The sequence below is a fragment of the Staurois parvus genome, unplaced genomic scaffold, assembly GCF_062004578.1.
Source record: "Staurois parvus isolate SC_StPar_1 unplaced genomic scaffold, SC_StPar_1.0 ptg000198l, whole genome shotgun sequence".
In the NCBI taxonomy this organism is placed as follows: Eukaryota; Metazoa; Chordata; class Amphibia; order Anura; family Ranidae; genus Staurois; species Staurois parvus.
This window is the reverse complement of record NW_028317994.1, coordinates 9,099,884-9,171,972: the sequence shown is the minus strand read 5'-3', so window position 1 is coordinate 9,171,972 and position 72,089 is coordinate 9,099,884. Positions and strand designations below refer to the sequence as shown.

The 72,089-nt window shown below is 42.5% G+C and overlaps 1 protein-coding gene across 1 annotated transcript; it reads left to right on the top strand.

Annotated features, from left to right (window-relative positions):
- The first annotated feature begins 12,943 nt into the window (after positions 1 to 12,943).
- LURAP1L (leucine rich adaptor protein 1 like) lies at positions 12,944 to 60,423 on the top strand. The gene is made up of 2 exons (XM_089678093.1): positions 12,944 to 13,469; positions 58,762 to 60,423. Exons 1-2 carry the CDS (start codon positions 13,266 to 13,268, stop codon positions 59,137 to 59,139), a joined length of 582 nt encoding a protein of 193 aa, XP_089534219.1. The 5' UTR covers positions 12,944 to 13,265; the 3' UTR covers positions 59,140 to 60,423.
- Positions 60,424 to 72,089: the final 11,666 nt, after the last annotated feature.

Here is a 72,089-nt window from a genome sequence, read left to right as displayed (position 1 = left end):
CTTCCATCAGTGTCCAGCCAAGCACTGGTTAAAGCTTGCAGGAGTAATTTTCATTCTGCTCTAGGAGGATGCAGAACCCCTGACCTCTGTCTGGATAGTGCTGTTTGACCCTGTGCTGATCACATGCACTGTCCTAAGAAAAAAAAAGCCTCTCTAGCAATACACACTAAACTGAGTATGTGCAGAGTGACTCCACACAATGTCTTATCAGGAGATAAGAGGGGGACACTGGAAGAAGGGGAGGATCAGAGAAGACATGATCAAACAGCATTTTTACACAAAGCAGAGGATTAACCCCTTAGGTTCCACAGTGAGTACAACAAGCATGCTTTACTGCATATACAGACTGGTTTAACTGTTGTGGGTTTAGTAACACTTTAAGTTATTTTTAGGAATTTATACTAGTGGCATTTAAAACATATTTAATGTAATGTATGTATTTTTAAAATAAATAATATAACTACATTCTATGGGGTCTTTTAATATCATCTGGAATCCAGCTGTAAAATACTAGCTATCCAGTTTTCAGAAATAAAACTGGGGAACTTACAAATTTTTCTTTTTTTATTGCAGCTTCACAGAACAAAGCTAAAAAATCTTGTTAAAGCCCATTTCACATGCATTTCTATGTGGTTATCACATGTTTTTTCATACATCCGGAAAAAGTCTGTCATATGCAAGTGAACAGTAATTGGCTGGATTATTTTAGACTTGTGAGAAACTGCAATAATGGAAGCAAAACCAGTAAATGCTCCAGAATGTATTCCTTAAAACTAAATTTCATATATCATTAAAAGATGAACCCGAGATCCCATTGCAACAAGCTATTGGTGAATTTTTGTTCTCTTGTAGCAGCCACATATCGCAGCAGCTAAAACGTACCCATTGCCCCCTTTGGAATATTGTAAGTACCACACTTCTGCCAAATACTAGCTACCTAGCTGTCATGCTGAATTGCCAGTTCATAATTCCAGTGGACAGCTCATTTGATCAGGAGATGTTGGAGATATATAATATATATATGCACAATGAATGACCAGCTTATCACTATTCTCTTAGCTTAAGACCATATTAAGTGCACCCAAATGGTATATAGTGTATAATCTTGGCAATGATGCTAATCCCTCTCAAAGTCCCTTCTTTCCCTGGTTCCCTCATTCCCTCTTTGTGCCCTCTTACATGCACTCCCATGCACTCCTTTTAATGGATTTTTTTTTCCTGTGCCCACACTGGAAGGGTTAATTGCTCATTTATGCCTAGGTGACTGTGAAAAGCTGTCTTATGTATCTGATCCTCTGCTCTGACAGGCTCCTCTGCACTGCTACACTGTTCCCTACAGCCTCTTCTTCTCTTTGCTCCAGAGGTCTAAGTTCCTTTGATGTCTTGAGGATGGCCCAGAGTATCACTAAAGGGCTTTGTTTTCAAGTAAGTTTTACATAATGTGCTAGTATGTGATTCATACTAGCACATTATGTCTTTACCTTGCGGGGGATTTTTTTACTACAGCTTTCAACAGTGAATTAAACGTTTCTGCAAATCTCCATGGCAGAACAGACAACAAGCATTGCAACATCTTGACCCTAAACTGACTAACAAAGGAGGTTGCCCAGACATACATTTGCAGGTGTAAATCCATAGCTGGCAAGTCCCATTACTGGTTCACCAGATCCTCGGTGGTAGACCAAATGCTAGCTCCCGAGTTTCTCATACTGATGTCTTTCTTTTAGCTCAAGTTCTCCTGGGTTCCCCCAGCTCCTCCTAGAACTGGACCTTCCATCTTTTTATATATTGCACCAGGTGGAAGGCCGGCCCAAGACAAAAATCCCAAGAACTGGGATGCTGACGTTTACCCTTACCCCAGCCTGAGCAAGCTTAACTACCTAACTAATGCAAGGGCCTGCCTAAACACATGTATATGGGTGCGAGTGAAAAAGGCACCATGTGTTTTCCCTGAGGCTGAGATTGTAAAAGGAATAAAGATGGTCCCTACAGCCTCTTCTTCCCTGTGCTCCAGAGGTCTAAGTTCCTTTGATGTCATGAGGATGCTGAGAAACAGTCCACTCCGGAGTGGAGGCAAGCACTGTTTGCCAGGTGAGTGAAGGATCAGGTAAGGCCCCTAGACTAAATGAGCAGTTCAAGGATTAGTTCACCTTTTCAGAAGAAATGAAATGGTAAACTAACACCCTACCCCACCACCATGTCCCTGATGCATTTACCTCCATGGGTGATATGTTGTCTGCTGCTTCCTTGTTGTGGGAAAACACGTGGTGCATTTTGCTCTGCCATATTGTATGGTTGTGCTTGCATTTTGGCTGTGAGGCCAGCAACCTGGGCATACTAAGGTGGAGCAAACTAGGAAGCCACGGTGAAGACCTGAAAGAAGATCTTAACTTGGAGGGGCAGGCTATCATTGAGCTGATGAAAAGAGGGTTTAGGATTCCCCAAAATCCTTAAAGGCTTTTTACTCACCAAAATCTGGTGAGTGTATTTGATGTTGGTGTGCACGGGTGATAGGTGGAAGGCTATAATTATCTTTGGAAATCTTCAGTTTTCATCACAAGGGACTTTATGGTTTTTTTCTGAATTTTTTTTTTTATAAATATGCACTAATAATATGGGACATTTATATTTTGTGCACTAATTAATATGGGACATTTACATTTTGTGATTTATTAATATTTGTATTTAGGTCTATTTTGCACTGTTTATCTATATGATATGTTGTCAGTGCCCATGCAGCTGGTGTAGCAGTCAGGGGATTTGAAACTCCCTGCTTTTCTCCCTCTTCTTTCTGCATTCCTTCCAGGACAGGTCACAGGGATACTCTGGGCCATCACTAACCAATCAGAATTGCTCTGATCCATACTGGATACGCTGTAGAAAGACAACAGTCAAGTCCCCAGACTGCTACACTATCTGTGTGAGGAATGACAGCTCTTCTCCCATTGTGGACCTAAGGGGTTGGAAGAGTGTATGATGTAAGTTCACCTTCTCATTTTTGTTTCTGAAAAGGTGAACTAACCCCTTAGTCTAAATTCACATGTGTGGGGTACCTTTCTCCATGCACATGCTCACCAATGCCCGGGACCAGGCAGGGACCATGTTCACATGAATGTCAAACATTATGGCAGTTCCCCAACTTAGGGATGAGCCGTGCACTGTGTGTGGTCACGTAACATGCAAAGTTCTTCTGCAAAGCCTTCTGTCCTGTCTCACCACACACCTTACTTGTAATATGTTGCATTTAGGAGGGGTACTGTTGAGCCTATGCCCTCTCTACCTATCCTCAATATCTCTACCACCTCACTCCCAGTGACATAATGGGGTCCCTCTGAGCACATAGCACGGACCTCATGCATGCTCTCACTTAACTCCTTCCACTCTCCCACACAAATCAGCCAGGCCATGGGTCTCTGTAACGTGGGTTCAATCCCAGATACTTTTGAGGAACCAGCCGCTGGGGAGGAAGCTAGATTGTCAAATCCCTTGCTACCAGAGGACCCTCCACCATGCCAGGTGCCACGTTTCATGACAGGTTGCTGTACACTTTCCACCAACTCTTGGTTACACAAAGCAAGTGCATTCCTCCTCCATTTGTCTTGCCGAGTTAACCCCTTTTGTAGTGGCCTTTCTTCATACCCCGTGTGCTTTGTTGATCCTGTTCCTTCATAAGCCAGAGCATGCAGCCTTTTAGAATAACCTAAAGTGGTAGTAAAGCCACTTTGTTAAATTTTACCTACAGGTAAGCTTTATTATAAGCAACGTTTAGGAGATAATTATTATACCGGTGCCATTCTTTCAGAGCACTGTGCCATGTCCCGAGACTCCCGATGATGTCATCGGAGCTCAGCCAGCCAGATGGCCAGAGCTTGCAGATCCGGAAGGAAGACCTGGTGAAGATGGAAGTGCTGACAGTGCGCCGCTGGAGGGCTTCGTTTTAGGGTAAGTTTTATATGTGATGCATATTAGCACATTATGCCTTTACCTTGCAGGGGATTTTTTTTTTTTTTTTTTTGGGACGCGGTTTACTACCACTTTCAACAGTGAATTAAACGTTTCTGCAAATCTCCATGACAGAACAGACAACAAGCATCGCAACATCTTGACCCTAAACTGACAAAAAGAGGCTGCCCAGGCATATCTTTGCAGGTGTAAATCCATAGCTGGCAAGTCCCATTACTGGTTCACCAGATCCCCAGTGGTAGACCAAATGCTCCCGAGTTTCTCGTACTGATGTCTTTTTTAGCTCAAGTTCTCCTGGGCACCCCCCTCCCCGAACTGGACCTTCCCCCTTTTTATATATCACACGAGGTAGAAGGCTGGTCCAATACAAAAAACCCAAGAACTGGGATTCTGGAGTTTACCCTTACCCCAGCCTGAGCAAGCTTAACTACCTGATACCAGGACCTGCCTAAACACATACTGTATATATGGGTGCAAGTGAAAAAGCACCATGTGTTTTCCCTGAGGCTGTGATTTTAAAAGGGATAAAGATGCAGGGACCTTTTGAAGCATTTGCTGCAGGTACAGCAGCCCAATGAATGGCCTGCCATGCCCGTGCATACACAACTCGCACCAATCGGATAGCCTTAAACAGTAACTCCACTTTTGTTGAGAAAAAAACAATCTCCTCTGTGTTATCAATGTACATTGCAAGGATTTTAGCAAACTTTGTTGCAGATTCCTACCTGTTTGTGCTCTGAAGGAATAGCTCTGTGTTAGACAATGTCCTGTGCATAGCAATTCTGAACGAAGGTGACTGATTCATTGTAAGCAGCTGATGAACTTTCAGGGTTCTAATGAGAAAATATGCAGTGCCTTCATCTCTTCCAAGTGCTTGAAGTGGTTGTAAAACTATACATTTTTTACCTTAATGCATTCCCTGAATTAAGGTAAAACCTTTTTTTAGATAGCTATATGCCCCCCCCCCCCTCCCCCCATACTTACCTGAGCCCGCACTCGATCCTGTGCCTGTCTGTAGTATCTCTGCCTGCTCTCAAAGGCTTTGCTGAGGCAGTGGTAGCCATTGACTCCTGCTGCTGTTAGTCAAGTCCTGTGATGAGGGAGCAGGGGGTGGGGCTGAGCCACATTGTCTGTGTATATGGACACAGGTAGCGCAGCTTGGGATTGAGCACACAGGTGTGCAACAATATAGAATGTGGCTTCCTATGGTGGCACACTGAGAAGAGGAGCCAAGAATACCCCAGGAAGGGACATTTGTAGCAGGTAAGTATATAATTTAAAAAAAAGACTTTATAATCAATGTAAAGTGGTTGTAAAGCCTCACATATACCCAGTGAAGTGACTGGCCTCAGGTGATACACAGAGATGAAATAAATCCTCCTACATATGTTATACCTGATTATCTGTAGTTTTCTCTTCTTGACATCCACTCTAAGTGCAGAATTCATACATCTTGTCTGGGCCTCCAGAAAAAAAGGTGTGGAGAGCTGAAGTTACACTCTGCAGAGCTCAGTGAGGAGAGCTCTAAGTGCTAATTGGAGGGAAGAGACACACCCCCTTCTATACAGCTCACAGACACAGAGCTGAGACTGTCAATCTGCTGGAGGTCCCTCCCCTGTCACCATTTTTCTCTTGGTGTCAGGAAAACTTGTCAAACGTGATTCATGCTAAGGCTCCATGCACACGGGGCGTTTTAAAACCCCGCTGGTAACGTTAGCTGTGTAAAGTTACGTTAAAAACGTTAAAAAAGTTTTTCAGCATTTTTTTGGGTTTTTGTATAAGCATTTAGCTGCGTTTTATAGTTTTTTTTTTACCAAAAAAAAATTTTTTTGTCAAAAAAAGTGCAAAAAACTCTGGTTTGCCGCAATTTACCGCGTTTTGCCGTGTTTTTCAGCGTTAGAGTATTTTTAAAGTTAAAAAACTCCTCTACGAACCCACTACTCCTGGGTTTTTTTTCCAGTCAAAAAACGTCCCTGCCAAAACACATTGATTACAGTCTATGTGTACATGGACACATAGGATAACATGCTGGGGGGTTTACTGGCTGTAGAAAAAAATGTCAAAAGCCAAAAACAGCAGCAGTAGAAACGTCCAGTGTGCATGAGGTCTAATAGCAGAGGAATGAGGAAGCAGAAATGACACTTAGTGCTCTGGATTGAGACAAGGACACAATACAGAGGGATATGCTTTTTGCATATTCATGTCTGAGGTTTACAACCACTATAACACACAGAGTATCTCACCAAAACTTAATTTTTGTTGTAGAGGATGCCTAAAACCTGGCTTGTATCTTAGTGCAGAATTCTTCACCCAAGCAGGAAATGACATTTCTGGAAGTGTGTACAGACCGCCTCCAGGTTGCCATATTGCCTTGAAATCATGGAAAATACAGCTCTGCAGATTGAGAAGGAAAAGTAACTTTTATTAACATTAATTATAATATTTCTTCTGTAGCAATTGCATATGCTAATTTTTTTTTTTAATCTACTATATTTTTTCCAGGAAAGTGGAGTTACCCTTTAACAGCCCCACTGGAAGGAAGCAGTTTTTCCTTTTCTGGTATTAAACCCAACAGCAAACATTGATTGTATTGCAACTCATCAATTTTTAGATGTGATGGCTGCATTAGCTTTTGTTTTTTAAGCTTTCTCTCTTATATTTTCACTTGGTGATCCAGCCATTAAGTCTGTTGTTTTTCTACAGAACAAGCTATCCTGCAGATGTAGCAGAGGGTTGAAACCAACCATTTACCACTGACAGGGGTACTTACAATGATCAGCTTTTATTTATGCAAAACCTTTACCCCAAAAGAGAAAAAAAAACTGCTACCATAACTGTTCAAAGAGTGTTAGCTGGAGTTTGGCTTCAATTTGTTAGTGTATCTAAATCTGCTAGTACTTCTAAGGCAACTTTTACATAAGGCTTTGCGCTCACAGGGGCCTCTTGGCCACCAAATTTGCCTAACGCAGCCGCTGGAAAATAAAAGTAATGTGGTAGCTCCATATCTGCCGATCACTTTCACAGAGACGGGCCCTCCTCTTCCTGTGGTTCCCACTGGATACTGGAGTCCGAGACAAATTTATACCTCAATCTCACATGCACCCTTTCCTGGCCAGTACAACCAGAAGACATATCTAACCAAGCTGATCTGTGCTTGGTTAGATGGTGTGAAGGGCAGGGGAGACATTGGGGTCTATTAGACCCCCTGATGTCTCCATAAAGAGTACCTTTCACCTGCCCAATTCTATCATATAGGGGTGTATTAACCCCTTTTGATAGCAATCATGTAAAAATAAATGAAAAAAAAGAAAAAAGGTTTAAAAATAAAAATTAAAAAAATAAAATAAAAAATATGTCGTAACCCCCATTACATTGCACACCTGCGCAGACGCAAACCCAGGATGTACATGCATATGTACACTGTGGTTGCACCACACGTGACATATCGCCGCAAATGTCGGAGTGAGAACAATAAATCTAGCACAAGAGCTCCTAGTTAACTCTAAAGACATGGAATGGTTGGTATCTATTTACTCGACGCAACTTCATCTTTTATATTTTAACCAAATATGGGTATTCCATTGTGTGTTTTTGCACTACAATTTATTTTCTTTTTCTCCTGAAAATTTGCGTTTAATAAACAGTTGTGCAAATATCATGTGACATAAAAATGTGCAACTATCATCTTTTTATTCTACAGGGCCTCTGCTTTCAGAAAATATATAATGTTCTAGGATTTAAGTAACTTTTTTGCCAAAAATTGAGATTTTTTTCATGTATGTGAAAAATAAAAAAAGAATTGCTGTGGAGCTGAACTGGTTGCTGTGCGCAGGCCCTGTTACGTCACCTCTCACGTAACTTAAGACTTCTGGAGCTATGTCCGCCAGCCAATGAGAAGTGATGTTGCGTCTGCGCATGTCACCCCTCCCATCCACCACACGAGAATCTCAATCTGGGAAGGTCTGCTGTGTAGTTTTCGGATGGACAGACATATGAGCGTGAGTGGGGCCTCATGTCTGAGTTTTGTCTAAGGCCTCACAAAGCCTAGAGCCACCTCTGTTACCCCTAAACATTTTCAATTTGTATGCAATCAGCCAGGCCCTTGCACTACATAGTTGAAGGTAAATCTAAAGGAAATTGAAGAAGAAAATTGTATAATGTATGGCCAGCTTAAAGCAGAGTTCCAGCCCCTGCCACCTCCTCCATTAAAAGTCAGCAGCTACAAATACTATAGCTGCTGACTTAATAATAGGGCACTTACCTGTCCAAGGATCCATTGGTATCCTCACCCCAAAACAATTCTTCAATCAACTGTCTGGTGCTGGTGCCGCGATTTTAACTAAGGGATACCGTCAGTGAAGCCTTGCGGCTTCACTGCCAGTGTCCTACTACACATGCGTGAAGTGCCCTGCGCTTTGTAAATGAGCCGCAGTTCTCTGGGACCTTGGAGGGGGAAAGCTGAACTTCATGCTCAGTTCGCCTTGGGGAACTGAGCCAGGGGCTGACTGACCATTTGGAAACTCGGGCACTGCCCGAGGGCCCGGGGTCAGTATGGGGCCCCTTGAGATGCCCCTGGTACCTTTTTCATAGGCTTTTTTGAGTTTGGGCAAGGATACAGGGGCCCCATGATCCCCTATTGCCCGGGGGCCCCATGAGTTGTCAGTCCGCCCCTGAACTGAGCTGAAAGTGAGAGTGGGTACCTGACAAAACCAGGTACCCACTCCCCCCCAAATGTGGCAGCAGATGGTGGGAAGAGGCAAAAAAGCAGAGGTGGAACTCTGCTTTTACACTCCCCTCCCCATAGACTAACAGTGCTGTTATCTGCTGTGCCTCCTGTTCTCCTTCATCCAGAGTGGAGGCACTCTAATACAGTAGATCACCAGGAGAAAATAGAGGGAAAAAAGCCTTAACAGCCCAATCCCACGGATCCGACTTTAAAATCGTGTGAAGTCGCATGATCTCAAAGTCGGATATCATTCCGACTTAAGGTGAGACTTGCAAGACATCTGCGGCTTGCAAGACACAGATGTCTATGCAAGTTGCACCTGAAGTATTGCATGTACTTTAGAAATCAGTACGGCTCCGACCAAGTCGGAATCACACCGATATGACCGCTTTAATTGTGGACAATAGAGTCCAACTTGCCATGTGATTTGCAACTTGCAAGGCATGGCAAATGGCATGGCAAGTACAGTGGCTAAATGATTAGCACTTCTGCCTGGCAGTACTCGGGTCATTGGTTTGAAACCCAACCACGGCACCATCTGCCTGGAGTTTGCATGTTCTCCCTGTGTCTGTGTGGGTTTCCTCCGGGTACTCCGGTTTCCTCCCATGCTCCAAAGACATGCTGGTAGGTTAATTGGCTCCTGTCTAAATTGTCCCTAGTATGTGTATGTATGAATGTAAATTAGGGACCTTAGATTGTATGCCCCTTGAGGGTTAGGGACTGATGTGAATGTACAATATATATGTAAAGTGCTGCATCAATTGACGGCGCTATATAAGTCCCTATAATAAATGAAAAATAAAGTTGCACCTGTGCAGCGCTATGTCAGTTGAAGGCGCTTTATAAGTACCTATAATAAATAAAAAATAAAGTTGCATCTGTGCAGCGCTGCGTAAATTGACGGTGCTATATAAGTACCTATAAAAAATAAAGTTGCACCTGTACAGCACTGAATACATTGACGGAGCTATATAAGTACCTATAAAAAAATAAAGTTGCACCTGTACAGCGCTGCATAAATTGATGGCGCAATATATAGTAAGAACCTATAAAAAATAAAGTTGCATCTGTGCAGCGCTGTGTAAATTGACGGTGCTATATAAGTACCTATAAAAAATAAAGTTGCACCTGTACAGCACTGAATACATTGACGGAGCTATATAAGTACCTATAAAAAAATAAAGTTGCACCTGTATGGTGCTGTGTAAATTGACGGCGCTATATAAGTACCTATAGAAAATAAAGTTGCACCTGTACAGCGCTGCATACATTGACGGCGCTATATAAGTACCTATAAAAAAATAAAGTTGCACCTGTACAGCGCTGCATAAATTGATGGCGCAATATATAGTAAGAACCTATAAAAAATAAAGTTGTACCTGTACAGCGCTGCATAAATTGATGGCGCTGTATAAGTACCTATATTAAATACAAAATAAAGTGGCAGCTGTACAGCACTGCGTAAATTGATGGTGCTATAGAAGTACCTATAATAAATAAAAAATAAAGTTGTACCTGTACAGCGCTGCATAAATTGATGGCCCTGTATAAGTACCTATATTAAATACAAAATAAAGTTGCACCTGTACAGCGCTGCATACATTAACGGTGCTATATAAGTACCTATAAAAAATAAAGTTGCACCTGTACAGCGCTGCATACATTAACGGTGCTATATAAGTACCTATAAAAAATAAAATTGCACCTGTATAGCGCTGCATACATTGATGGCACTATATACGTATCTATAGAAAATAAAGTTGCACCTGTACAGCGCTGCGTAAATTGATGGCTCTATATAAGTACCTATAATAAATAAAGTTGCACCTGTACAGCGCTGCATACATTGATGGCTCTATATAAGTACCTATAATAAATAAAGTTGCACCTGTACAGCGCTGCATACATTGATGGCTCTATATAAGTACCTATAATAAATAAAGTTTCACCTGTACAGCGCTGTGTAAATTGACGGCGCTATATAAGTACCTATAGAAAATAAAGTTGCACCTGTACAGCGCTGCATACATTGATGGCGCTATATACGTATCTATAGAAAATAAAGTTGCACCTGTACAGCGCTGCATATATTGATGGCTCTATATAAGTACCTATAATAAATAAAGTTGCACCTGTACAGCGCTGCATAAATTGACGGTGCTATATACAGTTGTGTCCAAAATTATTCAACCCCCACTGAAATTGAGTGTTTTGGCCAGTTTGACATTGCTTTTGATCATTCAGTCATCTTGCTTACATTTACATTAAAGAGGCACTTGTAGGTCAGACAAATATAACATAACAGTTATAATGAAATAACCACAAATGTCTTTTCTGTGCTCACAGCATTATCAGTTTTATTCAACCCCCAAGTGACATTCAATCTTAGTACTTAGTACAGCATCCTTTTACAGTTATAACAGCTTTTAAACGTGAAGCATAGCTTGACACAAGTGTCTTGCAGCGATCTACGGGTATCTTCGCCCATTCTTCATGGGCAAAGGCCTCCAGTTCAGTCACATTCTTAGGCTTGCGCACTGCAACTGCTTTCTTTAAGTCCCACCAGAGGTTCTCAATCGGATTTAAGTCTGGTGACTGCGATGGCCACTCCAAAATGTTCCAGCCTTTCCTCTGCAACCATGCTCTAGTGGACTTGGAGGTATGCTTGGGATCATTGTCCTGTTGAAAGGTCCAACGTCTCCCAAGCCTCAGGTGTGTGACGGACTGCATCACGTTTCCATCCAATATCTCCTGGTACTGAAGAGAATTCATGGTACCTTGCACACGCTGAAGCTTCCCTGTACCTGCAGAAGCAAAACAGCCCCAAAGCATGATTGACCCTCCACCATGCTTCACAGTAGGCAAGGTGTTCTTTTCATCATAGGCCTTGTTCTTCCTCCTCCAAACATAGCGTTGATCCATGGGCCCAAACAGTTCTAATTTTGTTTCATCAGTCCACAGAACACTATCCCACAACTTTTGTGGTTTGTCCACATGGCTTTTGGCATACTGCAGTCGACTCTTCTTATTCTTTGGAGACAGCAAGGGGGTACGCCTGGGAGTTCTGGCACGGAGGCCTTCATTACGCAGTGTGCGTCTTATTGTCTGGGCTGAAACTTCTGTACCCACATCTGACAAATCTTTTCTCAGTTCCTCAGCAGTCACACGGGGACTTCTCTCCACTCTACGCTTCAGGTAGCGCACAGCAGTCGAAGTCAGCATCTTCTTTCTGCCACGACCAGGTAGCGTTTCAACAGTGCCCTTTGCCTTGAATTTGCGAATGATGCTTCCTAAGGTGTCTCTTGGTATGTTTAACATCTTTGCAATCTTCTTATAGCCATTGCCCTTCCTGTGAAGAGAAATCACCTCTTCTCTTGTCTTCCTGGACCATTCTCTTGCCTTCACCATGTTTGTAACCACACCAGTAAATGTCTAGAAGGAGCTGAGTATCACAGTCATTTTAAAGCTGCCTAATTGGTGCTTATTATGCTTGATTGCTGCTCGGTGACATCCACAGGTGTTTTCAATACCTGATGGAAAGCACCTGTATGAACCTCTGTTCTTCAGAGTGGTAGTCTTTAAGGGGTTGAATAATTGTGGCAATGAAGAAACCACATAAGAACCATTTACTACTGTATTACATAAACAATTGATGTCATTTTAGTTGCATTTGGGTAGTTACAACGTCCTTGTAGGATTTGATTCTGAATACAATTCCAAATGTACACTATAGTCCCTAAACCCCTTTACAGCATTGGGGGTTGAATAATTTTGGACACAACTGTAAGTACCTATAGAAAATAAAGTTGCACCTGTACAGCGCTTTGTAAATTGACGGCGCTGTATACTGTAAGTACCTATAATAAATAAAGTTGCACCTGTACAGCGCTGCATAAATTGTATTATATAAATACTTACAGTAAATAAAACTAAAGTTGTACCTGGTGTAAACCACCACCTGTAATGCTCGGTAAGCTGCAATGTGTTTTAATGTGGGTGGAATGCCCCTTTAAATGAAGAATGCCATCAAGGCACAACGATGAAGGATGTGGAAGGATGACATCACCCATCAGGTTTCTACTGAACAAGGTTAGCCATGAGACTCCCCGACTACACCATCCAAGTATTGTCTTGGCAGACTAAGGTCGCTGTAACCTAAACCCCCCGCAGCTGGCAGTGTAGGGGAGGCTTGGCTGGTGAGCGGAGGAGCCGGGGATTCGCTTCTATGTGAAGCATTACGGTAGGAGGGCTGTGTCCGCTCAGGTCCTGCTGCCAGTGAGGTTTAAAGTTTCAGCAGATGTGGGAAGACAATGATTGGGATGGAACGATCGTCGGTGACAGTGTGCTGGGACTGAAGGCTCAGCCATGGATGGGCTCCGCTCTGGGTGATCAGCAAAGACGAGGAAGGCTGCAGGGAAGACACATGGGTGGATCAAGGAGGACAAAGTAATTGCAGAGAAAACAGTGCACACCCCATTGAAGGAGTTGTGACTTGTCAGCGAGGAAGCAATTACTTATTGTATGTAGTGCTGTGTGCTCAGGATTTGTGCAAGGGACCTCCAAGAGTGCATCTCCCATGGCTGAGCCATCCAGTCTGGACCTGAGAGACATAGAGATCAAACTGGGGCGCAAGGTGCCGGAGAGCCTGGCCAGATCCCTGAGAGAGGAGCCCCCCACCACCACCGATGGCTTCCCCCAACACGTCCTGCCTCTCCCCGTCCCCCAGTCCAGTACCCTGGAGAGGCTGGAGACCAAGATCCAACTTCTCCGTCAGGACATGGTAAGTGTCACCACAGACAGCTGTGGATCCAGAGGGACAGCTGCTCCTGTCTTCTGCTGAGGGCTGTCACATAGACATGTCAGAGCGTTCACATCCAAGTGTCACTGGGTGGGCTTTCCTAGTTAAATGGCACGCCAGATGTAGCCGACTGCCTTTTTAAACATGAACGCACATGCACAAATGAATTTCAATGTGGTACTTTCAAGTATGTCTCAAAAAAGTACCGCATGCTGCATTTTTTCAAATGGGAACACACTGCAAACGCAAGGGAGTGCAACTCAATAAGCCCCAGTACACTGATGCGGTGTGGGATTCACAGTAATTCCCGTGTGTTTCTCGCGCAGCAACACAATCGCACTGCGTTCAACGCGTGTCAATGTTAACACCCCTAGGTCGGTTAGCAAATGCAGTGTGATTGGCTGAATTGGATGGTATGAGTGTGAACACCCATGTGATCCAATTCCAGTGCATAAAAAGAAAAAAAATGCCTGCTGGTGTAATGCGATTTTAGCCATACAAAATGAATGGGCACAAATTGCACTGCAAAGAATCGCATGCGATTTGAACAGGAATGCAGTGCAATTCCTGACTCCGGGGTTTCCTGCACTGCAATGGTGTGGACTGGGCTTATTTAGGCCATAGATGAGGATTTTTTTGTTTTGTTTTTTCATTCAACCAGCGGGTTGAAAAAAAATGTAAATCCCCCCATCCACACAGTCAGTGTGGATGGAGAAATCCTTCCCACTGAGCTATTGTATTCTGACAGCAGGGGGACCTACCTGAATCAGAATACACTGATCAGTGCTGTCAGCTGTAGCCTGCAGCGCTGATTGAGTAGCAAAACTCCGATAGGGTGGTTGTACAGAGGTCGATTCGTAGATCAGCAAAATATATAATGCCAAAAAATACACTGAAACTGCACTGCGAATACGTTACAAACGCATGTACACATGCATGTGGAACTACACAATGAAGGCAGGGATTGCATTGTTAGCCCGGGTTCACACAGATGCGGTGCGGAATTAGCTGCGTTTTGAGTGCGAATTCTGCACCGCATCACAATTGCACCCCGTTCATGCGAACCGCTGTGGGTGTGTATGTTAAGTTATCAACACCCCGACATCGGTCCGCAAAACGCGGTGCGATGTGCAGAATCGGATCGCATAGGTGTGAATACCCATGCTATCCGATTCTATTACGGACCAAAAAAGGGTCCTGCACGTTTTCGGTGTGGGTGCGGTGCAAATAGCTATTAGCTATACAAAATGTATGACTCCAATCGCACCACACAAAAATTGCATGTGATTTGTACAGGAATGCGGTGTGGTTCACATGGGATTTACCTCACTGCTGTAGTGTGAACCTAGGCTTTTTTTTTTCCCCTCTTACCTGTACTACTGGCTGGCCAGTGCTAATCACATGGCCAGTGATGCCAACGTTGTCTGGTATTACCCTCCATCGCATACTGTATCCCATGCCACCAGCTTCTATACTGAAGTTAGCGGAGGCTAGGTGTCTCTTTCAGGTTTTTACACTCTGTCCCTGATGAAGTGCCACTGTATATGTACATGTACATATGTCCCTGATGAAGTGCCAGAGACTGTCCAGTACATGCTCGATTGTTGCTCAGAGCCTCCTGGGATGGGTGAGGTGAGTATCCCAGGAGGCTCTGGGAAGGTGGGGAGACCTCATTCTCGCCTAGGCAAGAAACCAGGAAGTGCGGGGCTGGCACCTACTGAATAGGTAGTAGGGCTTGATTACACTTGCGGTTGGAAGGGTGACCGTAAAAAAACAAAGGTGAACGAATCCTAAGGCTTGGCTCACACCAATGCTCTTTGCATTTGATCCATTTTTGCATTTCACTTTGCATTTTTACACACGCGTTTTTACCACGTTTTGGAGTTTGTTTGGTTTTTTTTTCAGCTTTTTTCTTTTTTGTTTGTTAAAGGTAAAATATTTTTGTTGCTGGGCAGAATAAAACTCAAAAAGCGGCAAAAACGCATTACATGTATTTCAACAGCGTCTCCACTGAATATTGTTGTGGCAAAAACGTTCCTTTTTTACATTCAAAAAAGTCCCTTACCCTTTCCAAAAACACTGAAAAATACATAGATGTGAACATGTCCCATAGGAAACCATGTTAAATGGACTGTAGTGCGTTTATGCAAAAAGCAGTAAAAAAATCACATTGGTGTGAACCAAGCCTTATAGTGTACTGCCTTTCAGTTTAAAACCTAAAACCCAGCATGAGCTTTTTTCCAGTTTTGGATGGATAATGAAAAGGTTCAAACTAGGGCTGTACCGAAATGAAAATTCTAGTGCCAGAACTGAAAACAAAAATTCAGGATGCACTTGGCCGTAAACCAAAATGGACACTGACATTGACACTGGAAGCGGGCCGGTGTAGTGATCTGTCATCCGCCGTGTCCCGTGGTCACAGCCAGTGACAGATCGCTCCGGAGGGTTTCCGCTCGGCCGTCATTGTATGGGATGGACGTCAGGTGCATGGGGTGGGTGTCAGGTGCGCAGGCTGTGCATGGGATGGGTGTCAGGTGCGCAGATGACACCCATCCCATGCACAGCCTGCGCACCTGAAGCCCATCACAAGCACAGCCTGCGCACCTGACGCCCATCCCAAGCACAGCCTGCTTCCCCTGACGCCCATCCCATGCACAGCCTGCTTCCCCTGACGCCCATCCCAAGCACAGCCTGCTTCCCCTGACGCCCATCCCAAGCACAGCCTGCTTCCCCTGACGCCCATCCCATGCACAGCCTGCTTCCCCTGACGCCCATCCCATGCACAGCCTGCTTCCCCTGACGCCCATCCCAAGCACAGCCTGCTTCCCCTGACGCCCATCCCAAGCACAGCCTGCTTCCCCTGACGCCCATCCCAAGCACAGCCTGCTTCCCCTGACGCCCATCCCATGCACAGCCTGCTTCCCCTGACGCCCATCCCATGCACAGCCTGCTTCCCCTGACGCCCATCCCATGCACAGCCTGCTTCCCCTGACGCCCATCCCATGCACAGCCTGCTTCCCCTGACGCCCATCCCATGCACAGCCTGCTTCCCCTGACGCCCATCCCATGCACAGCCTGCTTCCCCTGACGCCCATCCCATGCACAGCTTACTTCCCCTGACGCCCATCCCATGCACAGCCTGCTTTCCCTGACGCCCATCCCATGCACAGCCTGACACTGTCAGGTGCGCAGGCTGTGCATGGGATGGGTGTCACGACCCCCCTGACACCCATTTTATGCATAACCTGCGGCCCCTGACACCCATTTTATGCATAGCCTGCTCCCCTCACAGTGTAGTAAACTTAAAAGCAGCCCAGCTCGGTCCATCCGGTCAGAACGGAGCAGGTTGGAACCAAGATGCAGCGGCACTCTCTCAATCTCCTCTCCTCTACTGCACTGGCCAAAGGACATTTTTGGCAACTGTATCAGTTTGTTTTTTTTTTATATCGGCAAAATGCCGATAGGGCTTATTTCGGCCAAAACAATTCGGCAACTAAAATTTCGATGCCTCCCTAGTTAAAACCTCTGTCAAGTGTCTGTGAACCCATTCTGAAGATTCCCCTCACTTCCTGTCCCTATGGTAGGGAGTCATAGGGACACAAAGTGGTGTGAAATCTCTCCAATGAAAGAGTAAGCAACAAAAACACAGTTTTGGTAGAGTGGGGAAAGGTTAAATCTATTGGCAAGCTTTTTATGGCTTTCTTTGTATTCCAGTCCCAAAGATCTCCATGCCTTTCATTGCTCGTACTGGTGTCACAAGGGCAGGAAGTGAGGAGAAATCACCCTAGCGGGGATACAGACTGCAACAAAAACTTGAGAGATGTTCCAGCTGTTCCCTACTCTATCCAGACCTTAAAGACCACGCACTTTTTTTTTTTTTTTTTTGTGATGGAGTATGGAATGGTTACAAATCCCTGTTTATTACTACCGGAGTCCCCACTAAGCTGAGTCTCCCTCTCTTTTTGTCCTGGTGACCATAGTTTTGTGTAGTCGCTGAGCTGGATCAGTAGAGGACTCCGGTAAGTGTTGAGAGGCGAAAAAGCAGAGAGGAAAAATCAGCTTAAAAAGGTTGCTTATAGTCACCTTTTGTACACACATTTGAGCGCATCAAGCATTTGGCCATTCATTGATTCCGTTGGCCAGTATTAACTTATTCTGGCCATTGGAAAGAATGAACACTCACCCTGGGTTCACACATCTGCAGTGCGGCATATCGCATGTGATTCGCACAGGAACTGCACCGCATTCCTGTGCAAATCACATGCGAATTCTGTGCAGTGCGACTTGAGCCATACATTTTCCTATGGCTCAAATCGCACCGCACCAAAAAGGTGCAGGACTCTTTTTTTTGGTCCACACTAGAATTGGATTGCATGGATATTCACACCTATGCGATCCGATTATGCACCGCGTTTTGCAAACCGATTTTGCGGTGTTGTTAACATACACACCCACAGCGTTTCGCATGAATGGGGTGCAATTGTGATGCGGTGCGGAATTTGCACTAAAACTGATGCAAATTCTGCACCGCATCAGTGTGAACCCAGGCTGAAGCTCTATGTGCCTAGCATTTAGGCCCGTTTACAAGTTTTTAGGGTTACATACACTTTCAGTAAGGTAGGATTAAAGTGATTGTAAACCCTCACCTTGTAAAACAACCCATTCAGTTTTAAATAGAAATGAAAGGCAAAACATTTGTGTATAGATATAGAAACACATTATAATTACCTTACCCTTCCCTCTCCCCCCCCCCCCTTTTTTATAACTGATGACATTCCCTCTGTTCTTAGCTGCATAAGAGCTGGGGAGGAGAAACAGCAAAACACTGATCTTCCCAGTGAATGGCTATGTAGGAAAGGGTGTGTCAGGACAAGTCTGATCTCCTAGATTGTAAGTCTGATCTCCTCTTTTATTGAACTGTATTGTTGCTGTATTGTCTTCTGTTATATTGTAAAGCGCTGAGCAAACTGTTGGCGCTATATAAATCCTGTATAATAATAATCATTGAAGGAGAGCAGGCTTAGTTCCCAGCACAGCCAGAAAACCAACCATTCCTAGTGTGGTCAGTTTTTGATAGGAAAGCAAAGGGACTGGCAAGAACACCAGGGATTTCATGCAAAGGAAGCAATACAAGGAGAACTGGATACTTTTTCATACAAGTGCATGGTACAGCAGGCACATATCAGGAATATAAAATATTGGGCTTACGTATTTTTTAATACTTTTGTCAGATTTTATTTTTTATTATAATTGTCTGTGACCTGATAGGGAGATTTCCCCTCACTACCAGTCTTTGCAAATTGCACCCTAAGGAAAAAACAGGGAGTGATAAAATAAAATAGAAATTAAATAAAATGAAATTAAATAAGAAATTAAAGCAATAAATATTGATAAATACCTGTCAGCTCTTCTGACCCTTCCCAATTGTCATTTTTAAAGGAAACATATTGCATTATTTCTCAGAGTTATTATTGTGATGTTTACCTGAATGTAATTGTCTGAATTGTACCTGCTTGCTGTGTTCACAATGGGCTTTTGTACAGTTTTATTTCTTCAGTAGTGGCTATTATCAGAGGAGTGCAGTTATCACCCTTACTAGCATACTAGGGTAAAATTGTTTATCTCTAGACGTTATTCTGTGAACAGTCCATCTGAGCAGATCAGAGCAATTTCTTTGATAGAGGGAAGCAGTGAAGTGCAATCACTGAACTGCAATACTAAGCAAGAACAGCCTGCGTGTGTAATTGACAATAGTGGCTGCCTTCATGCAGATATTTAAAACTAAATATGTTTGTTGTTTTTTTAACACCCACATACAGTACAATGTGATAGTTAACATTAAAATTGAACAACTAATAAAAACAGTTACTTATGTAGGAGTTTTTTTACCCACCAAAGGATTTTTATTTGTGTCCATCCAGTTCTGTGATTTACACAACCCTGCTATGCAGTGCAGCCAGGGTAGTGATCTACCTGACTTTAACCCAGCAGGGTCACTTCCCTTCCCCTAGCCTGCAATTGAACAGGCAAGAAGCAGCAACAGAGTGATTGGGTCACTCTGCCTGTTCTACTCTTTCTTTCAAGTCAGCACAACAGATTGGCTCCTAGTACAGCCCTTCCCTGCCTATCCAAGTACTCTTGTACAATGGATTAAAAAGTTGGCACCAAGTCAGTTTTAAAAATACATAATAATTGCATCTAAAAAACATGACATTATTTGTTAATGCATAATTTCAAATATTGGTGTTTTGATATCTGCCCAGGGGTCAGCTTTAGGCTGGTAGCATCCATATACACTCTATTGCCAAAAGTATTGGGACACCCCTCCATATCATTGGATTCAGGTGTTCCAATCACCTCCATGGCCACAGATGTATAAAATCAAGCCCCTAGGCATGCAGACTGCTTCTACAAACATTTGTGAAAGAATGGGTCGCTCTCAGGAGCTCAGTGAATTCAAGCGTGGTACCGTGATAGGTTGCCACCTGTGCAATAAGTCCCTCTGTGAGATTTCCTTGCTACTAAATAATCCACGGTCAACTGTTAGTGGGAGTATAACAAAGTGGAAGCAACTGGGAACAACAGCAACTCAGCCACGAAGTGGTAGGTCACGTAAAATGACATTGTGGGGTCAGCACATGCTGAAGCGCACAGTGAGCAGAAGTCACCAACTGTCTGCAGAGTCAATAGCTAAAAACCTCCAAACTTCAAGTGACCTTCAGATTAGCACAACAAGAGTGCTTAGAGAGCTTCATGGAATGGGATTCCATGGCCAAGCAGCTGCAGCCAAGTCTTACATCTCCCAGTACAGTGGTGTAAAGCACGCCACCACTGGACTCTAGAGCAGTGGAGATGTGTTCTCTGGTGTGATGAATCACACTTCTCTATCTGGCAATCCAGTGGACATGTGTGGGTTTGGCAGTTGCCAGGAGAATGATACTTTCCTGACTGCATTGTGCCAATTGTAAAGTTTAGTGGAGGGGGGATTATGGTGTGGGGTTGTTTTTCAGGGATTGGGCTTGGCCCCTTAGTTCCAGTGAAGGGAACTCTTAAGGTGTCAGCATACCAATACCTTTTGGACAATTTCATTCTCCCAACTTTGTGGGAACAGTTTGGGGATGGCCCCTTCCTGTTCCAATATGACTGTGCACCAGTCCACAAAGCAAGGTCCATAAAGACATGGATGAGTGAGTTTGGGGTGGAGGAACCTGACTGGCCTACACAGAGTCCTGACCTCAACCCAATAGAACACCTTTGGGATGAATTGAAGCGGCGACGGCAAGCCAGGCCTTCTAGTCCGACATCAGTGCCTGACCTCACAAATGCGCTTCTGGAAGAATGGTTAAATATTCCCATAGACACACTCCTAAACCTCATGGACAGCTGAAGAGTTGAAGGTGTTATAGCTGCAAAGGGCGGCCAACTCAATATTGAACCCTATGGACTAAGACTGGGAAGCCATTAAAGTTCATGTGCATGTAAAGGCAGGAGTCACAATACTTTTGCCAATATAGTGTATGTCTAAACAACACATTTTTAAAGTGGAACTTTACTCTCTCAATCGACATTGACTATTTGTAATCCTTATGCTGCTAGGATTAGATTACATAGATAAGAACAGTTTTTTTTGTTTGTTTTTTATATTTCTTCAGTTACTTCCTGGTTTCTGGCCTAGACAAATGATGTCATACATCCCAGACGTCTTCAGGAGAGGAAGGAGGGGTTTTTCTCCCCTAAGCACACCCCCCTACCTATATGCCGGAGCTAAGGGCAGATGGATTTCAGGAAGTAATTGCAACATGAATCATCTGCCCTTACTCAAGATGGCCACAGCCAAAAATGGGGGGGGGGGGTTCAAAGTGGTTTCTTAATAAAACAAAGTATGGAGACATGGATGGGGGAGTTTGCTATGAATATTATAAATTAATTAAATAATTTTGGTTTGTGGTTCTCAGATGCAGTATATTTCGACGTTTTTAAAGATTCATATTCCAGTAGCAAGGCTAGATATTTTGAAGCAGTAGTCTATTGTATAGTTTTGTGCCATGGATTGGGGATAGGGAGAGAACATTAATCACTTCCATGTGACTTTCATTCCTCTGTTATATGTGCGTAACTGGAAAATGTACGTTCATGATGTACTTTCTTATTACATGTGGGGGGTGACATATAGATGACACACCTAAAGAGATGACTTGTGTAAAATGGGTACAATTAGTTCCAGCTGCACAAAAGTAAACTGTTCTGTAACTCTTCTGCACTAGGAAATGAATGGACACAGAACACAACACAGGAATGCACAAATGTGTGTTTGGTTTAAGTAAATACCATTGGGGTTGTTTGTTGTACACATTCTTTACTTTCAGCACAGATGGGGAAAAAAGCAGAGTGTATATTCACTCATATACCAGGTGATACAACATTTGCAGAAATCAGTACTTAACAGTTGCTATGAGTTACATCCAGGCTATACCTATGGCCACATTCACACCTGCGTTTTGGCCTAATTTATAATGTGTACCTGTGAGAACCCCAGTGGGGGGTCCAAGCGATTAGCTGCAGGAGGGAGCCCCATTGAGAGCAACGGGATACTGTTGGCTCCCGCAGCTAATTGCGGTCACTCGCATGTAATCACTATGCAGCAATCACATGTGAGTGATTGAGCTTGGATGCACACTGTCAGGCCAAAATGCAGGTGCGAATGTAAAAGTAAGCCTGTCAGGAGACAGATATGTATTCTATCATTGCTGACCTCTTTTAAAAATCCTACATATTTTGGTTTCAGTAATTATTAAAGCTGGTCATATGCTGCCTAAAAAGAAAACGGATTCCTCCATACACAAAAATAACAGAAATGGAGGAACCTCTGCTGGGCCATTGTATACGCCAATGGCACCCACCGCTGTCAATGTTAAATTTCGACTTCTCTGTGACTTTCTTTTGCTGTGTGCTATTGCCTTGCCTTTGACAATTAATTATTAAATGTAGACAAAGCCAAGCAACTAGCATTTTCAGAAGCTAATAGCAGCCTATATTACAGGTATCCTTTTTAACCAATATTTATTCAGGCATAGAAGGTATGAAAATCAAATGTGTCAGCAATGAAAGGAATGAGTTGGCAGACTTACCTGGTGTTGGGTGTGTCTGCCTGGCTGAGAACATTGAATATCTGAAGACAAAAGGTAATGTATTTGGTATTTAGCTTCAGCACAGCTGGCCATTATTGTAGAAAAGTAAGCTACAGACCTTCTGAAAATGGCAGTTGTTTGGCTGGGCTGTTATGCTTAATCAGTTTTTTCACAACTTTTGGAGGCCAAATATGCAGATCAGGTGATGACTTTCCTGATTTGAAACTCAAAAAGTAAGCCATTTAATCAGCCAGTCAATTAGCATTTGTAGAATCAGGCCAGTATCCTATTTTCCTAAGGCCACCATGGACAGGAAGATGTCTTGTCATAGTGAGTGGAATGTACTAAAACTGGAGGGTGCAAAATCTGGTGCAGCTCTGCATAGAAACCAGTCGGCTTCTAGGTTTTATTGTCAAAGCTTAATTGAACAAGCTGAAGTTAGAAGCTGTTTAGATACTATGCACATCTGCACCAGATTTTGAGTGTTCCAGTTTTAGTAAATCTCCCTCAGGCTGTTATTCAACAGAGAGTAAGGCAAGCAATAGATGAGCCAACTTTCTTTCCTTCAACCACGGGTTGCAGTGAAGACAATTGCTCGATTTCCCCCATCAACACTGACTGTCCCTCCCGCAGCGCTATTGTGCAATGCTGCCCACTGGCAGAACACAATCACTGCTGGTGGCTACAGCCACTGGCAGTAATCAAATGCAAAAAATCCAACAGGCAGGTTGTACTGAAGTCGATCGATGAATCGACTTTAGTACAACCAGCTTGCCCATAGATGGATTGAATCTCTGCCGATCCCTACTGAAGCAGCTAAAATTGGATCCATCTATGGCCGGCTTTAGATGGAGAAGGGATGAGTCGCCTCCTCTTTTTCTTCTCTTTCATTGTGTGTGCATGTAGCACTACCCTTTGAATAGTTCCTGGATTGTTTTGGTCCCTCCACCTTTCTCCAGTGATGACACACCGTATACCTGGATCCGAGTGACACCGACACACCTGGAAAGTTTCTGTGGGCTTTATTTATAGGAAAAACAAAATAGTTTAGACAAAAATAGTAGAGATGGCTTTATTACAGTAATGAACACTGGCACAGATTATTGCATAGGAGGTACAAAAACATTTGACCTTGCAGGGTAATGGACTGTCCACTATTAGTAATCTCTACTCACTGCACAGTACTGGGGCCCTTTGACACACATTGGAGCACATACTTTCATCTGGGAGTAGAACTCCACTGGCCTTGACAGCCAAATAAACACCCCAGAGTGGCCAAAAAGCCTCTTACTAGGTTCAAAGATTCTGAAGCACGTTCTAGGTCAGTAGCAACTCTGAAACAGTAGCTCTGGAATCACCATTCAGACTCATGTGCAGCTCAACTCTTGGACTCTCAGGAGTAGCAACAGCCCGTAACAGTAGCCACTTAGTTATCGGCTATCAGCAAAAGCAGCACAAGGCCTACAGAGGTCTCCAAGCAATAGACAGTCTCTGGCAGCACATATAGCAGCCATGTGTATCACAGCTGATCTCTGGCACAGCAACTCAACCTTGCAGGCTCGAGATCTCTCCCAGGGCTCTCAACCCTGACAGCACAAAGGGAAACTTCTCTGGGCTCCTTCCACTCTTCTTGTGGGTCCCAACAGCTTTGGTATTCCAAACAAACACACCCCACTACTTCGCCGTCCCCAGGCTCATGTTCTCCTCGTCAGATGGTGGACGGGGATAAAACCCCTGACCAATCCAATTGTTCCTGGCCCTGTCGCCAGGGGATGGTCTGTCCTGGCTGTAGTGACAACCAACAAAATTCCTCCTCTCACCCTGGGCTGTCAAACTCCTGGCAGGGAAGGAGAAACCGTCTGTATGGTTAGGTAAAAAAAGTTCTTCCAGGCAGCGTAGCCTCCCTAGCGGTCTGATTATGTCAGTATTTCTGTGCTCAAAGCGGTACATTTTTTTTGAATGGAAATATGTATTATTTTTTTTTATTGTAGGCCTGTAATTTTTAGGAATAACTCACTGAAATTTGTCCGAACAAGAGTCTAGTAAACATCCCGGGTATGTTAAAATTTGAAGCACAAAATCATAAATTATAATTTAATAAATAACCATAAAAAATAATAATAAATTTAATTAAATAATATAATCAAACCAAAAACACTGAAATTTGAAATATAGCGCCAAGTTCGCACATCACTGAGCAAAGTCGCAAAATCGTTTTCAGTGTCTGATGATGAATTTCCCCACAAATCATTATCACTCCTAGATTGTAAGCTCCAAGGAGCAGGGCCCTCAAACCCCTCCTGTATTGTATTGTTACTGTACTGTCCTGTGTACTGTCTCCCATTATAATGTACAGCGTTGAGCAAACTGTTGGCGCTATATAAATACTGTATTATAATAATAATAATCACTCAATTCTGCAAGTGGTTCTAATTTACTATCGCTGTTCTCTAGCTGGTCTATAACCGCTTTTGACCTAAAGGGACGCTTTTTGGACGCCATGGACATTTCTCAGTTTCCAGGCAGAAAGAACAGTAAAAATGCAGGCAGGGCACAGGACAAAGCACTAGGGACAAAATGTATGTAAAATGGTTTGATACAGTAATGTTTTACTATGTGATTTTAGTGAATGTCACTTTTTCACATTTTTAAATTTCCCGCCGGTTACGTCCCCCGTACGTCCTGATGTCACAGGGAACGGAACCCAGAAGACAGATGCCGGCATCGGCCAGAGGATATTGCCGGGGAAACTGTAGGAGGGACATCGCGGGAGTGCAGGACAAGGTAAGTGAAGAAGAGATCCCGGAGCAACGCTGCAAGGTATTCCCGAGTGTAGCTCAGGGTTACTGTCTTGTGGTGCTGAAACTTTACCCCGAGCTACACTCGGGAATACCGCCAGGGAGGTTAGAGGAGCCTGCAACTACCAGTGTTGCATGTAATTTTCACTCATTAGCTCTCCAAAATGGCTTTTTTAACAAAGCAAGTAAGGTTATACATGCAACAGAACCCAACCTAGCCCAACCATATGTACTATTATTATGAAACATAATAATATGACATTGTTGTAGTCACTATATTTGGCATCATGTCTGATTGAATATAATTCTTTTTTTTTTTTTTTTTTTTTATATATTTTATTTTTATTGATTGCAGCTTACAAAACAAAAGAAAACCTTTTTATACATACTTATCTACAATTTATTAAAAATTTTCCCAGCCCCATTTTATAGTTACTTAGTTAGTCTGGCTGAAAAGTCTATGATATAAAAGATAAAAGTCCATCCAGTTCAACCATTAAAAAAAAAAAGTTATAATCCTATACCCACAGATCAAATTCCCCAACCCCCCCAGGACCTCACTTTTTTTCCTTTTCTTATTGTTCCTCTAGTATTCCTTCTTTGCGTCTACATTTTTCCTCTGAACTCCTTTTACCCTCTCCCCCATCAGTACAGCAAACCTCTGTGTGAGTTTAAACTCATTCCAACCTTTCCAGATTTTCCTAATTTTACCCATTTTATCTTCTACACTATAGTAGAATTTCTTCTTCCCTCTTCTTTTTTTTTTTTTCTTTTTTGGTATATTTTCCACCCTTCTTAACCAGTCCTGTAACTTGGGCATCTCCTTGGCCTTCCAAAACTTCGGTATCAACCCTTTTGCCGAATTTAGTAAATGAGGTATCATTGTATTCCTATATTGCTTAACTGTTAGGTCAGTGTTATGGAATAGGCACACCCATAGGTCTTTACTTACAGTATTTCTCCTCCTATTTTTTGGACTACATCTCACCAAAATTCCTGTATTTTGGGACACTCCCACCTTATATAAATCATTGTGCCCTCCCACATCCCCTCCAGCAAAGAAGTGAATTTTCTGGATGTAACTTATGAGCTCTACTGGGTGTAATATACCATCTTGTTATAAATCTATAATTCATCTCGACTGTGTTCATATCAACTGCCTCGTGTGCCATTTCAAAAAAATTTTTTTCAATGCCGATCACCTAACTGTGTTTTCAAATTTTTTTTCCATCTTCTCATAAACAGTGATACTACCAGTTCAGCCATGACAGTCAGTGTCCTATAAATACGCAAAGTACAATGTTTTTGTGTTCCTTTTAAATTCAGTATCTGCTCTATTGGGTGCAGATTCTTAACCTTTCTCAGCGGTTGTGGGAGTAAAACAGCAAAATGTCTCAGTTGAATGTGCCGCCAATCGTCCATCCTCCAAAACACTTCTTTTTTGTGCTTCAACTCCTGTTGCATTCCCATCTATAATCCAAGTTCCTGTGATAGTGCTCATCCCTTGTGGGAAATAATTCCTTCCCACCAATGGTATTAATGGAGAGTTATACTCCCATCCATTTTGTTTGTGCATTATGTCCCATGTCCTAAATATATTCTTAGTAAAAGTGCTCGTATTTACAGAAAGCCCTCTGTGTTGCTGTGGAACCCATATGTTTTATCTAACTGTGCTTCACTCAATGTTCGTTCAATTTCGGACCAACTTTTCCCTTGCGAATTATACACCCAATCCATTATCCGTGACTGCTGCATAATAATATCTTTTAATCTTTAGCATATTTAATCCCCCGTTTATTTTATCTTTATATAAGACCTCATATTTCACCCTTGTTTTTTTATTCATCCATACATATCTCATTATCATTCTTTTTAATACCCTAAGAAACTCAGCGCTGAGCGAACTGTTGGCGCTTTATAAATACTGTATAATAATAATAATATTAATAACTCTTCGATAAATTTGAAGCATTTGGAATTTATACAAGATTTTAGGGAGTACCACCAATTTAACCATATTAATTCGACCTATCCAGGACACAGAGCCTTTTGATAATTTCTTCAACTCCTCTTTTATTTCATTCAATAATGGTATATAGTTTGCTTGATAGATACTCTTAATTGACGGGGTTAACTTTACTCCTAGGTACTTTAACTATTTACCTTGCCATGTAAAGGGAAGTTTGACTTGTAGTGCTTGTCTATCCACTTTCAGCATATTAATATCTAAGTTCTCCGATTTTGTACAATTTTTATTTTAAAATTTGATAGTTCTCCATACCATTTTAACGATTGTATTAAATTTGGCAGTGTTGTTCTAGGATTGACTACATAAAATAGCATATCGTCTACACTTTTCCTTATCATTGCTAACAGTGGTTCCAAAGTTAACACGAACAAAAGAGGTGAAAGTGGACAACCCTGCCTTGTTCCATTGCTGCTAACGGGTGACAATACAAAGATTTTATCCATTGAAACATTTTGGGCCCAAGCCCTATTGCCTCTAGGGTGCTCATCATAAATCCCCAATCCAACCTGTCGAAAGCTTTTTCAGCATCTATCGACAGGAATACCACTGGGGACTTCTCTTTCTTGCTTTTTTGTAAGAGTAATAATGATCTCAGTCCATTATCTCTTCCCTTCCCGGTATAAACCCAACTAGGTGTATCAGTTCTGGCATTAAACCTTTCAACCTATTAGCAATAACTTTAGCATATAATTTCATATCTACATTTAATAATGAGATTGGTCTGTAGCTGGTGCATTGCAACAGATCTTTACCTTCTTTTGGAAAAATTGTAATATGTGCCATCAACAACTCTTTCCTCATTTGTCCTCCTACTCCCAGTGCATTCATATACAGTAAATACCCATTTTTGTCACTAATAGTTCTTTGAATTTCCTATAATATTTAACTGTGAATCCATCTGGTCCTGGGCTCTTTCCTGCTGCTGTACTCCTTAGTACATTTTGCACTTCCTCTTGTGTTATCTGTCTCTCTAACATTACCCATCTTTCTTTATCTAATCTAGGTAATCCCACCTCTTTTTAAATATGTATGGATTTTTTTATTTCTTTCTCCTTCCAGATCTTTCTTTTGCATATCAGGAACTATAATATTTTTTAAATACACTAGCAATTATTTTAATTGGGTATACTAATTCTACTGTTTCATTTCTGATTTTCTCTATATAATTTATTGATTTCTTTTTTCTCACTAACCTTGCCAAGAATTTTCCAGGTCTATTTCCCCATTTATCTCTTTCTCTAAGCACTCTATTATAGACCTTGTTTGTTTCTTGTTGTAGTACATTACTTAATTCTATGCTTTTTATAACAATATTATGTTGTACATCTATTTCTATTCTCTTTTCATGCGATTGCTCCAGTGTGAATAATTCCTCTATTAACCTATTTCCTTTCTGACCTCTTTTATTTTCTTTTTTTCCGCTCCTATAGCAATCAGGATGCTCCTTATATACGCCTTATGTGCCTCCCAAACTGTGGCTGTGGACATTCCCTCCATTTCATTTGCTAGGAAAAATTGTTCTATCTCCTCTCATATTCTCTTTTCTGTCTCTTGATCTTGAATGAGTGTCTCATTTAATTTTCATGCATATGCTTTGTTCTGCACCCCACTCACTTTCAATCTCACCGTGACAGGAGCATGATCAGATAGCTACAACTTCTATATTGGATTCCATAACTGACTCTAATAATCAATGCTCTACCATTATGTAATTCAACCTAAAATAAGTCACGTGTGAAGGTGAATAGAATGTGTAATCTCTCATTCCTGCGTGTTTAACTCGCCATACGTCCACCAATTGATATTAGTACAGCTTCTTTATAATAGCTCTCAATCCTCTACCTCCATCTCTCTGTCCACGCGAGGATGTATCAATCTGAGTGTTCATACAAAAATTAAAATCTCCTGTCACAATCAATACCTCTTTCTTAAAATCCATCAGTTCCCTCCGGGTTTCTTCTGGGTAAATCATTGGATTCTTATTAGGGCAATATATATTAGTAAGAGTACATTCCATTTCATACAGTTTCCCCCTTAAAAATAAGAACCGACCCTCGGGATCCTCCTATCTTCTATTATGAATCTGACATTTTTCGCCATTCCTATTGCTACTCCTTTAGCCCGTTTTATTGGGGAATCCGCATAATACCAAACCGGATAATTTCTAGATTGTAACAGTTCTTGAATTCTGGGCTAAATGTGTCTCTCTTGAAAAAGACTACATCAGCTGAGTATTGATAAATTTCCCTGAGAATCTTCTGTCTTTTTACCAGGGTATGCAGGCCCTTTACATTTTAGGTCATTAAATTTACAGCATTCCTATCAACCCTCCTGTACTTCTACTCTCCACCCAATTTCCTTCCTTCCCCCCCGTCAGATCCTTGTATCTGGAGATCTACATATAATACATTTGAAACACTAGATTTCTACCAGGTGGTCCATTTTCCTCGCTTATCACCTATCCATCTCCCTCCCTATTTTAAACCCATTTGGCCCATATCTAAGCCCTGGAATCTGTAGTGGTAAATCCCCAATTGACTCCCCCTTGGGATAAGACTCAAAACACGTACACCCATCGTCCAGGACTCTGTTCCCACTCTTTAAGTCATAGAAAATAAGTGACATATTGAGCTTCCCAATGCCTATCCTTTAAAGAGGAAAGATGAAAAAAAAAATTTGCAGACTTGCTTCTCCATGTTTTACCACTGAGATTCCCCGTAGCTTCTTCCAAATATTTGCATTATCCTCATAGTGAAGTAATCGTACAATAACATCTCTGAGGGCCTCCAGCGCTGCCCCTTGAGGCCGCTTAACCCTGTGTGCCCTATCTCTTTTCAGGTGTTCTGTCACAGATCTATTTATTAATGAATTGAGAATTTTCATTATCTCCTCTTGTAGATCTTCTCTTGATGTCGCTTCTGGAAAACCCCTAATCCTCAAGTTGTTCCTTTTATCTCTATTCTCCTGGTCTTCCAGGTTATATGCTATTCTCCTGTTCTCTTTGCATTTCTTCCATCTGTGCCTCCAGCCTAATAATTACTTGCGCTTGTTTTTAAATTTTTCCTTCTATTTCTTCCACTCGTGGTAGCACTTGTCCCATATCATTGCACAATATAGCGATTTCATTTTTTTTATAGAGTGTTCAAGTTTTGCGAACATCTCAGCTATATCCATTTTTGTTGGCATTTGTGACCTTAATTCTTGTTCATTGGTATTCCTGGAATCTAATGCATTATCAATGTTTATTGATTCTTCAATCTGGTTCAGACTCATTACTCCTAATGACATTCTGGATCTGTCTCCAGCGTTATTTCTCATTTCATGGCTACGTCTCATTCCTTGTTGTCTCTCAGGGGTATGTCCTTCTGGACTTTTGTCCTGTGGGGGAAGATTTTTTTTTTTTTTTAACTTGATTGAGGGGTCTTTGTACCTCCCCACTTTGCAGATCTGCCCTCCATGCTGTTAATAATGTCCCCTTCCAATTCCACCTCGCAACAATATCTTCAAACTCAATAATTGTGCTTAATTCCCAGTGCAGATACTCTCCTCCCCCCGTGCCCGGTGCATCGGTTATTACAATAAAATAAATATTGTCAGTATTGTGATTTAACTTATATCTCCTTTGTTCCCACTGGGTGACCTCCCTCCTTTTTCTTTATTATTAATGTCCACCGTTTTCAATACATTATATAGTTACTAAGATGCAGATACAAATGCAGACATTTGATTTCACTTTAAACAGTCACTCATCCTTCCCTCTGATTTCGGGCATCACCATCTATTTTCCTTCCCGTTTTGGGGTCTTGCTGCTTAGGTGATCACCTCAATTCAGATGGAGGTCTTTTTGTAAAGGGGGTCACCACCGTGGGGCTCGTGGTGCCCGTATCTTGTGGTTTTATCTGGTCTTTGCGTGCCTTCCTTCAGCATCTCCCAGCATCTCGTTCAGTGTCTCCCAGGGGAGCTCCGCTGCCCCCACACCAGGGGTTCCTCCTCTCAACTCAATGTCAGATGATTCCAGAGACCCGGGGGGGGGGGGGGGGGGCGGTTTCAGATCCTTGTGGACTGCTTCTGTCCCCGTCTCTCTCCATAACTCCCAGGATTCCATTGGGCCATCACGAGGACGCTCCCAGCACCCACTGCTCCTTGCTCCAGCCACTCCGTACTCTCATGACCAGAGGAGAGCGAGCACCTCTGGCCACTGCACACTCGGCACCAAACTTAGAGTCCTGCCAGCGCCATGTTCCGGCTCCTCCCCCAGCCCCACGTCACTGAATGTAGTTCTAACCATTTCCTATGAAACTGTTGCATAGTTTTCTACCTGAAGAACCTGCCAGTCACAGCACTTCCTGACAACACTAAGCCCCTACCCCACAATTATCAGGTAAAACTAAAGGAGATCACACAGCCAGCTAACTATACATTAAGTAAATATATAAAACCTACAGACACTAAATTACTTTTAATGGTCCTATTTTTTTAAAGTGTATGTAAAACATTCGACTATTTTTCAGTGTTTTGAGCACAGAACTCTTCATAGATAAATATCTGAGGACTGATTGAGGCAGGGATCATTTTGGTATGGTTGGCAGAGGTGACAATGACAGCTCAAGAGGAGAGGAGAGCCAGTAATCAGCATTCCTCGGAAGGGACATGTACACTGATCATCAGTGCAGTGATGATCAGTGTGCCCTGATGATCAGTGTAGCCCCAGCAGTGCCACCTGTCAGTGCCCATCATAGCCAGCTGTCGGTGCTCATCAATGCCACATATCAGTGCCTACCAGTGCACATCAATGCCACATCAGTGCCCATCTGAGCTGCCTTTCAGTGCCACCTATCAGTGCCAGTCAGTGCAGCCTATCAGTGACAGTCAGTGCGACCTATCTGTGCCAGTCAGTGCCGCCTATCAGTGCGCATTAGTGCTGCCTATCAGTGCTGCCTATGAGTGCCGCCTTTCAGTGCCCATCAGTGATGCCTATCAATGCCCATCAGTGCCTCCTCATCAGTGCCCATCACTGCAGCCTCATTAGCGCACATCAGTGAAGGAAAAAAATCACTTATTTACAAAATTTATAACAAAAACTAAGAAAAACGTGGGTTTTTTTTTCAAAATGTTCTGTTGTTTTTGTTTTTTTTGCTCTGGATTAATACAAGCACACAGTATATAGGGATATGCTTTGTTCATATTTCATGTCTGAGGTTTACAACCACTTTAATGAAAACTGCAGATTGAATAAAAAAATTTTATAGTTTAAATTTATTACATTTTAACGTTGACATTTTATTGATTGGGTTTACTACTATTTTAAGTGTTTAGCAATTGTCATTTATAAGGATGTGTGAGCTGTAAAACTCTTAAGACAGATTAGTCACAAATGTATCTAGTAATGTTTACAATATATGATCATCAACAAGGAAGACCACTATTTACCAGGGAAGTTATCTGGCCCGATGTAATGTTTTCCCATGGAAAGTATCATATTACTCTATTATTTTCCATTACTGTATTGCCATTGTGTGTGTCCACCATTGCCCTACCACCTGCTGTTAGTGAATATAAAAATAATGGAAAAGTCTAAAAATAAAAGCATAGGAAATAATAGCGGTTAAATTATCCATGCCGCCCTAATGAAGTGTACCGTTATTACTAGTACTGTGTATACTACTTTGGGAAATCAGTGTTCCCATATGCACCTGGGATTTGATCATTTTACAGACAATAGTAACGTGGGCTCAAATTACTGATCTAAATAATTGGTTGGCTGAAGAGAGACTATTTCTGCACTACTGAATAGAGACATTAAAGTGGCAGTCAATGCTATTACTAGCTAAGCTTTAAACTAGCCTTACATCATCACCTCTGCCAACCATACCAAAATGATCCCTGCCTCAGTCAGTCCTCAGATATCTATCTATGAAGAGTTCTGTGCTCAGACATGGTTTGCACTGACACTGAAGAAAACTTGGGAAACACTTGTATGTATTAGGCTGTTTTAGATTAGAGTGATTAAAAAGAATCCCCCCCCCCCATATCAGATGGCCCTATCAGAGTCCCCCTATATATCAGGTTCCCATCAGAGTCCCCCTATATATCAGGTTCCCATCAGAGTGCTGCAAAAACCATGAAAAGAGATTCACAAAAAGCGGTTACATAGAGGACATACAGTTGCAAGAAAAAGTATGTGAACCCCTTGGGATTACGTGGAGTTTTGCATGAATTGGGCATAAAATGTGCTCTGAACGTCATCTAAGTCACAACAATAGAAGAACACAGTCTGCTGAACATAATACTACACAAACATTAGATGTTGCCATGGTTTAATTGCACATAACATGTAAACATTCACAGTGCAGGGAGGAAAAAGTATGTGAGGCCCTAGCTTAATGACTTCTCCCAGAGCTAATTGGAGCCGGGAGTGAGCCAACCTTGACTCTAATCAGTGTGATGATATTGGATGTGTTGCTGACAGCTGTCCTGCCCTTAAAAAACACACACCTGTTTTGGGTTTACTGGTTTCAAGAAGCACTGTCTGATGTGAACCATGCCTCGCAGAAAAGAGCTCTCAGAAGACCTACGATCAAGAATTGTTGACTTGCATGAAGCTGGAAAGGGTTACAAAAGTATCTCCAAAAGCCTTGATGTTCATGTGTCCATGGTAAGACAGACTGTCTACAAATGGAGAAAGTTTAGCACTGTTGCTACTCTCCCTAGGCGTGGTTGTCCTGTAAAAATGACTGCAAGAGCACAGCGCAGAATGCTGCATGAGGTAAAGAAGAATCCCAGAGTGTCAGCTAAAGACCTACAGAAATCTCTGGCACATGCTAACATTTTTGTTGACACATCTACAATAAGGAAAACATTAAACAAGAGTGGAGTACATGGGAGGACACCACGGAGGAAGCCATTGCTGTCCAAAAAGAATATTGCAGCACGTTTGAAGTTTGCAAAAGAGCACCTGGATGTTCCACAGCACTACTGGCAAAATATACTGTGGACAGATGAAACCAAGATTGAGTTGTTTGGGAAGAACACACAACACTATGTGTGGAGAAAAAAAGGCACAGCACACCAACATCAAAACCTCATCCCCACTGTAAAACATGGCGGAGGGAGCATCATGGTTTGGGGCTGCTTTGCTGCCTCAGGGCCTGGATGGATTGTTGTCATTGATGGGAAAATGAATTCCAGAGTTTATCAAGACATTTTGCAGGAAAACGTACGACCATCTGTCCGCCAACTGAAGCTCCGCAGAGGATGGGTGATGCAACAGGACAATGACCCAAAGCATACAAGTAATTCAACAAAACAATGGCTGCAACAGCACAGAATACGCCTTCTGGAGTGGCCCAGTCAGAGTCCTGACCTCAACCCCATTGAAATTCTGTGGCATGACCTTAAGAGAGCGATTCACACCAGGCATCCCAAGAATATTGCTACACTGAAACAGTTTTGTGAAGAGGAGTGGTCCAAAATTACTCCAGATCGTTGTGCAGGTCTGATCTGCAACTACAGGAAACGTTTGGTTGAGGTTATTGCTGCCAAAGGAGGGTCAACCAGTTATTAAGTCCAAAGGTTCACATACTTTTTCCTCCCTGCACTGTGAATGTTTACATGTTATGTGCAATTAAACCATGGCAACATCTAATGTTTGTGTAGTATTATGTTCAGCAGACTGTGTTCTTCTATTGTTGTGACTTAGATGACATTCAGAGTACATTTTATGCCCAATTCATGCAAAACTCCACGTAATCCCAAGGGGTTCACATACTTTTTCTTGCAACTGTATGCAATACTTAAATAGTATTCAAAGATATGCTTTATTGGAAAAGTTGCACATAGAGAACCATTGAGTCAAGACTGCAAATAGCCATCACCCCAATAGTGGAAAATACCCTCTTAAGAGGACAATGTCCTCTATGTAACCGCTTTTCTTTGTGAATCTCTATTCACGGTTTTTGCTGCAGGTTTTTTGGTTACTGTGCAAACTATGTACGGCCTGCGATACCTATTATTATTCTTTAGGCTTCTATTTTCTATGGTTCATTAGTCCCATCAGAGTGCCCCCGTACATCACAGTCCCCATCAGAGTATATCTTAGGAGTCCCACTTCATAACTGGGTCCCCATCAGAGCCCCCCTTACTTCTATGTCCCCATCAGAGTCCCCATTTACATCAGGTTCCCATTAGATGTCCCCATCAGTGTGCCTTCTTACATTGGATGTCCGCATCAGAGTGCCTCCTTGCATCAACTATCTGCATCAGACTGGCTCATGGATTAGTGGATGCACTCTCAAAGACCTGAGAGGGCACAGCCCACCCCAGCACCCCCCCTTGATCTGGCCCTGGCACTGGACCACAACTGAACTGTACCCAGGACTACCTCTTCCAAGTGGTCCCAGGCATTGTGCAATTAACTGTTTCTGGACACAGTTTGGAGCACTCACACTACACAAACCAACCAGACCAAGAGAGTAAACCATGCCTAGGCTTGGTTACATTTTTTGCGGGGATTTTGTTTGGGGATTATGTGTTTGTGTGCACAATTAACCGAAGTACTGCTACAGGGTGGCACGGGAGTGCAAAATAACATATACGTGATTTTGCATTTCCGGGTAGGGGCCGCCATTCGCAGCCGCGGCATTCATTCACCGAGTCTCACCCAGTGATTACTCTCCAGCGTCCGTGATTGCCGAGCAACTCTGATGGCACACAGTTAACCCTTTGATCACCCCAAGTTAACCCCTTCCTGCCCAGTGCCATTAGTATAGTGTCAGTGCTTTTCATTAGCACTGATCACTGTATTGGTGTCACTGTGGATGTCGGTGACACCAATTCAGTTCCCCCCAGTGTCAGAATTCCCGCCGCAGTCCTGAGTCGCTGATCGCTGCCATTACTAGTTAAAATGAAATATATATATATATATATATTACACCGCCATTTGTAAATGCTATAACTTTCACGTGAACCAATTAATTTACACGTATTAGGATTATTTTTTAGCAAAGACATGTAGCAGAAATTTAGATTTTTAAAATTTTTTTACTGGACATGTTTAATAGAAAAATTTCAAAAACATTGTTTTTTTTTTCTCAAAATTGTCGGCCTTTATATTTTTTTTTTTTATAGCGCAAAAAAAATAAAAACCGCAGAGGCAATCAAATACCACCAAAAGAAAGCTCTATTTGTGGGGAAAAAAGGACATAAATTTCATTTGGATGCATTGTTGGATGACCGCGCAATTGTCAGTTAAAATTACCCAGCAGTGTGACATCAGCCTAAAACATTAAAAATATTACAACAAATAATACAATTAAAAATAAAATGTATTAAAATGACAATATTGTGAAGGTTGAGGTAAGTGACCCCAGCATGGGTTATCCACCGCTACACCCTCCTTGTCCTTGTCTTTCTAATCCTTTTTGTAGGGACACCCCCTTTACCTGATGTTTGACACCATCTGGACTTCCACAGCCACTCACTCATTCTTCTTCCATTCTGAGTTCCACCAACTGAAATAATAGATAAATAATAACATAATAAAACAAATAAAAACAGAAGTGCTATGTTTTTGGAGATAACTTCAATAGCCTTCTACCTGTGATCTGGGGCTTGTCTCATAGTTGAAGAAGACTCCACCAAAGACTTTGTCCCACCTACTCAGAGCCATACTACAAGACCAAAATGGCAGATTGCATTCCACCACATGAAAGGGAAGACAAAATGTGTCACTGTGAGAAGGTGCATTTAAGGTGTTTGTATAAAACCTCTCCTCATTGTGTCAGGGATGCCTCTGCTACCACTACCCACAGCAAACAAGCAGTCTGCAGCACAGCCACACAGGCATTGCAAACGTTCTTCAGGCAGCAGTAGGCAGGCCTGGTCCCAAATGGCACACACAGGCATGGCTTGTCAGTGATGGTCAACGAGTATGTTGGCTCCAATTCAGATACCAACAACTTCTGAGATGAAGAAAGTCCCTGTGGACTACTGCGTGTATAAGTAAAAGACCCCATGGACTATTGAGTGCTGGGTAAAAGACACCATGGACTATTGAGTGTCTGGGTAAAAGACACCATGGGCTGCTGGGTATCTAAGTAAAGGATCCCATGGACTACTGGGTGTCTTGAGTAAAAGACCCCATGGACTGCTGGGTAACTAAGTAAAACCCCATGGACTGCTGGGTAACTAAGTAAAAGACCCCATGGACTGTTGGGTAACTAAGTAAAAGACCCCATGGACTGCTGAGGGTCTAAATAAAAGACCACATTGACTACCGAGTGTCTAGGTAAAGACACCATGGACTGCTGGGTATCTAAGTAAAGGATCCCATGGACTACTGGGTGTCTTGTAAAAGACACAATGGAATGCTGGTTATCTAATAAACTACCCTATAAACTGCTGAGTAACTATGTAAAATATCCCATGGATTACTGGGTGTCTAAGTAAAAGACTTTGTAGACTACTGGGTGTCTAAGATGGTCTAGTGGCTGGAGCTTGCTTCACATGCGCTAGAGTAGCTAGTCTGCCCAGATGCTATCAGAAAGGGTATTCAGCACAGCTACAAACCATGGAACATTGAGAACCCCTAAAGTCGGCTATGCAAATAAAATTGATAATGCTCAAGGTGCAGTGATCCAAAGCTAACAATTTGGATTTAAAGTGTACTTTAATAGCATGCACTGACCTAGCTGTCTAACATTCAGGGTTAAAAGCTCATCCAGGAACCTGTTTTACTTAAACAAACATTTGACAGTTTGATTACTTTTCAGTTAACTTACTCATCAAGGTTATTCCAGCTAATGCCACATTCCAGCCTCTTATGCAAAGTTTCAGTTAACTCTGAAACAGAGGAGTATACTGTATTTGCCTCAAGACCTCAGGAGATAGCTAGCGATACACCAGAAATAGATTTATCTTTACTAAATTATAATTGTATATACAACCATTTGGCTGGTTAATCCCTGCATCTAGTTGCTGCTTGGGGTAAATGCGGGTCCCTGCTAAAGCACATAGAAAACAATTGTTTTACAATTTTAATTAAAAAAAAAAAAAATTAATTTGTAAAATTAAAAGTCAGAAGCTGCAAAAACTTTGCTGCTGACCTTTAATAAACAGTCACTTACCTGTCCCCGGATCCAGTGGTGTGCTCACCCTAGGGATCTCCGGGTACCGTCTTCAGTTCCTGGCGCTGGCATCTTAGCTGTGTGCATCCGGCTGTGACAGTTTGCAGCATCACAGCCGGGTGCCCACTGCACATGCTCCATCCATGCTGCGCAGTGTGATTGGTCCCATAGTCTTCTGGGACCAGTGCTGTGTCCCAGAGGACTGCAGAGAGGGAGGGGTTACAAAAATCAGGTACCCGCTCCCCCCCCTCCAAAAATAAGATTGCCAATTGTGAAAGAGGAGGGGGGGGAGGAGGCCTTAGAGTTCCGCTTTAAGAACACAAAATAAATATTTAGTGTCAATACCTTAATGCAGGGAATGCATTAAGGCAGTGGTTCTCAACCTTTCTAATGCCGCGACCCCTTAATACAGTTCCTCATGTTGTGGTGACCCCCAACCATAAAATTATTTTCGTTGCTACTTCATAACTGTAATTTTGCAGTGGGAGGAGTAGTGCCACGTCATTGGTGTCAGTGGGAGGAGTAGTGCCCCATCATTGGTATCAGTGGGAGGAATAGTGCCCCATCATTGGTGTCAGTGGGAGGAATAGTGCCCCATCATTGGTATCAGTGGGAGGAATAGTGCCCCATCATTGGTGTCAGTGGGAGGAATAGTGCCCCATCATAGGTGTCAGTGGGAGGAATAGTGCCCCATCATAGGTGTCAGTGGGAGGAATAGTGTCCCATCACTGGTATCAGTGGGAGGAATAGTGCCCCATCATTGGTGTCAGTGGGAGGAATAGTGCCCCATCATTGGTGTCAGTGGGAGGAATAGTGCCCCATCATTGGTGTCAGTGGGAGGAATAGTGCCCCATCATTGGTGTCAGTGGGGGTAATAGTGCCCCATCATTGGTGTCAGTGGGGGGAATAGTGCCCCATCATAGGTGTCAGTGGGGGGAATAGTGCCCCATCATTGGTGTCAGTGGGAGTAATAGTGCCCCATCATTGGTGTCAGTGGGAGGAATAGTGCCCCATCATTGGTGTCAGTGGGAGGAATAGTGTCCCATCACTGGTGTCAGTGGGAGGAATAGTGCCCCATCACTGGTGTCAGTGGGAGGAATAGTGCCCCATCATAGGTGTCAGTGGGAGGAATAGTGCCCCATCATTGGTGTCAGTGGGGGGAATAGTGCCCCATCATAGGTGTCAGTGGGGGGACTAGTGCCCCATCATTGGTGTCAGTGGGAGGAATAGTGCCCCATCACTGGTGTCAGTGGGAGGAATAGTGTCCCATCACTGGTATCAGTGGGAGGAATAGTGTCCCATCACTGGTGTCAGTGGGAGGAATAGTGCCCCAACACTGGTGTCAGTGGGAGGAATAGTGCCCCATCATTGGTGTCAGTGGGAGGAATAGTGCCCCATCATTGGTGTCAGTGGGAGGAATAGTGCCCCATCATTGGTGTCAGTGGGAGGAATAGTGCCCCATCACTGGTGTCAGTGGGAGGAATAGTGTCCCATCACTGGTATCAGTGGGAGGAATAGTGTCCCATCACTGGTATCAGTGGGAGGAATAGTGCCCCATCATTGGTGTCAGTGGGAGGAATAGTGCCCCATCACTGGTATCAGTGGGAGGAATAGTGCCCCATCATTGGTGTCAGTGGGAGGAATAGTGCCCCATCATTGGTGTCAGTGGGAGGAATAGTGCCCCATCATTGGTGTCAGTGGGAGGAATAGTGCCCCATCATTGGTGTCAGTGGGAGGAATAGTGCCCCATCATTGGTGTCAGTGGGAGGAATAGTGCCCCATCATTGGTGTCAGTGGGAGGAATAGTGCCCCATCATTGGTGTCAGTGGGAGGAATAGTGCCCCATCATTGGTGTCAGTGGGAGGAATAGTGCCCCATCATTGGTGTCAGTGGGAGGAATAGTGCCCCATCATTGGTGTCAGTGGGGGGAATAGTGCCCCATCATTGGTGTCAGTGGGATGAATAGTGCCCCATCATAGGTGTCAGTGGGGGGAATAGTGCCCCATCATTGGTGTCAGTGGGAGTAATAGTGTCCCATCATTGGTGTCAGTGGGGGGAATAGTGCCCCATCATTGGTGTCAGTGGGAGGAATAGTGCCCCATCACTGGTGTCAGTGGGAGGAATAGTGCCCCATCATAGGTGTCAGTGGGAGGAATAGTGCCCCATCATTGGTGTCAGTGGGAGGAATAGTGCCCCATCATTGGTGTCAGTGGGAGGAATAGTGCCCCATCATAGGTGTCAGTGGGAGGAATAGTGCCCCATCATTGGTGTCAGTGGGAGGAATAGTGCCCCATCATTGGTGTCAGTGGGGGGAATAGTGCCCCATCATTGGTGTCAGTGGGAGGAATAGTGCCCCATCACTGGTGTCAGTGGGAGGAATAGTGTCCCATCACTGGTGTCAGTGGGAGGAATAGTGTCCCATCACTGGTGTCAGTGGGAGGAATAGTGCCCCAACACTGGTGTCAGTGGGAGGAATAGTGCCCCTATCATTGGTGTCAGTGGGAGGAATAGTGCCCCATCATTGGTGTCAGTGGGAGGAATAGTGCCCCATCATAGGTGTCAGTGGGGGGAATAGTGCCCCATCATTGGTGTCAGTGGGGGGAATAGTGCCCCATCATAGGTGTCAGTGGGGGGAATAGTGCCCCATCATAGGTGTCAGTGGGGGGAATAGTGCCCCATCATAGGTGTCAGTGGGGGGAATAGTGCCCCATCATTGGTGTCAGTGGGAGGAATAGTGCCCCATCATTGGTGTCAGTGGGGGGAATAGTGCCCCATCATAGGTGTCAGTGGGGGGAATAGTGCCCCATCATTGGTGTCAGTGGGAGGAATAGTGCCCCATCACTGGTGTCAGTGGGAGGAATAGTGTCCCATCACTGGTATCAGTGGGAGGAATAGTGTCCCATCACTGGTGTCAGTGGGAGGAATAGTGCCCCAACACTGGTGTCAGTGGGAGGAATAGTGCCCCAACACTGGTGTCAGTGGGAGGAATAGTGCCCCAACACTGGTGTCAGTGGGAGGAATAGTGCCCCATCATTGGTGTCAGTGGGAGGAATAGTGTCCCATCACTGGTATCAGTGGGAGGAATAGTGCCCCATCATAGGTGTCAGTGGGGGGAGGAATAGTGCCCCATCGTTGGTGTCAGTGGGGGGAGGAATAGTGCCCCATCGTTGGTGTCAGTGGGGGGAGGAATAGTGCCCCATCGTTGGTGTCAGTGGGGGGAGGAATAGTGCCCCATCGTTGGTGTCAGTGGGGGGAGGAATAGTGCCCCATCGTTGGTGTCAGTGGGGAGAGGAATAGTGCCCCATCGTTGGTGTCAGTGGGGGGAGGAATAGTGCCCCATCATTGGTATTAGTGACACCAATGATGGGACACTATTCCTCCCACTGACACCAATGATACTTACCTTGCTGACCCCTGCTTCAGCCTGGGCTCGCTCGCTCCCTCCCTCTCCCATGGTACAGACACTTACCGGTCAGATGTCTTCCTTCTCCGGCCGCTCTCCTCCTCTTCACTCGCTCGATCTTCGCGGTGCCGCTCGGCTCCTCCTCTCCAAGCTCCACCTCCACGCTGGTGATTGGACGCCTGTGTGCCTCTCCTGAGCTACAGTTCCGGCGGCCAATCACCGGCGAAGGATTGATCCCGGGGGTGTGCCCAGATGACAGGGACGGCATGTCATCCCGCCCACACCTGGAGACAGATAGAGGAGCGGTGTCTCGGTTCCTAAGGCCATCGGAAATATGTGTTTTCCGACGGTCTTGGGCGACCCCTGGGAAAGTGTCGTTCGACCCCCAAAGGGGTCGCGACCCCCAGGTTGAGAACCGCTGCATTAAGGTAAAAAATGTCCAGTCTTTATGAACACTTTAAAGCGGTAGCAAACCACAAAAAAAAAAAGAAAAATGGGTCCCTGGGCAGTTTTCAGTGGTTTTACTTTCATGCATTTTGTCACTCTTCTCTCGATCCAGCGATGTGCACATGAGCCTCGGCTGTCCCAGGTCTCTCTTTCCTCATTGGCTGAGACACAGCAGCTGGAGCCATTGGCCAGTGAGGAGAAAGTGGGGGCCGGAACTGAACTGCTGCTCTGTGTCTTATGGATGCATAGAGCAGAGCTTGGGAGCAAGAACACACCAGTGCCCCCATAACAAGCAGCTTGCTATTGGGGGGGGGGAATTGGTCAATGGAGAGGACTCAGAAGCGTCAGGATGGTATCCGAGAAGGGGAGGATCGGGGCTGCTCTGTGCAAAACTACTGCACAGAGCAGGTAAGTATGACATGTTTGTTATTTAAAGAGAAAATCTGAACTTTTAATATAAAAAATGATCGTTTAAGAACACTAATGTGCTAGTATACATCGTATCGTTACCTGAAAATGAAGCCCTCCAGAGGAGCTCTGCCACCGCTGTAGGCTCTTCCATCTTCACAGGCTTCCCGCACAGAGGAATGCGGACCCAACAGACAGGTGCCATTAGTTCTAATGACACTCCTCCCGCATTGGAAAACGCAATTGTACTGGGAACCGAGGTTCCCGTGCGGGCTGCTTTTTCAGAAGAAGTGCAGGGACTTCTTCCCTGCGTGTCACGGAGCACGGGAGTCCATTCAAATGAATGGTCTCTCGTGTCCGCGCTAAACGTGGCCTGCACGGCCGCATATATATGAATCGGGGCTAAGATCAGACTCAATAAGAGACAGTAGATCCTATTGACAGTATTTTACGTGCTAGTAATTTGCTATAGTGTCCATTATTTGTAGCAATTTCAGCCAATGAGAACTGACAATAGCAGCCACATGGCTAAAAAATAACTATCATAGGGGGATATTTACTAAACCTGGAGAGTGCAAAGTCTGGTGCAACTATGCATAGAATCCAATCCGCTTCCAGGTTTTTTTGCAAAAGCTTAAAGTGTTACTAAACCTATAACAGTAAAATCAGTCTGTATATGTAGTAAAGTATGCTTGTTATACTCACTGTGCAACCTAAGGGGTTAATCCTCTGCCTTTTGGCCATTTGATTCTGACTTCTCTGTTCCTCCCCTTTTTCAAGCAACCACCTCTTTTCTCCTGATAAGACAGACTGAACCGCAGGCATTTTGCACATGCTCAGTTTGCTGTGGACTACTAGAGAGGTTTTTTTCTTTTTCTTGGGAGAGTGCATGTGATCAGCACATGCACTGCACTGTCCAGACAGAGGTCAGGGGTTTTGCATCCTCGTAGAGCAGAAAGAAAACTCATACAAGCTTTAACCAGTGCTGGGCTGGACACTGATAGAAGCCACCAGACTGCTCTAACTTTTTATGAGAAAAGGTATTTAGCACTTTATATTTCCAAAAATAATTGCATTTCCATGTCCTGTGTACTGTGAGAGACCAGATATAGTGAATGCAGAGTCCGGGGTTTAGTAATACTTTAAATCCTTGGGTTTAAAGAGTTTCTGACCATGCCATCACAAGCTTTATGGCAAAGTAGAACTACAACACTTCTGAGCAGCAAAAACCAAAATAATGTTTGATCCTGACTTCTCTGATTCTCCCCTTCTTACAGTGCCCCCCCCCCCCTAATCTCCTGATAAAACACATCGTGTGGAGTCATTCTGCACATGCTCCGTTTGTGTGTATTGCTAGAGAAGTTTTTTTTTCTTGGGAGAGTGCATGTGCTCAGCACTGTCCAGACAGAGGTCAGAGGTTCTGCATCCTACCAGAGCAGAAAGAAAACTCCTCCTGCAAGCTTTAACCAGTGCTCTGCTGGACACTGATAAAAGCCTCAAGACTGCTTTAACTGCTGATGAGAAGAGGTATTTAGCAGTTTGTATTTACTAAAATAATTGCATTTCCATGTTCTGTGTACTGTGGGAGACCAGATATAGTGAATGCAGGGTCCGGGGTTTAGTAACATAATTGAACAAGCTGAATTTAGAAGCTGATTGGCTACAATGTACAGCTGCACCAGTTTTGGTAAATATACCTTATAATGTCAAAGAACACATTTTTTTTAGCCTTGTGAAGTGAACCTAGATTCCGATGTAAATGGCCATAAACACTGTGCAAGATGCTGCAAAATTTATTGGCACATTTTTCTAAATGAATAAAATAATAAAGAGAATAAAGATGTTATTACCATTTCTTATTTACAGTTATGATCTACAATTAGATTATGAGCAATCCCTTTTAATATAGAGGACATAAAAGGTGATTATAGTAGGTTGTTTATACTAACTGTAAAACACCATACCCACGGATTACTCTTTACATACCTGTAAGAAGTCATCCTATATAACTTTTTAATTCATACAATGAATTCATGAGCTGGATTTAGATAATAGCTTGTGTTTTATGGAGTGACTCACTTTTCCTCCAGGTAAGCCTGTCTTTTTTAGCATCGTCTCCTCTTTCAGGACGTTAATGTTGAATGACTGCCACTTTCATGTTGTTGTAGAGTCTAAATATACCACTAGCATGTAACACATAAATAATAAAAGCCAGTGTTTTCAGAGTCTTCAGAGTCTCATACTGCAGTTTACGGAGCTAGCATAATACCTGTATAATGACGTACACCTAATTTCAAAGACTGAACAATGTCTTTTGATGTCAGTGCAGTAAGTTCTCCTGCCTCTTGTTCAGTGTATTGCATATCTGCGTTTTGAGTTCACCAGCATTCTCAGCAAGCTGGAATCCTTATCAGGACATTCCTAGAGAACTGAACATTATGCGATCATGTGCATATAATCAGGAACACAGTATAGAATTACCATACATTCTGCTTTCCCTGTCTTCGTATGAATTGATGATGGAGAACTGCTTTGACATATGCATTGGCTGACTGCCATTATATTGTGTGAAGGATCACCTTCTTCACCTAGTTCATGCACCAGTCTATGCAGCATTAGAGTGAATTGTGATTTAGTTATTTATTTATTTCAGGTACTTATATAGCGCCGTCAATTTACGCAGCGCTTTACTTATATATTGTACATTCACATCAGTCCCTAACCCTCAAGGAGCGTACAATCTAAGGTCCCTAACTCACATTCATATACAAGGGCCAATTTAGACAGGATCCAATTAACCTACCAGCATGTCTTTGGAGTGTGGGAGGAAACCGGAGTACCCGGAGGAAACCCACGCAGGCACAGGGAGAACATGCAAACTCCAGGCAGGAGGTGCCGTGGCTGGGATTCGAACCAACAACGCTAGTACTGCCAGGCAGGAGTGCTAACCATTTAGCCACTGTGCTGTTGACCTTTTACAGTAATGTATAATGGGGTTTATTATACAGGATTTATATAGCGCCAACAGTTTGCTCAGCGCTTTACAATATAAAGGGAGACAATACAGCAACGATACAGTTCAATACAAGAGGGATAGGAGGGCCCTGCTCATTGGAACTTACAATCTAAGAGGGAGGGACTGGTGGCACAAAAGGTAATAACTGTGGGGGATGAGCTGATAGGAGGAGCAGAAGATTCAGTTATTAGCTGAAGGCGGGATAGGCTTTCCTGCCTAAAAGTGGGCAGAGTAGGCGATAGTTGGATAGCTTGGGGTAGAGAGTTCCAGAGGATGGGGAGGCTCTGGAGAAGTCCTGGATTCCGTTATTAGCTGAAGGCGGGATAGTTTTCCGTGGAGAGAGAGGTTTTCAGAGATTGCCTAAAAGTGGGCAGAGTAGGCAAAAGCCTCTATTGGTCACCTTTTTAGTGTTACAAAGGAGGTCTTGTGCTAGAATTATTGCTTTCACTCCAATGTGTGCAGCAATATGTAACGTGTATCGCAAACAATGTTTTCACACGTGGGTGCCCTGATGTGTGCGTTTATGTTCATAGGTGGGAAGCCTCAAAAAAAATTTTTTTGGGGGGGATGTTATGTGCTTGAGTGTAACTTTTTTATATTTTTGCAATAGGAAACTTTTTTTACTTAACTTTTTTTCCACCATATAGGAGACTTTGTGTTGTGTTTGTAGATGACAGGTTCTCTCTATTGAGACATGCAGAGTTTAAAAGACCCTGCATATCCCCTCTGGCCTCCATTCTATGTATTACAATTAGGGGCGTATTTACCACAAGGCACTTGCCTAGGGTGGCATTTTTCGGGGGGCAGCACCCCCCCCCCCCCCCCCAGAAGAAGCGATGAAAGAAGGGACACGCACGCCATAGGAACCAGGTGGGCTCTGAGAGAGGCTTCAGGCTGCTTGATGGTGTATGTAGAGCCTGACTCTTGTTCCCAGGGATGTCCAGAGCTTTGAAGATGAATGTCTTTCTATCGCCGGGGAGGGGGTAATGGAAGGCTCTCCCGGGTGGGGGGCAAGGGTGTTGTTGGTCAATGTCAGGCTCTCTCTGCGAGAGGGGGAAGGTGGGGAGGTGTTGGTCAGTGTCCATGGGGGAAGACGATTTTTGTGTTGCCTAGGGCAGCACAAAACCTAAACACACCACTGATTGCAATGCACATCACATTGCAATACATTGCTTCTTGGTTGTGCGAGCCGAAAAGGTGACAGCGGTAACCTGGAAGTGACGCCACACACGTCACCTTCCATGGCACTCCCCGGGGCCCAGATACATGGCAGGAGCACGTGTGGGGGGACTGTGGCATACCCAGGGCTGTGGAGGCAATCGGATGGCAGCATCCAACTGCTTCCATCAGACAGGCAGGAGTTTGCCTGTCAGTTTTTTACACAATTCCGGTGGCTACAGATTGTGTACAAAACCCCCACCGCTGTCAGGTCCGTATGACCTGGCAGCGAAAGGGTTACGCTCTGGGAACAAATTCCTTTGCAAAGTGAACAGTCTATTTGCTTTTAATAAATCAACCTCGATGTGTCTACATTTCCAAACTGATGGTAATGTTGTCAACATATGTGCAGGCTTTCTTTAACAGGTATTCATTTTTTACAAATGTGCCTCCATTTGTCATCTCTCAAATATCTTTAGCAGTTGTAGCCAAAGAGTTCAGTTTTCATTTTATGAAATCGTAGCACTTAATTGCAAAATATCTGTGCTATCTTAGGGCTTTTTCACATTGGCAACAGTGTATGCCACCTTCTGAAAAGCAATCTGTGGTGCCTTCATCTGGCAGGTGTTCAGGAGGCAATCCTGCTGCCTCCTGAATGTCTTTGTCTTTTTTTTTTCTTTAATTTTTAATCCCAATGGGGGTTTTGTATTAAAATACTACACCGCAACTACAAGCCAAGCATTTGGCCATTGGTTGCGGTGTGCTCCCATTAAATTCAATAGGCGAGTTTGACAGGGAGTGCTGTGGCAGCACCCAGATATCGCAGAGTTCCCCTTTAACCTGTAACATTTCTAGCAGCCTCTGCTTGCAAAGCACAGTTTTCACTCTCCCCTCCCTTATTTCCTGTGAGTGATATGTACCAGCTTGTAGTTAGCACCCTTATCTGCAACTGCTATTTCAAGGTTATATTTTTCAGAGTTTGGAAAGCCTTTTGAGTGTATAGAAAGCGAAAGAAGGAATGTATGCATTGTGATGTAATCATTGGTATATACCAGGGGTAGGCAAACTGAGAGACGCATGACTACAAGTTCCATCATGCCTCGGCAAGTCATAGCTGTTACTGTCAGTTTTGTAATCTTTGCAATGCCTCATGGGAAATGTAGTTCCACAACAGCTAGAGAGCCACAGGTTGCATACCCCTGGTATATATGTTTGTAAGAAATTTTCTATAACTCATTTAGCAGATGAGAGCATGAGCTGTCTGTTAGGTCAAACAGTGCTGTTTTTAATAAATCACTTGTTTTCCTCAGAAGTCCGTGTCCGGAGTTTCCTGGTATTCCAAAATTGCTACTACATTTTCACCAGTTAAATTCTGCAGGCCGATTTCAAAATTTCTGCAGCTACAAATCAAAGCATTGTGACCATGACTTATATACAGCACTGTCTGGCAGTTTGGTTAGAATTTACTCCATGTAACAACATCTTTCATATTTTCCCCCAAAATTGGGTTATGTATTGTGGTTTTTTTTTTGCATTAAAATTAAAAAAAGTCTATTTTTTCCCAAAAAATTGCATTTGAAAAACTGCTGCGCAAATACTGTGTGACATAAAAAATTGCATTCCTGTGTTTTTAAAAATGGCTGTGTGTATAAGTGCGTGCTTCAGTGACTGTCGGATGGAACCTAACAGAATCGGCAAGGGAGAATGTCACCAGCACACCGAGGATCACCAATTTGGGTCCAAAAGTTTTAATGAATGATCACATAGTTACAGCAAGGCAACGTTTCGGAGTCTCATGCCTGATGAAGGGTGTCACATGCCCGATGAAGGGGTCCTGCGAGACTCCGTAACGTTGCCTTGCTGTAACTACTGTATGTGATCGTTCATTAAAACTTTTGGACCCGTATTGGTGATCCTCGGTGTGCTGGTGACATTCTCCCTTTATAAAAAAATTGCAAAACCCACAAATTTATTCTCTAGGGCCTCTCGCTTTAAAAATATATAATGTATCGGGGTTCTAAGAAATTTTTTAGCAAAAAAATACTGATGATATATGTAAACAAAAAGTGCCAGAAAAGGCCTAGGCCATAGAAATCCATGGCTGTTGGGTGTAAGCACAACCACCATGCGCTGTAGTCCTTCTGTCGGCCCCGTCCTCACTGCAGGACACAGCAGTGACCTAGGGGATGGCAGGAGGAACCACCATGTACAGTGTATACCAAGTAATGGAAGCCCTGGCTTCATCAGATGTGCACTGTTCACTGGATCTGCATTTTCCTACACAGCTGTAAACATCTGAGCCAGCATTGTAAGCATTTCAGATTTTAGTATGCAGCTGTGTCTGCGAATATTTTAACAAGTAATACTCTTATCTAAACATGGCCCTATAATAAGAGTTCACACGAAAAATAGAAACCAGCCGCCTCTTTAGAGCTGTGACTAGAACAACAGTATTTATAGCTAAACAATAATAAAGTTTTGATTCCTCCAGACAAAAACCACTGTCTGCGTCAAATTGAAGAACAAGTCTATGAACAAGATCAGAACTAGACGTTTAGTCTAAGCTGTACAAATATGTGCCTCTGCTGCCAATATCTTTAGATCAGACTTATTTACCATGGAGGAACTCCTGAAATAGTTTTCAAGTCTCAGGAAACCCCTACTAAACTTGTTAGACCTACAGCTCATGGTACATTAGCAGTTTGTAGATCATTTTAAATAAAATAATAAATATTGGGGATTACCTAAATTGTAACTTTACTCTGTCAATTAACATTCACACTGTTTATTCCTTATGCTGCTAGCCTTAGTAAATAGATAGGGAGACATATCATACTTACTTGTTTGAAACATTATTTTCTACATTTCTTCAGCTGCTTCCTGGTTTCTGGCCTAGGCCAAAAAGTAAATGCAAGGTCCTTGCATTTACTTCCTGGAATCCTTCTGCCCTTAACTCAAGCATGCAGGTAGGAGGGTGTGCTTGGCTGACAAAACCCTCATTCCCCTCCTCTAGAAGAAAGAAAATTGAAGACTTCTGGAAGTTATATCATTCCCCACCTAGCATGTCTAGACAAGGGCATCTTGAGTAGTGACAGATAATTCACCTTGCACTTACTTCCTGGAATCCATCTGCCATTAACTCAAGAATGTAGGTAGGAGGGTGTGCTTGGCTGAGAAAACCCCACCCCCCCCTCTAAAAGAAAGAAATAAAATTGAAGACATCTGGGATGTATGATATCATTCCCCAGCCAAGCACACCCTCTTACCTGCATGCCTGAGTTAATGGCAGATGGATTCCAGGAAGTAAATGCAAGGTGAATTATCTGTCATTACTCAAGATGCTCTTGTCTAAAAATGTTCAATTTCCTTTCTTCTTAGGAGGGGGAGGAAGAGAGGTTTTCTTAGCCAAGGACGCCCTCCTACCTGCATGCTTGAGTTAAGGGCAGATAGATTCCAGGAAGTAAATGCAAGGTGAATTATCTTTCGTTACTCAAGATGCCCTTTTCTATAAATGCTAGGTGTGGAATTATATCATGCATCTTCTGGAGGAGGGGAGAGGGGTTTTCAAAGGGATTTATTAACAAAATAAAGCATGGAGACATGGATTGATGGGCAAGCTTGCTTTGAATATTAAAAATGATTTAAACAGCGTTTTTGCTTTGTGGTGCTGAGATACAGTTTAAGTGGTCATAAAACTTTAGGGTTTTTAATGCATTCAGTGCATTAGGGTAAAAAAAGCTTCTGTGTTGCACGTGCCCTCCTTATATTTACCTGCGCCTGAACCCAGTCATGAGAAGTGCCCAAGAGCAGCGTCTCTCCAGCCTCTGTTTCTCCTCCCCACACAGATTGATAGCAGCAGGAGCCATTGGCTATCAATCATATTCTGTGACGAGGATGTGGAGACAAAGCCAAGCTGCCTTGTCTGTGTCAATCAACACAGACAAGGCGGCAAGCCCACATGAGGGGAGCAGCTTCCTATATTGACACTTGCTGAAGGGGAGGAGCTAGGAGCGCCGCTAAGGGACCCCAAAAGAGGAGGATTGGGGCTACTCCTGTGTAATACCATTGCACAGAGCAGGTAAGTATGATACATTTGTTATTTTAAAGGGAAAAAAGCAAACCTTTAATGTTACTTTAAAGTGGTTGTAAAGGCAGGTAAAAAAACCTTCTGCATGCAGCTTTCCCCCCAGCCTCCCCTTATTCTTACCTGAGCCTGATCTTGATTCAGCAATGTGCAAGACAACACTTGCTCCTCTCTCTCACTACTTATTGGCTCAGATACAGCAGCAAGAACCATTGGTTCCTTCTGCTGTCAATCACAACCAGTGAGGCAGGGGTGAGGCTCAGCTGTGCTCTGTTTGTCTTATGGACACACAGGGCTGGCTCGATGGTGAGCACACATGGGTGCCTCCAAAGCAAGCAACTTGCTGCGGGGGCACTCTGTGGGGGGAAGGAGTCAGGAACACCAGCTGGAGAGTATCGAGCCTGTTCTGTTCACAGAGCAGGTAAGTATAACATAGTTGTTATTTTAAAGGAAAAAAAACAATGTTTAGTATCTCTTTAAGCTCCACTTTAAGTCTTAGCTTCCTTGGTACCCACATCTAAAGTATTGGGAGGGGCAATATGAAGAGCCCCACTGACTGCATCTAGAAGTGAAGTTAGATTACTATCTCAGTTATAGAGAAACTCTTAATAGTATAAACACTATCCACACTCTTCAAACCCAAATATAGAAAATACACTGCTCAAAAAAATTAAAGGAACACTTTCAAAATACATCAGATCTCAATGGGAAAAAAATATCATGCTGGATATCTATACTGATATGGACTGGGTAATATGTTAGGAACATAAGGATGCCCCATAATTTGATGGAAGTGAAAATCATCAACCTACAGAGGACTGAACTCAAAGACACCCTGAAAATCAAATTGAAAAAATGATGCAGCAGGCTAGTCCATTTTGCTGAAATTTCATTGCAGCAACTCAAAATGGTACTCAGTAGTTTGTATAGCCCCCACGTGCCTGTATGCATACCTTACAATGTCAGGGCTTGCTCCTAATGAGACGACGGATGGTGTCCTGGGGTATTTCCTCCCAGATCTGGACCAGGGCATCACTGAGCTCCTGGACCGTTTGAGGTGCAACCTGGCGGTGTCAGATGGACCAAAACATGATATCCCAGAGGTGTTCTAATGGATTTAGGTCAGGGGAGCATGGTATCAATTCCTTCATCCTCCAGGAACTGCCTGCATACTCACTACATGAGGCTGGGCATTGTCGTGCACCAGGAGTAACCCAGGACCCACTGCACCAGTGTAGGGTCTGACAATGGGTCCAAGGATTTCATCCCGATACCTAATGGCAGTCAGGGTGCCATTGTCCAGCCTTTAGAGGTCTGTACCTCCTTCCATGGATATGCCTCCCTAGACCATCACTGACCCACCACCAAAATGGTCATGCTGAACGATGTTACAGGCAGCATAACGTTCTCCACGGCTTCTCCAGACCCTTTCACATCTGTCATATGAGCTCAGGGTGAACCTGCTCTCATCTGTGAAAAGCACAGGGAGCAAGTGGCAGACCTGCCAATTCTGGTGTTCAATGGCAAATTCCAATCGAGCGCTATGGTGCCGGGCAGTGAGCACTGATTGGTCAGAGACATTCACACCTGTGGCCTGCTGGAGGTAATTTTGTAGGGCTCTGACAGTGCTCATCCTGTTCCTCCTTGCACAAAGGAGCAGATACTGATCCTGCTGATGGGTTAAGGACCTTCTACTTCCCTGTCCAGCTCTCCTAGAGTAACTGCCTGTCTCCTGCATGCTTTTGAGACTGTGGTGGGAGACACAGCAAACCTGGCAATGGCACGTATTGACAAATTGATGTGCCATCAGAGGAGTTGGACTACCTGTGCAACCTCTGTAGGGTCCAGTTATGGCCTCATGCTACCAGTAGTGACACTGACCCTAGCCAAATGGAAAACTAGTGAAAAATAGTCAAAAAAGGTGAGTAGGGAAAAACATTTAAATGGCCTCCACCTGTAAAACCGTTCCACTTTTGGGGGTTGTCTCATTGTTGCCCATCTAGTGCGCCTGTTGTTAATTTCATTAATACCAAAGCAGGGGAAACTGATTAACAACCCCCTCTGCTACTTAACTGACCAGATCAATATCCCAGGAGTTTAACTGACTTGATGCTATACTCTGATTAAAAAGTGTTCTTTTAATTTTTTTGAGCAGTGTACACTGCAATAAGAGAATTGTGGGTTTCATAAAAACAATCTTAAGGTGAATGCATCTCTAAGACCAAGAACTAAGCAATCAAACACTGCTGATCACTCAATTCTCAGTCTCAACTGAGCACAGAGCCGATAACCATCAGTCACTTGCTCTCTGCTCTTCTCCAGCACTCACTGGAGTGACATCAGTCAACAGAGGACTTTAGCCACCTATTAGTTGAAAGCAGGTCACAGAAGAAGTACGGTAACAGAGCTTTGGCCCTTCTCCTTTATTATAGTATTACCTTACTCATGGGAAAGACCGGAACCCACTTACGACATGATTAAAACTGACTCCCCCTAACTTCTTTTGAATCCAGTACTTTTCATCCCTACCTGTTCCACCTATTGTCATCAGTCATCCTATCTTACTCATTCCTAATATTTGAGGATAATGCAATATGATTATTTAATGACAGTCGATTTTGGAGCCAAACTTCAGTCACCAATGTCTATTTTTTAGCACATACTTGTCATAGTATTATGACAATTTTTGAATAAACCGTTCAGTGTGAGCAAAACATTAAAGAAAAACTTAGCATCATGCATCTAAATTTGGATCTTTATTTTTAACATAATCAGGTTTGTTAACATTCCTTAGCAGATACCAAGACAAAAAAAGATCCTCAGAATTCAGCCAAAGTCTATTTGGAAATGTCCTCACATACTCAGAAATGCCCATTCTTAATGCTTTTTATGTGAAAATGTTTTTCCATTCTTGACCTATAACCGGTCCAAGGCAGCTGTAGATTTGTGGTAATTAACTGAACATACAGGTGAAACTCGAAAAATTAGAATATCGTGCAAAAGTTCATTTATTTCAGTAATGCAACTTAAAAGGTGAAACTAATATATGAGATAGACTCATTACATGCAAAGCAAGATAGTTTAAGCCGTGATTTGTCATAATTGTGATGATTATGGCTTACAGCTCATGAAAACCCCAAATCCACAATCTCAGAAAATTAGAATATTGTGAAAAGGTGCAATATTCTAGGCTCAAAGTGTCCCACTCTAATCAGCTAATTCAGCCATAGCACCTGCAAAGGGTTTCTGAGCCTTTAAATGGTCTCTCAGTCTGGTTCAGTAGGAATCACAATCATGGGAAAGACTGCTGACCTGACAGTTGTGCAGAAAACCATCATTGACACCCTCCATAAGGAGGGAAAGCCTCAAAAGGTAATTGCAAAAGAAGTTGGATGTTCCCAAAGTGCTGTATCAAAGCACATTAATACAAAGTTATGTGGAAGGGAAAAGTGTGGAAGAAAAAGGCGCACAAGCAGCAGGGATGACCGCAGCCTGGAGAAGATTGTCAGGAAAAGGCCATTCAAAAGTGTTGGGGACTTTCACAAGGAGTGGACTGAGGCTGGAGTCAGTGCATCAAGAGCCACCACACACAGACGGATCCTGGACATGGGCTTAAAATGTCGTATTCCTCTTGTCAAGCCGCTCCTGAACAACAAAGAACGTCAGAAGCCTCTTACCTGGGCTAAAGAAAAACAGACCTGGTCTGCTGCTTAGTGTTCCAAAGTCCTCTTTTCTGATGAGAGCAACCTTTGCATCTCATTTGGAAATTAAGGACCCAGAGTATAGAGGAAGAATGGAGAGGCACACACTGCAAGATGCTTGAAGTCCAGTGTGAAGTTTCCACAGTCTGTGTTGATTTGGGGAGCCATGTCATCTGCTGGTGTTGGTCCACTGTGCTTCATTAAGTCCAGGGTCAATGCAGCCGTCTACCAGGAGATTTTGGAGCACTTCATGCTTCCTTCCGCAGATGAGCTTTATGGGGATGCTGACTTCATTTTCCAGCAGGACTTGGCACCTGCCCACACTGCTAAAGCACCAAAACATGGTTCAATGACCGTAGGATTACTGTGCTTGATTGGCCAGCAAACTCGTCTGCCCTGAACCCCTCAGAAAATCTATGGGGCATTGGCAAGAGAAAAATGACAGACATGAGCCTGAACAATGCAGAAGAGCTGAAGGCCGCTATTGAAGCATCCTGGTCTTCCATAACACCTCAGCAGTGCCACAGGCTGATAGCTTCCATGCCACGCCATATTGAGGCAGTAATTGCTGCAAAAGGGGCCCAAACCAAGTACTGAGTACATATGCATGCTTATACTTTTCAGAGGTCTGATATTGTTCTATGTACAATCCTTGTTTTATTGATTGCATGTAATATTCAAATTTTCTGAGATTGTGGATTTGTGGTTTTCATGAGCTGTAAGCCATAATCATCACAATTATGACAAATCACGGCTTGAACTATCTTGTTTTGCATGTAATGAGTCTATCTCATATATTACTTTCACCTTTTAAGTTGCATTACTGAAATAAATGAACTTTTGCACGATATTCTAATTTTTCAAGTTTCACCTGTATACAACATGGACCTGTTCCTTTTAAAGTCTTCTATTTTGGGAACTACAAAAAGCCATGTACTTACAGAAAAAAAACTTACTTATCTATGAATATGTGGCAAGACACATCTAGAATTACTTTGGGAAATAATTGTATCTACACTGCAGTTATATGAAATGAGTGTACTATAATTACCGCATTCTTAATCTCAACATCTTTAAACGGTGAGAGATCTGTAGGGTTTTGTTCAGCAATTAAAGCATGTTAGAACAAGCACTGAGATTCCCAGTGGCTGCTGCTGCCTTAATAATGTTTGCCAACACTTGAGCCATTCTGTATTCAGCCTTAATGACTACATGCAGATTTTCATTACCTTGAAGATACCATAATTGAAAAATAGTTTTCTTCAGGATTAGTTTCATAATCACTGATTACCTGATCTCCAGCTGCAAGTTAGTGGAGCGGAATGTCAAAAAAGAAATGTTCTCTCTGATGTAATTTCGAACCGTATTCACAAATGTACAGTAGACCACACAGCATGGACAATGTGAATATGGCTTACAATATACTTGCCAATTCCCCATGATGCTAAATGTTTTAATGCTGCCCATAACGGCACGCATGCAATATGTGAATTACTTCCCACCAACATTAAAGTATTTATAACGCATCTAACGTTTGGCTACAGTACTGTAGCAAACTGTCTACATTATCTCATACAGCATATTTTTATGCAATTCGTTCCCTGCAGGATACAATCACATAGCTCTCGACTGTCTCTCATTTGAAGGGACTGTCCCTGCATGCCGTACTATTTTTAAAGCGCACATCACCGCAGTGCGGTGGCCTCATAGGAAACAAGGATTTTTTCTTGTCTTGCGTTGGTGCCCAGTGTAGCCCAGGCATGGATAGTGTGAAAGAACCATTGATGACTAAGTTTAAAATTAAAAAATTAATTAAAAAAATTAGCACAAGGGAGGTTACCTCCAAAGTTATTTGTCCTGGTTTAGCAGAAATCTTCTTCCGATGCCCCCCTACTCTCACTGCTGGAATCTTTTGGTGCAGCTAGAGTAAGTAGAACTGAATGAGCTGTGACAGGTACTCATTAAGAAACGTGATCTTTGGATTGAAGACAGACACATGATTGATAGGTTCCATTCATAGTTCATGTTTCATTCATAGAAGCTGTAGTACTGGCTTCTTTGCATGGAGGAGCAATGATCTAAAATGATAATGAAATTTCAATTAAACTTTTTATTTTGCTATTAATAAGTAACAAAAAATAAAAATTTACACATACCGAGAGAGAGAGAGAGAGAGAGAGAGAGAGAGAGAGAGAGAGAGAGAGAGAGATGGGCTTAATGAGGAACTTTGGTCATATTTTAAAAAAATTAAAAAGTCAGCAGCTGCAAATAATGTAGCTGCTGACTTTTAATAAAGAGACACCAACACAGGGAGGAAGCGCTGTCCTCACCCTGGCAGGTCCTTCACCAGTATTTGGGTCCCTGCCATCTCCATCTTGGATGTGGGAGGCCAGCTGTGATTTCCTTGTGTTTCACATCCGGCTCCACACTATGCATGCTTGAGACACAGACTTTTTTTCCAGCAGCAGATTGTTTTGCTTGTAATAGACTTCAATGGATCCACACCAAAATAGCAGGTGTTGTGTTTTCCATTTTGTGGTGTTTTTTGCTGGGTTTTTTTTTGCTAATAGGAATGTATGACAGTTTTGTTCATGTAATGTGACTTTGATGGGACAAAGTCGCATCAAAGTGTGTAGGAACCTTTGTGTCCAGAGTCACATGTTAGGGTTAAGGGCTAGGGTTAAATGTTAGGGTTAAGGTTAAGAACTAGGGATAGGGTAAAATGTTATGGTTAGGTTTAAGGGTTAGGTTTACATGTTAATGTTAAGGGATGGGGTTAGGGTTAAATGTTAGGCTTAAGTTAGAGGGTTAGGGTTAAATGTTAGGATTAAATGTTAAGGTTATGGTTAAGGGTTAGGGCAAAATGTTAGGGTTAAGGGCCTTGGTTAGGGTTAAATGTTAGGGTTACGATTATGGGCCTGGGTTAGGGCTAAATGTTAGGGTTAGGGTTAAATGTTAGGATTGGGGATAAGGGCTAGGGTAAGGGTTAAATGTTAGGGTCTAGGGCTAGGGTTAAATGTTTTGGTTAAAGTTATCAGTAATTTAGGGTTAGAATGCTAATCCTAACAATTATCACTGCCCCTAACCCTAGCCCTTAACCCTAACATGCGACTTTAGACACAAAGGTTTCTGCACTACTTTGATGCAACTTTCACACTGCTTGAGTGCCAGAGAGTGGCACTCAAGTCACACTACATGAACAGAACTGTCATTCTTTCCCATTAGACAAAAAAAACCCAAAATGCATCAAAAATGCATGTTAAAAACTGCACTGCAAAACACGCAGTGAAAACAAATGAGCTACAACTGCCATAGATGTGAATCTAGCCTTAAGAAAAAGGGTGGGGACTTTTTTCCCTAAGTTTCTGTGCATAAGGCAGTCCATTGAAATGAATGGGCTGCCTACACACAGAATGCAGGTTGCACAAATATGAACCTAGCCTTACTGATTAATGGGGATATGGACACACTTGGGTAGATTTACTAAAAATGGATCACTCAGAATCTGGTGCAGCTGTGCATGGCAACCAATCACCTTCAAGCTTCAGCTTGTTCAGATGAGCTTTGGCAATAAAACCTGGAAGCTGATTTTTTTCTGTGCACAGCTGCACCAGATTTTGCACGCTTCAGTTTTGGTAAATAACCCCCACTATCCAACATGTTATCACAAAAGTCTGATCCCAGTCAGCTTCCCCAGACAGAAGGAAGATGTAACCAACAAGATCATAAGTCACAGCCTTCTTGGTATCTTTATTGCAGGAAATGGATCTCCACGTGAAACGACTAATGGTCGGTCCTTTACTTACAGCTTAATTTTAAGACTTTGAGTGCCATGCTTTTCTAGTCTTTTTAATTGTCCACATAAAAGTATTGTTAATGAGAAATATAATTCTGCAGGAAAATATTTTCATGTACTGTATTTTCAAATAAACATAATTTGACTTGTTTACTAATTAAGATATTATTTTTGTCACATTAGATCTATCTTCGAGCTACTGATGTTAAACTGATGAGACAGCTGCTCATTATCAATGAAAGCATAGAATCTATCAAATGGATGATGGAAGAGAAGGATATTATCACCAGCCAGGGAAGCAGCTTGAGCGGGAGTCTTTGCAGTCTATTGGAAAGCCGGGACACTTCATTACATGGAAGTTATACCAGTCTGCATGGTTACAGTGATGGGATGGATGAGATCTCGGTCGGAAGCTACTTAGACACTCTAGCAGATATTGTTCCAGGACATTGTACTCCAGATTTTGATCAGTACAGTGATACACAGGAGAACCATGAAGACTATCCACCACTGCGTAATGATTCCAGTGAACAGCTGGATGAATATTACTGCATCAGATAGAGCAGAAATGTAGAACGACCTACACTGGATGAGTGTGGCATTTGTAAAGGGTAATTCCACTTAATAGCAGTCTGAACTGTTCCCCTATTCCATCAGCCTGTGTCTCCCAGCACCTAGGTGCATCAGGAGCTTTAAGCCTCTACACTGACAAAAAAAAAATGGGGTTCAGTGGTTTTTACACACCCCGCTTACCTCACCCTTGCTCCACCCACTGCCGCTTAGAGAAGTTCTCCTTTAATTTTTTTTTTAACCGGCTTCTAACAAATAAAAGATGTACACATTTGTAATAGAAACAATTGGGTTGATTTACTAAAACTGGTGTAGCTCTGCATTGTAGCCAGTCAGCTTCTAACTTCACCTTGTTCAATTAGGCTTTGGCAATAAATACTGGAAGCTGATTGGTTTCTGTGCAGCGTTGCACCAGATTTTGCACTCTCCAGTTTTGGTAAATAACCCCCAATGTGCCTTGTTTCTGCTGATTTAATTTTTAACATATTTTACTATTTATTATGTAAGTTTTATTGTACCTATTGTATAATGTAATTGACTAAACATCTATGGTACATTGCAATAATAACTTTCTTGCTTGTTTTTTTAAGAACTGGGGGGGGGGGGGGGGCGTTTATGTATGACTGTTAAATGGCTAATTGTCTTTGTTCTTTGGCTGGCCTGTAATTGCAATTTTTAGCAAATAAATAAAGACGTCACTGTGATGCACAGTATGTCCTTTTGGTATGATGCTAAGTTCTCAGGCCTGAGTTACAATTTCATGTCTGCATTTAACTTTTCCAAATCCAAGTGAAGCCATCTGAGAAAATCACTTTTCCTGCATTTTAAAGTACCTCCTTTAAGGTGGATTTAGCAGCATTTACTCATGTTTATCGTGTCTAAACAGATCCCGAACCCACAGAATTCAATCTAAATGCAGCTATCTGGAACACACCTAAAGGAAGGCATATCCTAATTTTGAATGGTTTCATTAAAAAAATCATTACATGTATAAATGCATATAATCATAAATGGAGGTTTGACAGTGCTAATGTGAATGAGGCCTTTTGTGATAGCAGATTTTGTCCTGACAAATGTGTTTTAACATATCCAGGGTCTATAGGTCAAAGTATAACTGTATAACTGCAGGTTGGGTAAAAATTTATATAGTTTTCATTTAGGTTTCTCTTCTACAGCGACACAAACTTCAACTATGCGTTTATGTAATTAGATGTGTTCCTCAGTTGCTGCCCTGTACAAAGAAATCAAATTAAATGCAAGCCTGTTAAATACAAATTATGGCATAAGGGTAAAGCGAGCGCTCATAGTTCAGCTGCTGGAACACTCTAAGGAATCACTGGACCTTTAAGCAAGAATAATAATATATAGTGCAGCGCTGGTGTATTAATTAAAAAAAGAACATGCTAAAATGAATACAAATAAAATAGTTCATAAAGTCCTTCCACAATTAAGTGACCATAGGTGTATGAAGGTCTTCCTCCTTATAAAGGTGACTGGTATCGGATAGAAAAAATGCGCACTCACCGACCGCACATTTTAAATGCGCCTTTGTGCACTCTTATGCAGATGACCAACCAGACATGCAGATCCTAAGGACACATGGACCATCCCTCTCAAATACTGACATCGGCCTTGGGTGCAGTACCTCCAGGTATATAGAGCCCTTTCGTTCCTTTCGTTGTGCTCTGTCACGTGGTTTACAGGCGCCGACGATCTGCATCTACCATTTCTGGGGTACCTGGAACCAGGAGGGGGACCCCTGCCTGCCTATCTTTTGGAACGAAAGGGCTCTATATACCTGGAGGTACTGCACCCAAGGCCGATGTCAGTATTTGAGAGGGATGGTCCATGTGTCCTTAGGATCTGCATGTCTGGCTGGTCATCTGCATAAGAGTGCACAAAGGCGCATTTAAAATGTGCGGTCGGTGAGTGCGCATTTTTTCTATCCGATACCAGTCACCTTTATAAGGAGGAAGACCTTCATACACCTATGGTCACTTAATTGTGGAAGGACTTTATGAACTATTTTATTTGTATTCATTTTAGCATGTTCTTTTTTTAATTAATACACCAGCGCTGCACTATATATTATTATTACTGTTAAATACAAAATTCCAAATTTTTGTCCTTAATTTTTGTCCTTGAGTAAAGAGTGACGCCTACCAAGACCGAAAAATGTCTACAGTAGGAGGATAAATCAATTAATCAGGAACCGGCCAAGATGCTACCATGTATGGCCAGGCTGAATGTACCCAAATGATCGATCAATCAACTTGGGTACAACCAGCCTGCTGGATTTTACATGAGATTATTGCTAGTGGCTATTATAGGTACTAGCATTAATCACGGTACCAACAACCATGCAATATTTTAAGTCGCTTAAATGCCCTTTCTTCCCCATTCTCGTGCTTGGTTTGAACTTCAGCAAGTCATCTTCACTACGTCTAGATGCCTAAATGCATTGAGTGGCTACCATATGATTAACTAATTAGCAATTTGTGTTACCAAGCAATTGAACAGGTGTACCTCATAAAGTTGGCCGGGAGTGTATACAGTATATACAGTGCTCAGCATAAATGAGTACACCCCTTTTGAAAAGTAAGATTTTAATCAATATCTCAATGAAAACAAGAACAATTTCCAAAATTTTGACAAAACTGAGTTTTATAGAACATCTGTTTAGCTCATTATATGAAAGAATTAAAGAAGTTAATAATATAACTAAGAATACAAAATCTTTAGTTTTACTCAAATTAGTTGATGCAAAAATGAATATACCCCACAAAAAGTTCTCCATGATTTGTAAGGACAGTACCAAGTCTTCTAGGCATGGAATGAAAAACTTGCTGATATACTGCATCATCTATCTTTTTCCATTCTTCAGGAACGACCTCTTTTAGAGCCTGGATGCTGGATGGAGAGTGATGCTCAACTTGTCTCCTGAAAATTCTCCATTGGGTTCAGATCAGGAGACATACTTGGCCGCTGAATCACTTTCACCCTGTTCTTCTTCAGATATTGCAACAGTGGCCTTAGATGTGTGTTTTGCATGATTGCCATTTTGGAAAAGTGCACGACGACCAAGGGCACGGGTTGATGATAGCATCTTGTCTTTCAATATAGAGCAGTACATCTGTGAATTCATGATACCATCAATGCTGAGCAGCTCCCCGAAATCCGGCTGCAGTCATGCATCCCCACAGAAGAACACTGCCACCACCATGTTTCATTGTAGGCACCATGCATTTTTCTTTGTACTCCTCCCCTTTGTAACACCATACAGTTTTGAAACCATCAGTTCCAAAAATATTTATCTTGGTCTCATCACTCCAGAGAAGAGAGTCCCAGTAGTCGGCTTCTCTTTCAGTATGGGCCCTAGCAAACTCTAGGTGGGCTTTTTTGTGCATAGGCTTTAGAATAGACTTCCTTCATGGATGACACCCATACATGCCATTCCTCTGTTTTCCGTGACACAATACAGTGTACACTGCAATCATCCCAGTTTGGCTTTCTACTTCTTTAGCTAACTGCAGTGAACTTGCATGGCGATTTTCTTCAACCCTTCTCATCAGAAGACACTCCTGTCAAGGTGTTAACGTCCGTGGATGGCCTGGATGTCTCTGTGGGATGGTTGCAATTCCATCGTTGTTAAATTTTTGTATCACCTTTGCTACAGTAAGCAACAGACTGATTAATAAATCTTTGCTGATCTTTGTGTAGCCTTCACCTTTCTTGTGTAAGGAAATTATTTTCTTTCTCAGGTCTTGTGACAATTCCCTTCCATGTGGTGCCATTGCTGACAGCATGAAATGGGAAGGGGCTTTCTTTGTTAAATAACACCCTTTTATAATCAACTGTCTTCTGGACACCTGTTTAATGAATAATTAGACACACCCGTAGTTGAATTCTTGTTAGGATTTTGTTAACTAAAATTTTGCTTTGCTCCTAAGACTTTTGTTGGGGTGTATTCATTTTTTGCAACCTGGTCTTTAACCATTTCCATACCGGGCACTTTTACCCCCTTCCCTCCCAGGCCATTTTTCACGTTTCAGCGCTCTCACACTTTGAATGACAATTGCGCGGTCATACAACATTGTACCCAAACTAAAATTTTGTCATTTTCTTCACACAACTAGAGCTTTCTTTTGGTGGTATTTAATCACCGCCGGGTTTTTATTTTTTGCTAAATTAACAAAAAAAGACCGAACATTTAGCAAAAAAACACGTTTTTCTTTGTTTCTGTTATAAAAGTTTGCAAATAAATAATTGTTCTTCATAAATTTAGGCCGAGATATATTCTACTACATGTCTTTGGTGAAAATAACCCAAATTAGGATGTATTTTTTAGTTTGTAGGAAAGTTATAGAGTTCACAAACTATGGTATAGATCTGAATATTGATCAATCCTAAAGTACTGACGGCCAATCTAATTTCTTGAGGTCCAAGAATGTCAGAACAGTACAGATATCCCCCAAATGACCCCTTTTTGCAAAGTAGACAGTCCGACGTACTTCATAAGAGGCATGGCGAGTTTTTTGAAGTTGTATTTTTTTTGTCATAATTTTTCGGAAAATTAAAAAATTAAAAAAATGATTTTCACTATTTTTTTTTTACATACTGTCACCAGTGCAGTACAGCATCATCATATAACTGGCATGGTGGTGAACAGGGACACTGACTGGTGACAGTATGAAAAAAAAATATATATATATATTTTTTTTATTATTTTTAATTTTTTATTACATTTTTTTTTCTTTTTTTTAAGATTTTTTTTTCATATTTCACTATGTCCAAAGTAGTACAATGTTACCATAGTAACATTGTACTACTTTGGGGAAGTGATCAGTATTTTTTTTTTTTTTTTACACAATTTGCTTATAGCAAAGAATTACTTTGCTATAAGCAAGCATTTTCCTGAATGACATCGATTCATTCAGGGTTTTTTTTTTTTTAGCTTAGCTTAGCTGTGATTTGGCCACAGCTAATCACATGACATGTGCATGTGATTGCTGTGACCATTCACAGCTAGACACTAGTATACAATGGATGGGATGAATGAAGCCATCCATTGTATACAACTGTCATGTGACCTGCTGTGATTGGTCACAGCAGGTCACATGGTACCTGCAACGGGGGCTGGTACTCAGATCTGTCATCGGCCGTGTCTGAGGTACACGGCTGGTGACAGATCGCGCGGCTCTGCAAGCGTGAAAACTGTGCATGCCCAGGAGGACGCCATATGGCGTCCACCCAGAAATCTACAGCATTTTGCCGGCCGCCAAATGACTATTGGCCGGGCGGCTATTGGTTAATGAATTTGTTAGGAAAAATACTTTTGTGTGTGTGCAAATTAACAAATCTTGTTTACAATCAATGGCCCACATTTGTGGGAGTATTTTGTAGGACAGTGTCCCATAGGAAAGTAAAGGTTTTCTGACAAATCTGTTGGGGTGTACTCATTTATGCTGAGCTGTGTGTGTGTGTATATATACAGTTGCAAGAAAAAGTATGTGAACCCCTTAGGATTACGTGGAGTTTTGCATGAATTGGGCATAAAATGTGCTCTGAACGTCATCTAAGTCACAACAATAGAAGAACACAGTCTGCTGAACATAATACTACACAAACATTAGATGTTGCCATGGTTTAATTGCACATAACATGTAAACATTCACAGTGCAGGGAGGAAAAAGTATGTGAGGCCCTAGCTTAAGGACTTCTTCCAGAGCTAATTGGAGCCAGGAGTGAGCCAACCTTGACTACAATCAGTGTGATGATATTGGATGTGTTGCTGACAGCTGTCCTGTCCTTAAAAAACAAACACCTGTTTTGGGTTTACTGGTTTTAAGAAGCACTGTCTGATGTGAACCATGCCTCGCAGAAAAGAGTTCTCAGAAGACCTACGATCAAGAATTGTTGACTTGCATGAAGCTGGAAAGGGTTACAAAAGTATCTCCAAAAGCCTTGATGTTCATGTGTCCACAGTAAGACAGACTGTCTACAAATGGAGAAAGTTTAGCACTGTTGCTACTCTCCCAAGGTGTGGTTGTCCTGTAAAAATGACTGCAAGAGCACAACGCAGAATGCTGCATGAGGTAAAGAAGAATCCCAGAGCGTCAGCTAAAGACCTACAGAAATCTCTGGCACATGCTAACATTTTTGTTGACACATCTACAATAAGGAAAACATTAAACAAGAATGGAGTACATGGGAGGACACCACGGAGGAAGCCATTGCTGTCCAAAAAGAATATTGCAGCACGTTTGAAGTTTGCAAAAGAGCACCTGGATGTTCCACAGCACTACTGGCAAAATATACTGTGGACAGATGAAACCAAGATTGAGTTGTTTGGGAAGAACACAACACTATGTGTGGAGAAAAAAAGGCACAGCACACCAACATTAAAACCTCATCCCTACTGTAAAACATGGCGGAGGGAACATCATGGTTTGGGGCTGCTTTTCTGCCTCAGGGCCTGGACGGATTGTTGTCATTGATGGGAAAATGAATTCCAGAGTTTGTCAAGACATTTTGAAGGAAAACGTACGCCCATCTGTCCGCCAACTGAAGCTCCGCAGAGGATGGGTGATGCAACAGGACAATGACCCAAAGCATACAAGTAATTCAACAAAACAATGGCTGCAACAGCACAGAATACGCCTTCTGGAGTGGCCCAGTCAGAGTCCTGACCTCAACCCGATTGAAATGCTGTGGCATGACCTTAAGAGAGCGATTCACACCAGACATCTCAAGAATATTGCTATACTGAAACAGTTTTGTGAAGAGGAGTGGTCCAAAATTACTCCAGATCATTGTGCAGGTCTGATCTGCAACTACAGGAAATGTTTGGTTGAGGTTATTGCTGCCAAAGGAGGGTCAACCAGTTATTAAGTCCAAAGGTTCACATACTTTTTCCTCCCTGCACTGTGAATGTTTACATGTTATGTGCAATTAAACCATGGCAACATCTAATGTTTGTGTAGTATTATGTTCAGCAGACTGTGTTCTTTTATTGTTGTGACTTAGATGACGTTCAGAGCACATTTTATGCCCAATTCATGCAAAACTCCACGTAATCCCAAGGGGTTCACATACTTTTTCTTGCAACTGTATATGTATGTGTGTGTATGTATATATATATATATATATATATATGTGTGTGTGTGTGTATATATATATATATATATATATATACAGTACTGTGCAAAAGTTTTAGGCAGGTGTAGAAACATGCTGTACATTAAGAATGCTTTCAGAAATAGACATGTTAATAGTTTATTTTTAGCATTTAACAAAATGGAAAGTTAATGAACAGAAGAGAAATTCTAATGAAATCGATGTTTGGTGTGATCACACTTTGCCCTGAAAACAGCATCAATTCTTCAAGGTACACTTGCACACAGATTTTGAAGAAACTCAGCAGGTAGTTTGTTGCAAACATTTTAGAGAACTAACCCCAGATCTTTTCGGTGGATATAAGCTGCCTTAAATCCCTCTGTCTCTTCATGTAATCCAGACAGACTCCATGATGTTGAGATCAGGGCTCTGTGGGGGCCAAACCATCACTTCCAGAACCCCCTGTTCTTCTTTACAATGAAGATAGTTCTTAATGACATTGTACCACACCTAAAATACATTGAATAACTTTATTCAAAGTATTCCATAAAAATTATTTGATCTATAAAAAAGCCCCTTAGGGCTGAACAACAAAGAATAAATGAAGACAATGTACTACGTTTGGCATGTTCCAGATTTATAATCATAGTATAGCATTAGATACACAAAGTGACAGAATCTATTTTTCCAGATATAGTTTTCCATCATGGATTCCGACACATAGATTTCTTCTACGCATTTCACAGGACGAGGCTTCATCAGGAAGGAACTACTTCTAAAAGTGCTGAAACCATCTATACATATTTAAAAACTTGAATTGCTTCTGTGAATGCCACTCCTGAACAGCTGGACCCCCTAGTAGTCTTCATATATTTGCAGAAAAAGGAGACTAACTCCAGAATAGATTCTATGATTCTCCAACAAATAAATAAAGAGGTGTAGAATAGCATTCCAAAATGTATAATCCACCCATGCAATTTACTCCTATAGCAGTCACATGATGTCTTGTAGCTAGGGGAGCCCACTGTGATCCATCGTGCCTATCATAGCTACAGGACATCATGTGATTGGTATAAAAGTAAATTGCCTGGGTGGATTATACATTTTGGTGTGATTTCCTACCCATCTCTTTTTTTTCCCCAGAAATCTGAACCAAGATACAAGTCAGTTTCTAACTTCAGCTTGTTCAATGAAGCTTTGACAATAAAACCTGAAAGGCCATTGGTTAATATGGACTCAAAACACCTTTCTGCTTTTTGTCCTGTATATTATCTTTTTTTTCCGACTAAGTACAGTATTTACACCAGTTCATAACTGGTTACATGGGAGCATTGGAGACAACCTACTAAAGTAATAGTGAATATTTACTAAGCTTAGTTCATAAGGTGAATTTGTGGGGGGGGGGGGGGGTTACTACCCAACAGAAATTTAAAAGAGGGTTTTTTAATTTCAATTTTTTAAATTTTTTTAATTAATCATCCATTTGGGTGATTACAATATTTGTAGCTGCACATTTTTTTTTCATGCTCAGTACACATTCACTTTGCTTAGCTTGATAAGCTCCCTTTAGTGAACAAACTCCATAGTCTTGAGAGCCTGGCAGAGCTGGATGCAAATAGCTGAACTGGCTGTTAGACTAGCTATGCTGATTTAATTGGAATTCCAAAATCAGCGATAAGTCTGAATTCTTCTCCACAGACTAACTCTGTGGTCTCTGGGGCTACTGTTGAAGTTCCAGTAAGAGCTCATTTATATTTATGGCAGCCTTTGTCACCCCTCTGAAAATCCACAGTGACTCGCTCTTCAGGTGGCAGCTGCAAGGCAATATGTCTTCTCCTCAACACCTATTTTAACCCTTAAAAGCCCACACCACTGTGCCACATCCCCATGCACTGCACACGTTTGAAGGGTGGTTGCAGCACAGCCCTATTCACTTGAATGGATCATGTTCAATAGCAGTACTGCCCTCAACTGAACGCCAAAGGGGTACAATATTTTGCTGCAAAACATCACAGCCAAGGCATGCGTACAACCCCTCCATCACCTCTGTTGGGTTTAGGGGGGTGGTAAAGCCACATAACCTATCACTAGGTATAACATATAAGAAGCTCTTATTTTCTAATAGTTTACTGCTACTTCACATTATTATTATCATTATTATACAGGATTTATATAGCACCAACACTTTGCGCAGCACTTTACAAAATGAAGGTAGACATTACAGTTGCAATACAATTTGGTACAAGAGGAAACAGAGGGCCCTGCTCGTTAGAGCTTACAATCTAATGTCAATAAAGCATTTTCAAATGGCAAAGGAACAGCAGTTGTTCGTCCCAAGGCTTTTTATAGCAGTTCTCTCAGGTGCTGGCAGCTTCTGGTGCCAGAACTGCTAGCTGTGAGCAGTAGGGGCGACGTCTTTCTGATGATGAAACACGTTGGGTGGAGCCTTGGCGTGTGACGTCACCGCGCTCTGGAGGGACGGCGGCCATCTGGTTGGTTTGAAACTTTCTGTTTTTCAATGCTGGTTATCTTACACTTTCATGTACGTGGATCCTAAATAAATTTGCCAACGTTTAATTTAACTACTGCACTATGAGTTACCTTTTCTTTTTACTTATTTCCTGACTGTCAGATGGCAGTTTCTTCTATTTCGGAGATCTTTAAAAGTGGAGAAGTTATCTTTCATCTGGGAGAGAATTTCTACTGAGGACCGTTTGCTGTATTGATTTTATATCACACTGCGTTTGCTGACCGGTTTTGTACAGTGAAATTGGTAAGAGGCCAATCTGTTTCGGGTGTATGGTGATGGTTTTTGGATCAAAATATTTTTATGCACCTGGTTCCATTAATTTGGGGACTTATATGGACTTTATTTTGACTTTTATGTGATTTCATAATTAGCGCTGCATTTTTTCATTTTACATTACAAACTACTAAATACCTTTTCTCATCAGCAGTATATAGCAGTCTTGCTGTGTCCATGCAGTGGGTTGGTGGATGGGTTATTAGATCAGACGGGGTCTGGGGGTAGGGTGGATCTAGTGGGCGAGTGTTCCTTTCTGTGGGGGGGTGGTTCGTGGGGTTTTGGGGGGGTGTTGGGGTGGTTTTGGGAGGCTCTTTGGGGGAGTTGGTGGGGGTATTGTGTGGTATTGGGAGAGGGGGGTCAGTTTGCAGGGGTGGTGCGAGTGTGGCGGTCACGCAGCAGGGCGGATTGGTCACCTTCCTTGGGTGCCATCTTGGGGGTGCTCACTTTGGGAAGTCCCCTCCTGTGTGAGAGGTGGAGGGGTGTATGGTTGGGAATGGTTTTTGGATCTCTGATGCAATGTGCTTTTACTTTGTATGGTTCATTGACTTACAATAAATTACAGTTTTGAGGAAAGCCTTTTAGGTGTGTAGCTTATTTTCTTTTTCTTTTATTGCTTTACGTAACATTATACCAGATATATCTGGTGGCACCCCACTCTACATTATAACTTTGGTGGACTCCCCAGCCGCTTTCTCTTTTTTGTACTATAGCAGTCTTGTGACTTCTATTAGTGTTTGGCCAAGCACTGGTTAATCTTGTAGGAGGAGTTTTCATTCCCAGGACCCTGCATTCACTATATCTGGCCCCCCACAGTACATAGAACATGGAAATTATTATTATTATACAGTATTTATAAAGCGCCAATAGTTCGCTCAGCGCTGTACATTACAAAGGGGGATGGAACATGTGACAGAACAATACCAATACAATGCAAAACATGAGGGGATTGAGGGCCCTGCTCTTTCGAGCTTACAATCTAGGACATGAAACTATTTTAGTAAATATAAACTGCTAAATAATTTTTCTCATCAGCAGTTAGAGCAGTCTTGTGACTTCCATGAGTGTCCTGCTGAGCACTGGTTTAAGCTTGTAGGAGGAGTTTTCATTCTGCTCTATGAGGCTGCATAACCCATGACACTCTGTACAGACAGCACTGATTGGTCCTGTGCTGATCACATGCACCCTCCCAAAGAAAAAAAAACTTTCTAGCAATACACACCAAATAGAGCATGTGCAGACTTGCCAATGTTGCTCTAACTATGGCAGATAGATTGGGGCAGTAAAAAAAGGGGGAGGATCAGAGAAGACAGGATCAATCAGCCTTTTTACATATTGCAGAGGATTACCCCTTAGTTTCCACAGTGAGTATAACAAGCATGCAATAACTGCATATACAGACTGATTTTACTGTTGTGGGTTGAGTAACACTCTAAGCTACTGTAGACTCATTTTCAAAGTACATCTATCATCAGAGCAATATGAAGACTGCCATTTCTAATCTCTACTTTTGAGAGAGTTCTCTAGTTGTCATACTGATGATATATCTTTAATCTAATTATCTTTGTATCTTTCATTTTTCAGAGTCTCTGACTTGTAATGGCTATAGACATGAGTATTGACAGTTTTTGTAAACAAGCTTAAAGCTAGTAAAGGAGGCCATACATCTTTTGTACAGACGTACTATAGACACTGACAAATTATGGAATTCTGTGGACATCCACTCTCCTGACTGCGTTTTGGTCCCTTTATTCCTCCCATCCTCTGCATTCTAAACTGCAGATTTTTTTTCTTTTTGCTTTGTTCACTTTTTTGGGTTTTTTTTTCCAGCCCTGCCCCTAACCATCATTCTCTAACACCCTATCCCACATCTTCCTGTATTATGCCCATCACATATCCCAGGAGGTTGCAAAAAAGAGGAACATGCAGTGGCTGGGGGCAAATCTGATGCAGTTTATTGTCAGCCAGCTTCTTGAACCCCTATTAGCGGCTGGCAGCAAGCCAATGCTGAATCCGCTAGGCAGGTATTTTTATAAAGACAAGCTATAATAACAGATGAGGAGAGGTGGATTAACCCCTGACTTCTTGAAGTTTTTGCCCCCTTCATGACCAGCCTATTTTTTGTTATTAGGCAGTGCGCTACTTTAACTGACAATTGAGCAGTCATGCAACACTGTACCCAAACTAAATTTATATTTTTTTTTTGCACAAATAGAACTTTTTTTTTGGTGGTATTTTATCACCACTGGGTTTTTTGTTTTTTATTATATAAATGAAAAAAGACTGAAAATTTTGAAAAAAAAAAACAGTATTTTTTTCACTTCCTGCTATAAATTATATGCAATTAAACATTTTTACAAATTAAATTTCTTCATTTCTCTTCTTTCATAATTTAGGCCAAAATGTATTCTGCTACATATTTTTTGTAAAAACAATCCTAATAACCATATATAAACTAGTTTGAAAGATATAGCATCTACTAGCTATGGGATATATACTGGAATTTTTATTTATTATTTTTTTTTATACTAGTGTCGATCAATAATTTAGAGTGGGTCTGTGACAGTACGGTAGGCAATCTGACACTAACTGACACTTTGTGGAAACTGAGTAACTGACGCTGACACCAGTGACAATAATACAGGGATCAATGCTAATAATATGCACTGACACTGTAGACTGTGAAGGGGTTAACATCTAGTGGCAATCAAAAGGGTTAACTGCATCCCTGCTTTGCAGAGAAACAAAAACTGATACATTGACTCTGTTAGGACAGAGCTCTGTGTTGTTTATAATCACGCAGCTCTCTCCTGTTATCCGCTCCATCAATTATAGGTCCTGGCCAATCATGTATGGCTAAAACAAATCACAGCGCAGCCAGGACAATGGGCACGCAAGTGCATGTACGCTCCCTACCTAGAAGAGATGATTCAAATTTCATATACGTGATCCAGTGCAGAGTGACTGCGCTGAAGCCGTAAATCTGCATGGGGTGATCTGCAACAGCCCAAAATAGCCGGAT

Excerpts from the sequence above, each read along its gene's own strand:
- LURAP1L (XM_089678093.1), top strand. The coding sequence starts at position 13,266 with ATGGCTGAGCCATCCAGTCTGGACCTGAGAGACATAGAGATCAAACTG. Across the intron at positions 13,470-58,761 it reads AACTTCTCCGTCAGGACATG|ATCTATCTTCGAGCTACTGA; the intron begins GTAAGTGTCACC and ends TTGTCACATTAG.